Source organism: Pelmatolapia mariae, unplaced genomic scaffold (assembly GCF_036321145.2).
Source record: "Pelmatolapia mariae isolate MD_Pm_ZW unplaced genomic scaffold, Pm_UMD_F_2 NODE_ptg000111l+_length_71928_cov_1, whole genome shotgun sequence".
Classification (NCBI taxonomy): domain Eukaryota; kingdom Metazoa; phylum Chordata; class Actinopteri; order Cichliformes; family Cichlidae; genus Pelmatolapia; species Pelmatolapia mariae.
The window spans coordinates 1-71,928 of NW_027051821.1; the positions used below are offsets into that span (position 1 = coordinate 1).

Consider the following 71,928-nt stretch of genomic DNA (forward strand, 5'->3'; position numbering starts at 1 on the left):
GCTAGCAAGGGAGGCTGATCGGAACCAGGCTCTTGGAGCTGAACGCTCCTCACCTGTCTCCTAGCCAGCATCAAAAAACAGTCTTCCTTGCCGCTTTTTATTGAAAACAGTTACAGTACACACAAGCACCTCCCATTGTAAAACCCCCCTATGGTTAAAAAAGTTAAGGCACTATGTGTGTATGTGTGTGCATGTGTGTGTGTGTGTGTGTGTGTGTGTATATGTGCGAAAATGTGTGTGTTTGTGTTTGGGGGTGCGTTTGTGTGACCTCCTGCTCACCAAAAGGGTCATAAAAGCAGGAAGCTTCCTACACAAGAAAACAGAACCTTCAGCCTATAATAAAACACTACAGCCTCCCCCACCAACAAACTGGCTGGAGAGGTGGTCAGAGACAAAGGAATGTCTTTGATCCTACAGTTTGAACTAAGACTCACAAATTTAAGTAACACAATGACAACATTTAACAATTTGACTCCAACACTTGGCCCGGTTTTCTGCTTGTTGCTTTTCCTTAGTTGTGATTTCTTAGCAGATATTTGACGATAAAGGCCCGATTCATGCAGTCTCCTCTGAATAGTTGATGTGGAGAGATGTCTGCTATTAAAACTGTGTAGCATTTGTCTGGGCTCTAATCTGAGGAGCTGTTAACCTCTGATATCTGAGGCTGGTGACTTGGATGAATTCAGCAGAGAGGTGACTCTTGGTCTTGCTTTCCTGGGGCGGTCCTCATATAAACCAGTTTTGTCATATCTGTTGAGTCTGTGTTTCCACAGGCCCCGCTAGTTTAGAGACTTATTCCTCATGATGAGCGAAATCAAGACAGAACACCTTCAACCGGTCTTTAACTTGCTAACGAGGGAAGTTTTGGTCAGAACCAGGCTGTGAAGCTAAATGCTCCTCACCTGTCTCTGGCCCAAATCCTTCAAAGAGCAGCTGTCCTCGCAGCTATTTATTGACATGACAGTTACAGTTTACACAATACAACACAAGCACCTCCCACCATAAAACCCCCCAATGGTTACAAAAGGCAAGGCACTGTGTGTATGGGGGTGCATTTGTGTGACCTCCTGCTCACCAAAAGGATCGTAAAAGCAGGAAGCTTACAACACAAGAAACAGATCTTTTAGATAAGCTGTATCAACAATAAAACCTCCCCCAGCACATAGTGGCTGGAGAGGTGGTCAGGATCAAAGGAATGTTTTTGATCCTACTGCTTGAACTAAGACTACAAATTTAAGAAACACAATGACAACATTGAACAATTTACTCCAACAATATCGCTTGATGGTTTTTGTGACTTCACTTGGGGACACATTAAAAGTTTTAGCAATTTTCATGACTGACTGACCTTCAGTTCTTAAAGTAATGACGGACTGTCATTTCTCTTTACTTAGCTGATTGGTTTTTGCCATAATATTATTACGTTCTAAGTCTAGGTGTGCATTGAACGCAACAAGAAATTGGCCCCACTCACGCACCACAGCCGTCCTCTGGTGGGAGGAGTCACACATAAAACAAACCGATAACATTGGATCATAATAATATAAATTCTAATAGTTGTCAAATAGAGGTGCCAGCTGTGTACCAACCTGACTTCTGCACAACATAACTGATGGTACCAACCCCATTAAGAAAGCAAGAAATGCTACAAATGAACCCTGACAAGGCACACCTGTGACGTGAAAACCATTTCAGGTGAGTACATCATGAAGCTCATTGAGAGAATGCCAAAGGTTTGCGGCGCTGTCAACAAAGTAAAGGTGGTTCCACTGTCTGAATCAACCAGATGATCATTCTTTAGTTGATGAGATCCAAAAGTCTCTGAGGTCTGAAAGACTCTCCAGATCTCAGTTGGTTTTTATCTTACTATCGTCAGAATATCCAGATGTGTTTGATTGAAAGAATTACTGTGCTTCAGAAGCGGCTTTTCTGAGTTTTAAAAAAAGAACGTTTAAACAGAATTTGGCATTTATTGAAGCAACTTCTGTAAAAAAAACAAAACAAAAAAAAAACAAAAAACATGTTCACTTTTTTTTTTTTCCTTCAATTGCTGTCCATATAGAAAATATTTACTTGTAAATGATTAACTAACAATGTTGTCAACACAAAGTTCGTTATTTGGAGCACATTTCTACAAGAAAGATAAGTTACCGTATTTTTCAGACCATAAGGCACACCGGGTTATAAGGTGCACTGTCAATGTACAGGTCTTTTTTCATACATAAAGCGCACTGGATTATAAGGTGCATTAAGCGAAACAAAACAGTCCGATAAGTCAAACTTTATTCATCTCATTCTTCTTGCTTCCTCCACTTCCATACCATTGATTCATTAATAATGAAGTCACTTGCAGCTGCTGTTCTACTGTGTGACGATAGCCTTGAGTGTGAAATATGCTTCATAAGCATGTCTCTTAACAGGTGCCATTTTGGAGTCTTTATACACTATGCGGTAATATTATGTTGAAGCACAGTGCGTATTACTCTGTGAGGTTCCTGACTACGGTACCCGTAATGGTTCGACAATCCATTAAGCAGTGCAGCTTAGTGGCTTACCAAAGTCGTATTAAAACATTTTGACAGATTTTTAATCTACATAAAATCAGTTTGCGGTCAGTAAGCACAACCAGAATTCATACATAAGGGGCACTGTCAATTTTTCAGAAAATGAATGGATTTTAAGTGCGCCTTATAGTCCGAAAAATACGGTACTGAAAAAGTATTTATGCTTCAAGTGCTTCACTCAGCTGAAATTTAAACTTAAAACATCTCAAGTTATATAAAAAAAAAAAAAAAAAACTCTAAATGAAAAGTGTCTCAAAGGCTTCAAACTGAGCATCTCAATATCTGAACATCCTTGGGCATGGGGATCTAAGAGGTTCTGCTCTTGACTATCTCTGAATGGTCTAGACCATGATATGGGCATAATGTGTGTCTAGGGTTTTTTGTTTGTTTGTTTGGTTTTTTTTTTTTTTGTCGCACCATTGAGAAATTTGGTCGCACCCTAGAGCTCTGCAATAGGCAACAATAACAGCAGTTTCTATGATGGAGATGGCATTAAAGCAGAATGAAGAAATATTTTAGCTGGAAAGATTTTCTGCAATAAATGTTTTTCTTATATAATGCAGTACTAAGTTTTAATGACATCCTCTGTTGTCAGCATATCTTTGCTATATATGAAGATATTATTTAGCTGTGACAGCTGATTGGCACTTAAATAACCTGTCTGTAGCCAGTTTATAACTACTTCACTCTATATATTGAAGTGTCTTTGAGCAAACTGAAACCCAAGTTGTCCCCAATGCATTCATTGGTGTGTGTACATTTTTTGTGTGGTTATCTTAGCCAAGGTGCTTAAGAAAAGAAAGAAAATAGTTTGATTGGGTGAATGAGACTTGTGCTCAACTGAAGTAGAAAAGCACTATATAAGTACCAGTTTGATAATATGTTGTTAGGACAGCTGTAAAATCCTATAGTCAGAATGTATAAGCTAAAGTCATCTTAGCTTTATGTTTACATTGTTTGAAAATCAAATTATTACAAAATGATGCCTACTGTTTATTACTTAGGTAATAAACAGTAGGCATCAGTTTGAAACTTCATCAGATCCTGCTATACTCACACGCTATGCATCAGATCATCAGGCCCCGCTAGATGGAAGAGTGGCTGTGCAGCTACAGTTTCAGACAGAAAGTCCAAGAAAATATTGCCAAAAATCATGTGATTACCAATGTAGAGTCTTCTAAAACTGACTGCTGGAAAGTTGATACTTAGTTTTGTTTTTTGTTTTTTTTTAACACATTGCAAGACTGTTTATAGTCTGAAACTTTCAATAATAAGTTAATGTATACTTTTTTTTTAAAGTACAGCTGTGAAGAAAGGAAACTGATATACAAAATCATGTCTGTAGAGACCCATTTTATGGGTTAAATTTTCCAGAAAATTTAAGGTTTCAAACACAGACTTTAAATTTGTTTGAAGATTCTTTTTTTCAGTTTCAAATTATGGAAGAATGTTAATCCCCTTTTTTATTTTATTTTTTACATTTTCAGAGTGAGTGACTGCAACCTCTCAGAGAGAAGCTGTGAAGTTCTGTCCTCAGTTCTCACCGCCCCATCCTCTACTCTTAGAGAGCTGGACATGAGTAATAACATCTTGATGGATTCTGGCGTAAAGCTTCTGTGTAGGGAACTGAAGAGTCCACACTGTCAACTGGAAAAACTCAGGTCAGAATTGTTTGAATGCTGAAGCAACGTTTATAATTGTTATTTTTTTAAAGCTACATCCACACATACACAGGTATTTTTTTTAAAATAATTTTTAAATAACAGAGATTTTCTGTTTTTGTTTAAAACATATATGCATGTGTGTGTGTGTGTATGTGTGTGTGTGTGTGTATATATATATATATATATATATATATATATATATATATATATATATATATATATATATATATATATATATATATATATATATATATATATATATATATATATATATATATATATATATATATATATATACACACACACACACACACACGTGTGTGTATACTAGGGTTGCAAAATTCCCGGAATTTTCAAAGATGGAAACTTTCCATGGGAATAAACTGGGAATTTTCAAAATTGAAGGTTGGCTCTTCTTAGGGAACTTAAATATAGTTGAGGAAAGTATATTTTAGCATAATATTGACAAAAAGATGGTCAAGTCATTGGAACAGCGGAGGGAGTTCTGCATGAAGCCAGTGCATGCAGCAGCATACATGCTGGACCCCAAATATGACAAGGGCATACTTTCTGGGGAAGAGATCAACGGTACCTATGCGGTCATTACAGCCATGTCTGACCACCTGGGTCTCGATAAAGGCAAAGTTCTAGGCAGTTTGGCAAAGTATCGAACAAAGCAAGGCCTTTGGAAAGGGGATGGAATATGGCAGTCATGCCAGCACATATCTGCAGCCACCTGGTGGAAGGGACTATGTGAATCTGAGGCCCTTGCACCTGTAGCCTCCATCCTCCTCCAAATCCCACCATCATCAGCCTCCGAGTTGCGCCTCCGAGCGCAACTGGTCACTGTTTGGGAACACCCACACAAAGGTTCGCAACAGGCTCACAAATGTGAGAGTGGAAAAGCTGGTCGGCATTTGGGCAAACCTACGGCTCTTTGAGCCTGACACAGAGCCATCCTCAACAAGGCTGGAAAGTGACACTGAAGAGGAAGGCTCAGAGTTGGATGCTGAGGAAGTGGACATGTTGTTGGATGATGATGAGGTCCAGGAAGAGTCTATTGACTGAGCAAAAATGAGAAAAGAGGATTGCTTGAAGGAAGATTTGCATGTTTAATGGGACGTTTTGGAGGATAAGTGGCATTTTTCATTTAACCTTTTGAATGGGACTTTGTGGAGATTTTTGGACAGGGGGCATTTTTGAATGAGCGGGGTTAGGGGATGGTAATATTGAACTCTGTTGTTTTTATTCATCCATGAAACAAGTTATTGAAACGTGTTCTATTCTACTGTACTTACAAATAAATCTGTTGAAATATCTGTTGAAAACATTTTGCATGGAGGTTTTCTTATGATTTCTGTTTATATTTATGCTTGGAAATAATATATTCCCAGTTAGTTCTCCTAAAGTCCCATTAATTTCCATAATTCCCATTATTTCCATGGAAAGTTTCCAATATGGAGTATAAAATTCCCATATCTGGAAACTTTCCATGGAAATTTACCGGAAACTTTTCGGAAATTTACCGGAAATTTTCCGCCCCTTTGCAACCCTAGTGTATACACATATGAGCGTGTGTATACACACGTGCATATGTGTGTGTATATCTTGTTAATACGATGTTAACGCCATAACCTCATTAATGCGGCAAATCCCCGTTAGCGAGTTAACGCGGATCGGCCCGTGTGAGGGTTGCATGGCACTAACACGTTAACGAGCTAACCACGCTAACCCGTTGATGTGTGCGTGTATAAATACGATCATGTGTGTGAATACGTACGTGTGTGTGTGTAAAGGTAGTGTTAAAGGTATGACATTTTATTATAAATATCTTCTTGTTCTTTTTTTTTTTTCTTCCCACAGACTAAGTGGCTGTGACCTCTCAGAGAGAAGCTGTGAATGTCTGTCCTCAGTTCTCAGCACCCAGTCCTCTTGTCTAAAAGCACTGGACCTGAGTAACAACAACTTGCAAGATTCAGGTTTAGAGCTACTGTGTTCCAGCTCACTTTATGAACTCAAAAGTCTCAGGTCAGATGAAGTTTTAATTTATTAAATATTTCCGACATATCACATACCGCCAATATACCACCTGCTTAACTTGTTTCCTTTTAGCTATGTCGTGATTAAAAATTTTTCAGATGTTTTAATATCCCAAATGTATCCTCCAGGGCATTTATCCATGCGCTGGAGTGAAGAGGAGTGAAAGTCAGTAAAAAGAATTAATGCATACATGTGTAAATGAGAGGGTGACTGATGTAAAAGTAAAGGTGCAAGAATGAATGGGGCATCCATCCAAAGCAATGGACAAATGCACAAGATAGTCCAGGCAGGGTTAAGCATGGAGATGAGTGCCACAGGTGATTTTTTTTTTTTTTTTTTGACGTGATGGCAGCAAGAGTGATTGTTGTGAGATCTGCTATGATGTATGGTTTGCTGATGGTGAGATGAAGAAGGCAGGAAGCTGACTTGGAAGAGGCAGAGCTGAAGATGTTAAGATTTTCATTGGGAGTGAGTAGGATGGACAAGATTAGAAATTAGTAAATCAGAGAGACATGTCAGGTTCACTGGTTTGACGACAATGTTAGAGATGAAAGGCTGTGGTAGCAGGGCTCTAGAGTGCGATGAATTTGGTTGCAAATGCAACCTAATTTCTCAATGGTGCGACTAAAAAAAATCCTAGGTCGCACCAATGCGACCAGCCGTCCAAGTAAAAGAAAAAGTCTCCACAACTACGAAAGTCTCTGTGGGGTTAAAAACGGGCACACGTTGGCTGTGTCCCAAATAAGAGACCGCACGCTTGGAGTACGCGCAGTACGCGTACTACGGACGGTGCGTACTATAAGTACGGGAAGTGCGGAAGTGAGAGGCTTGTGAAATGGGACCGTCTGGCCTTCGTCGCGCTGCTCAGGTTGCCTAGCAACCATGATACTAACCGTGAGAAACGTTTCATACAGCATTGTTTGACAGAAATGAAGGAGAAAAAATGTTTTTTGGTCATTCATTTTTTTCACGACATCACTTTGATTAGTTGAGTATCTGAGGCTGAGACCACGGGACTCTAAAACATGATTGTTGGGCTTAATTTCTGTACTGAACACTCGTGGTACCTACAACCACGATTACCGACACTAACAAGCTGATCTACAATACGGCAGCAGTGATCAGTGAGATGCTTGGCTACAAGTTGAACAGCCACAAGGGGCAGTACCCTCCATGGAGAAGGAGGCTAGAGGGCAAGATCAAAGTAGCACGGAGGGAGGTTAGCCAACTAACGGAGTTGCAGAAAGGTGCGATAAAGAAGGTGCATAAGAAATACAGCAAGCTGTCCATACCTGAGGCCTTGAAAACTGCCAAGCAAAGACTCACAGCCTTGGCCAGCCGCTTGAGGAGGTACACCAGAGAGATAGAAGGCAGGAGAATAAACCAGCTGTTCTCCACAGAACCAGCAAAGGTGTATTCTCAGTGGCAAGGGAACAATAAGAGAACAGCACCACCAAGGCTGGAGACGGAGCAATACTGGAAGAGCATATGGGAGAAGGACGCAACCCATAACGGCAATGCTCAGTGGCTAGTGGATCTGAGGGCAGACCATAGCGACCTCCCTGAACAGGGGCCAGTAACCATCACAGTGGCAGATATCCAAGAAAGGGTCTCCAGTATGAAGAGTTGGACAGCACCAGGGCCCGACATGGTTCACGCCTACTGGCTGAAGAAGCTGACTGCACTCCACGAGCGTAAAACACCAGCTACTGGTAGACAGAACAATCAGCCGAGACTGCAAGACCAGACTGACCAACCTGTGCACTGCCTGGTTTGATTACAAGAAGGCCTATGACTCAATGCCCCACAGCTGGATGCTGGAATGCCTAGAATTGTACAAGATCAACAGGACCCTAAGAGCCTTCATCAGGAACTCAATGGGGATGTGGCGTACAACACTAGAGGCCAACTCCAAGCCCATAGCACAAGTCACCATCAAGTGCGGGATCTACCAAGGAGATGCTCTGTCCCCACTGCTGTTCTGCATAGGCCTGAACCCCCTCAGTGAGATCATTAACAAGACTGGCTACGGATACTGGCTACGGATACCGACTACGGAACGGAGCGGTTGTCAGCCACCTCCTGTACATGGATGACATCAAGCTGTATGCCAAGAGTGAACGAGACATCGATTCACTGATCCACACTACCAGGATATACAGCAATGACATCGGGATGTCGTTCGGACTGGAGAAGTGTAGTCGGATGGTAACAAAGAGAGGGAAGGTAGTCAGAACTGAGGGGATCGAACTACCAGAAGGCAACATTGCAGACATAGAGGACAGTTACAAGTACCTGGGGATCCCGCAGGCGAATGGGAACCATGAAGAGGCCGCTAGAAAGGCTGCAACCACCAAATACCTGTAGAGGGTCAGGCAAGTCCTGAGGAGTCAGCTGAACGGTAAGAACAAGATCCGGGCCATCAACACCTACGCCCTGCCCGTGATCAGGTACCCTGCTGGGGTAATGGGCTGGCCAAAGGAGGAGATAGAAGCCACTGACATCAAGACAAGAAAGCTCCTTACCATGCATGGAGGGTTTCACCCCAAGTCCAGCACCCTGAGACTGTACGCTAAGCGGAAGGAAGGAGGCCGGGGACTGGTGAGTGTCAGCACCACAGTCCAGGATGAGACAACGAACATCCAAGAATACATTGGGAAGATGGCCCCAACTGACCGAGTGCTCAGTGAATACCTCAGGCAGCAGAAACCCAAGAAAGAGGAGGAAGGCGAGGAACCATCATGGAAGGACAGGCCCCTGCACGGTATGTACCACCGGCAGATAGAGGAGGTGGCTGATATCCAGAAATCCTACCAGTGGCTGGACAAAGCTGGACTGAAAGACAGCACAGAGGCACTAATCATGGCAGCACAAGAACAAGCTCTGAGTACAAGATCCATAGAGGCTGGGGTCTATCACACCAGGCAAGACCCCAGGTGCAGGCTGTGTAAAGATGCCCCAGAGACAATCCAGCACATAACAGCAGGGTGCAAGATGCTAGCAGGCAAGGCATACATGGAACGCCATAACCAAGTGGCCGGCATAGTGTACAGGAACATCTGTGCCGAGTATAACCTGGAAGTCCCAAGGTCAAAATGGGAGACGCCCCCAAGGGTGGTGGAGAATGACCGAGCTAAGATCCTGTGGGACTTCCAGATACAGACGGACAAAATGGTGGTGGCTAACCAACCGGACATAGTGGTGGTAGACAAACAGAAGAAGACGGCTGTAGTGATCGATGTAGCGGTTCCGAATGACAGCAACATCAGGAAGAAGGAACACGAGAAGCTGGAGAAATACCAAGGGCTCAGAGAAGAGCTCGAGAGGATGTGGAGGGTGAAGGTAACAGTGGTCCCCGTGGTAATCGGAGCACTAGGTGCGGTGACTCCCAAGCTAGGCGAGTGGCTCCAGCAGATCCCGGGAACAACATCGGAGATCTCTGTCCAGAAGAGCGCAGTCCTGGGAACAGCTAAGATACTGCGCAGGACCCTCAAGCTCCCAGGCCTCTGGTAGAGGACCCGAGCTTGAAGGATAAACTGTATGTATGTATGTATGTATGTGTGTATGTATATGTGTATGTATGTATGTATATGTGTGTGTATGTATATGTGTATATATATTTAAAACCCTGGTCTCTCACTTGTAACAAATACATGACATATAGTGAAGCGTGGGAAGAGGTCATTTATTGCAGTCTAAGACATGTTTCTTCTGTGTGTTTTTAAGAATATAGACTTAACATGTAGATTTAAGGGTAATCAGGAAAAAAAATTTATTTGTGTTGTTTGTTGTTTTATCTTCAGACTCGGCAACTGTAACCTCTCAGAAAAGAGCTGTGAAATTTTGTCATCAGTTCTAAGTTCCCAGTCCTGTAGTCTACGGGAGCTGGACCTGAGTAACAATGACTTGAAGGACTCGGGACTGAAGGTGCTATCTGTTGGAGTGGGAAATCAACAACTAGAGAAACTCAGGTCAGTTTTCATAAAAGTGATTTAAGGTAGAATCAATATTCTTTACCTAATTTTTTGTGTGTGTGTGTATAATATGACATTGGCTTGTCCTCTCAGCTTCATGTTCTCTTTGTAGCATTTATTTTTTTCTTTAGACTGATGTTCTGCTGGCTGCAAACCTTGAATTAGCTGTAGGTGGTTTCCACCACCTTCTCTTCCTTCCTGAGTCTTCTGATTCTAAGCTTTATGTCATTTAGTCAGTTAAAAGTTAATTATTTAGGGCCCATCCATAAAGAAATACCAAGACCTTCAGGTCTGGTGGTCAGTGTTCAAACACACCGGGCAACAAATGTCAATCTGCAGGCCCAGCACTTGTATACAGGAAAACTGGGTTGGCTCGCTGTTAGGGCTGGGCCATATTATACCATTCACGGTAATACCAGTACAATGTTACGCAATGATAAGAAAATAAAATACTGCAATAGAATATGGGTAAAACGGGATGCGCAGTGCCTTTGTTTTCATACGCACATGGTCGAAAAAGCATGACGGCAACGGAGAATGAGAAGGGGGAAAGCGGATCGTTGAGTGAAATGGGTGAGCCAGAATTGATTTGTAAAAATGGTGCAACTTCAGTGATGTCTAACTGGTTTAGTGTTTGTCCTTCAGATACTCACCAAAGCACATTTTTTGTAGAACATGCAAGCGGGCTATTGTTATCACCGTATTTGTCGGACTATAATGTGCTCCTAAAAGCCTTCAATTTTCTCTAAAATCGACAGTGCACCTTATAATCCAGTGTGCCTGATGTATGAATTCTGGTTGTGCTTTGTCAAGAGATGTATTCTAAGACAGCGGTCCCCAACCTTTTTTGCGCCACGGACCGGTTTATGCCTGACAATAAGGTGTCGCGGATAAATACAACAAAATAAAACTAGTACCGGTACCGAAAAAAAGAAGATTTATTCATAACACACGTGAAAAGACCCAGGAAAACCGAGTTAACAATAAAAACGATAACAAAATAACGCTGAAAACCGATAAAAACCCTGAAAACCATACATTTCACACCTGAGCCTCAACTCTCGCGGCCCGGTACCAAACGACTCACGGACCGGTACCGGTCCGAGGCCCGGGGGTTGGGGACCACTGTTCTAAGACACTTCTTCAGCTTCGAATCAGAGAGGAGAAACACACAGTTTTACTTGCAGCAACGGGAGCTCTCAGAGCGCCCGCATGGAAGTGAGGGCTCCAAGAATCCGCTCTCACATTGCCCTGGTCTTTATTATATACATCGGTGGGCGTGTTTGTTCATTACATTGGAATGTGGATGCGTATGTGTGTGGGGGGGGGGGGGTGTGTGTGTGTGTGTGTGTGTGTGTGTGTGTGTTCAGGGTGTCACCCCATAAAGACTTCCCTAAACCTGCTGGTCTGGAAGTCCAACAGTTCATCTAAACAAAAGGCACTTAGCCTAAAACAGACATAGATACGTTTTTCCTACCATAAAACAATAAAAGAAGGTACGACCTCTCCCATGCTCCCAGGATGTGGGTGTGAATGCCAGAACACTCTGGAATGCACACAAAGCCTTTGCAGACTATTAAGGATTCACACATCCTATCACTACACAATCGATTATACACCTCTAAACATATATGGAAACTTGTATCATTAAAAGATTATACTGACTACTAAGTACAATTTTCCATTGACATGCTTACTGACCTCAAACCAAATTTATGTGTTACACAGCGCTCAAAAATCTGTCAAAAAATGTTTTAGTACGACTTTGGTAAGCTACGAAGCCGCACCACTTGATGGATTGTCGGAGCATGACAGCTACCGTAGTCAGGAGCCTGGTGGCGTAATCTTGGTCCAAAACTCTGTCCGCTTCAAGTCCCAAAGTCACTCGAACACTGCGGCACACTGAGAGTTAAAAACTGTCTAAATTCTTTCTTCTTTAATAACATGATCAGCATTGCTGCTTTACTAGGTGTAACAATTTAGTTTAACATCCAAGCATCCGTGGGCATGGTCAGTTTCTCGATTGACGAGTTAGCTCTTCTGTGTATACATAAACAGGGTGTACCTTTAAGACCAATCGTCTCTATGATCAACTCAGTCACCTATAACAGCTCCAAGTTTCTGGCTTCGATCCTCAACCTGCTGGTAGGCAGCTCTGAACACCACATCCACAACACTTTGGATTTTGTTGAGAAGGTGAGGGATGCCATTAAGGAGGATGTGGATGTAACTACATATTAACTACAATTAATCTCACACTTTCCTTTGACAAAGGTTTGCCAAAGTAGTCCTGAACTCATGTGTTGATATCGCTTGTAGATGAATGACTATTCTTGATGCAGTGCCGCCTGAGGAATCAGAGATCACGGTTGTTCAGCTTAGGCTCGCGCCCTTGTCCTTTAAGCACTGAAATTCCTCCATATATCTTTGAGGAACATTGTTTTTAAACATTTTAATAATTTTCTCACATATTTTAGGCAAACTGGCAATCCTTGGCCCATCTTTGCTCCTAAAGGAATAGAACTTTCTTGGGTGCTGCTTTTGTACAAAATCATAATTACAATCACCTCTTGGCATGACCTGTTTCAAATCACATCATTATTTAACCGATTTACCTGATTATTAACCCTAAATTGCTCCTGTCCCAACTTTTTTTTTTGGAATGTGTTGCCGCTCTGAATGACAGTAAAAGATGTATATTTACAAATGAAATGAAGTTGACCAGACAAAACATGAAATAATTTGTGTTCATATTGCCTGCAATGAAACACAAGTCAAAGTAAATTTAGAAATAACTACTTTCTTTATTTGTGTTTTCCATACTGTCCCAACTTTTTCTGATTGGGGTTGTATTTTAAGTCAGATGTTTAGTGACCAGTGGCTCCTGTGTGTTGCACCACCCACACAAACGCCCAAATCCAAACTCTCAGTGTGAGATTTCTTATTCTTTATATTTTCTGATTCACTGCACTGGTTAGTTTAAACATATTTATATTTAATTGGATTGTATTCTAATCAGTATTAAGCAACTGAGCACAATTAACCCTCAATAGAACCACATACAAGTTATGGTAACTTATAATTTAGTTAATATGTTTTGTTTTGTTATATTTTAATTAGTACTAAGTAGTGCTGTCAATAGATAAAAAAATTACTAATTAATCTCACACTTTCCTGTCATTAATCACAATTAATCGCAATTACTTGATCAATAGCCTGGCTCCAATTACACTTTTTCAACTTTATATTTAAGCTTGTAACTGACATTTATGTAATATAATAAAGTAAATGGAAAAAATAATGTATGCCTAAATTCAAAGAGAATTTGAATAGATTTCTTCAATCTCTTAGCACAGGTTATCTCCTGTGAAATACAACTTTTTAAAAAAAAAACCTATATACTAATAGGTAATAGGTATAATATATATTAGTGCTGTAATCATATTCATCACAGGGTTACTGTGGATTAATTTTAATTTATCACGATTAAATCTCATTCATTTTTATTCTGTATTAATCACATTTCATTTTGCATGAGCAAACAGAAAAAAGGGAAATACGCATTTAACATTTTTACTGAACATCTTGAACATTCATGTTAACAAACACTTTGTAAAAATGTATCCAGCCTCTCTGTGTCACTCTTGGGGAGGCACTTCCAGTCCTTAAACGAGGAACCAAAGCTATGTAAAGCACAGATTCTCAACGATATTAATAGGTCTGCAGTTTGCTGCAATTCGTTTGGAAATTGTGTCAGTCAATATGTCCGAGGTAGACTTACTGAGTCACTGATGCTCTGTGAGTGGTTTGTCGCAAGCTGGGTGACGCATTATCTAAAGTGCTAGCAGCATCCCCGGCTAACGTATGCTTCCCGTCAATGGGATATTTTAAGCTGGAAGTGCTTCGGTGAAAAGAAAATTCCTTCTTGCACAATGTGCATAATACTTTATGTCGGCGACTGTTCCGTCTTTTTATTTTTTAATACTCAAATTTCCCATTGAGATGGCCAATGTGCGTTTATCATCTTCCAAATTGAGTTGATTTGTTCAGCTGCCCGTCACTACCAGATCTACTGCCCATTTGTGAATGTGCAAAGGGAACTCTACTTGGACAGAAACATTTCAGGGGTTTTTGAGTCATTCTGGACTCGAGAGCCGTTAATGGCGTTAATTTATTTTTTTTTTATCGCATTAATCGTGATGACGGCTTAATCTGCGTTAATGCATGCATTGATTTTGACAGCACTAGTACTAAGCAATTGTTAATGGTTAATGGGGGTGGCTGTAGCTCAGGAGGTAGAGCAGGTCACCTACTGATCGGAAGGTTGGAGGTTCGATCCCAGGCTCCTCCAGTGCCAAGTGTCTTTGGGCAATATACTAACCCCAAGTTGCTCTCCGATGCATCCATCGGAGTATGAATGTGTGTGAGTGTAGTTAGAAAGCACTCAGTATAGAGGTAGTGCTTGTGAGAATGGGTGTGACTGGGTGAATGTGGCGTGTTGTATAGAGCGCTTCGAGTACTCCGGGAGAGTAGAAAAGTGCTATGTAAGAATCAGTCCATTTACCATTTAACCATCAGTAAAACCACATATAAATTGTGGTTCTCTGTGTTTAACAATTCCAACACTTAATACATTTTTTTTCTGATTCTGGATTATGTGTATCTTGATTGGCAACACATTTTTTATTTTCCTGTATTCCTTTAGATGCACACAAACTGCCATGGCTGAAGCTGGCTCATGTCCACGCGCGCGCGCGCGCGCGCACACACACACACACACACACACACACACACACACACACACACACAAAACTCAGACAATGAGTAGTGAAAATGACTCTTCTAAACTAATTTCTCATTTAAAAAATTAGTGAATTTATACTCAGAGTAATGAAGATGGTTTACAATTAGATTATGTAGAGAATATTAAATTACTACTTAGTTGTAACAATGCTCATTGGCAAAAAATTTAATACCATTGTGAAGCCAATTTATTTCCCCTTAAATGGTGCTAGATTTGTAAAGTTGGTGCATTTATGGTTGCCACTGCCAAACAGGTTATTCTGCTTTTGACTGTTCTTTGGTGTTGTTTATTGGATTTGATAATTGAAGTCATAGGATAATTGAAGTCATAGGATAGTGTTCTCTGCATCTTCTCCACATTTTAACCCTATGATCCAACTGCCATACACTTACAAAAATAAAAAACATAGAAAACATTAAAAATACAGTACAATATGCTGTGTAATTGTGAAGGCTTCATTCATTTTGGTCAATACTAAAATTATACGTCAACAAGTTTGGCCTTCGGTAACCAGATAAAGAACGTTATAGATAATTACTAGCATTAGCTGTCTGTTTCTTTTCTCTTTAGAGCTGTGACTAATAGGTAAAGTCAATGATGTAGAGCAGCGGTCCCCAACCTGTTTTGCACCACGGACCAGTTTATGCCCGACAATATTTTCACGGACCGGCCTTTAAGGTGTCGCGGATAAATACAACAAAATAAAACTAGTGCCGGTACCGAAAAAAAGAAGATTTATTCATAACACACGTGAAAAGACCCAGGAAAACCGAGTTAACGATAAAAACGATAACAGAATAACGCTGAAAACCGATAAAAACCCTGAAAACCATACATTTCACACCTGAGCCTCAACTCTCGCGGCCCGGTACCAAACGACTCACGGACTGGTACCGGTCCGAGGCCCGGGGGTTGGGGACCGCTGATGTAGAGAACTGCAAGAAATAAACACCTGAAAGCATTGAGCGATCCACAGCTAAGACTTGTGCACAGAAGTATGCAGTACCTGCAGATTTAAACATGTTCAGTTGTTTCATTTAACAACCTGACTTTAGATAAGTGACTGTGACAACATAAAAGTTTTATTCAGATTAACTCCTTGTGCAGAGAGCAATTACAGATGTTATGCATTTTAAATAAACACAGAAAATGATCCTTGTTGTCTTTGCTTAATGACCTGTTTTAGTCTTGACACTCCACTATGCTGGCATTGCATCTTTGAACATATTGTTTGTGGGTCAATTTGAATGCTCCAACTGCAAGTGTGGCCACTCAGGCTCTACTGAACTTGGTGATAAAGCCAGGGGCAGATGGGTCACACGTTTATCTGGTTGTAGGCTATGGCACTTGGCCACAGCGAAACACAACAGTCAGATAAGCATGTCTCTTAACAGGTGCCATTTTGGGGTCCTCATAGACAAACACACTTTAATATTATGTTGAAGCAGAGAACGTATTACTCCGCAAGGCTTCTGACTACGATAGTGTAATGCTCTAACAATGCATTGAGGGGTGCAGCTTCGCAGGTTACCAAAGTCAAACTAAAACATTCTGACAGATATTTGAGCGCCCTGTATCACATAAAATTGGTTCGAGGTCAGTAAGCACAACCAGAATTAATACGTAAGGAAACTGGAGTAATAAAATATACGAGGGGAATGATAACAAAAAGATGATTCCCTGCCTGGTGATGTATATTTGTTTGCCATTTTCATGGTCGCCTCGGGCATGAGAATATCACCTAGTAAACTAAAGACGGTTTTTAATATTTTATTATTCAGTTCAGTTCAATTTTATTTATACAGCGCCAAATCACAACAGTCACCTCAAGGCACTTTATATTGTAAGATAGACCCTAGACCCTACAATAATATATACAGAACCCAACAATCATATGACCCCCTATGAGCAAGCACTTTGGCGACAGTGTGAAGGAAAAACTCCCTTTTAACAGGAAGAAACCTCTGGCAGAACCAGGCTCAGGGAGGGGCGGGGCCATCTGCTGCGACTGGTTGGAGTGAGAGAAGGAGAACAGGATAAAAGACATGCTGTGGAAGAGAGACAGAGGTTATTAACATGTTAGGATTGAATGCAGAGAGGTCTCTTAATACATAGTGAGTGAGAAAGGTGACTGAAGAAGAAATACTTAATGCACCGTGGGAATCCCCCAGAAGCTTAGACCTATTGCACTGTAACTAAGAAAGGATTCCGGATCACCTCAGCCAGCCCTAAGTATATGGTTTATCAAAAACGTAAGATTTAAGCATAATGTTAATAACAGAGTGCTTGTCTGCCTCCCGAATCAAAACTGGGAGCTGGTTCCACAGAAGAGGGTCCTGAAAGCTGCTAGTTTTAGCTTTCAGGTCATTAAGATGAGATTGGGCCTTTTCAGTGAGTTTTTTGGACATCCTGATAATAATGAATTACAGTAGTCCAGCCTAGAAGTAATAAATGCATGAACTAGTTTTTCAGCATCACTCTGTGAAAGGATGTTTTGTAATTTTAAAGATGTTGCACAAATTGAAGAAATCGGTCCTACATATTTTTTTAATATGCGCTGTGGCGGAGGTGTGGTCTCTGGCTCAGCTGCAGGGGAGTGGTGGTGGTGTGAGCTCAAGGGGCAGCCAAGGAGGTTAGAGGGACAGGTGCACAGAATCAAACTGAGGTTGCTCTCTTTATATAGTGAAGAGCAAAGTTGCACACCGATTCAATATTGATTTTAGTGACCTCCGATTGACGTTACCGGGTGTCATTACTGCCGACATGAATTATAATTGTACTGAATTTACGTTTACCCTTAGCTAGACGTTTTAAATTTCCCTCAATATCACCTGCTCTGGCCCCAGAAGACAACTGAATGTGGAAGCTGATGTCTCTAGTTTCACATGTCTTGGAACAGAATCACCAATTACGAGAGTTTGACCCCCGGCGGGTGTGTCGCAGAGTGGGGAAAAACGGTTAGACATATGAACAGGTTGGTGGTGTACCTGGAGCTTCTTTTTAAGACTATGCTTCCTCCTCACCGTCACCCAGACGCCCTCTTTCCCCGGCTGCTGGGGGAATGCCAGGAGAACAGGTAGCGGGGCCTACGCTACCTTCACCTTACCGGCTACAGGGGCCTGGCTAGCTACAGGTGTAATAAGGGTGTGAAGCTGAGTTTCCAATTCAGTAATCCTGGCTTCCAGAGCTGCAAATATGCTACATTTCTTCCAAAGGAAGCCGAGGAGTAACTAAACATCTGACACAATGAGCAGGAAAGTGCAGGAGGGACAGGATAAGAGGCCATGCGGCTAGTACTAGCTAAGCTAATGAAACTCCAAAGACACAGCAAGTGAATAATTTGACTATAAATTAGTGTGCTTAGGTTGAAGCACGTGAAGATTACACGGTGAAATAAGAAGTTATCTATAAGTTTTTTATTAAATTGCTATGCAGATTAATCTTGCATTCACAGCATGTGGGTGAAAAAAAAGTGAATTACATGCAGGCATCTTAATATTGCCATGGCAATTTATACTCTGGTTATGGTAAAAACCATTTTAAACATCATACGTGGAAATCACGCGATACATGAGTGTATTCGATATATTGCCCACTCTTACACAGGTGTGACTTGTCAGGGTTTATTTGTGGAATTTCTTGCCTTCTTAATAGGGTTGGAACAATCAGTTGTGTTGTGCAGAAGTCAGGTCGGTACACAGCTTACAGCTCTAATTGACAACTGTTAGAATTTATATTATGACAAGAACCACAACGAGTTTCAGTCCAGAAGGGGATTCCATGATGCACCAACATGTTGTTCACAGTGGTGTTGAGTTTTCAACAATTTTTCCAAGCTATTTTCAGAAATGAGAAGGGGAGGCTCCTTCCTGTTACAACATGACTCAAGGTGCATAAGCACATGAATGAGAGAGTTTGGTGTGGAAAAACCTGACTGGTCTGCCTGGACAACCCGATAGAACACCTGGAGGAATGATTTGGAGTGGAGACCGCAAGCTAAGCATTCTTGTCCAGTGCCTACCTCACAAATGCGCTTCTGGAAGAATGGACAAAAACTGATAAATTTTAGCCTTAATTTCCTTAGGGACTAATAAAACATTGATTCTGATTATTTGGTCAGAGTTCAAATTCAAATTCAAATTTATTTGTCACACACACAACCATACACAGTATGACATGAGGTGAAATGCTTGTAGCTGTGCAATGCCCGACCATTAAATGACAGTGGTTTTACAGTATTTACAATTTACAGGTTATTACAAAATTTACAGATTTAACTTAGAAATTTACAGAAAAAATGTGCAAATAGAAGAAAGAGATTATAAATTATAGGAAGTGTGCATGAAGAAAAACCAGAGTGCGTGTGGTAATGTGATGTGTGGGAGAGTCCAGTCTTATAGTGATGTGATGTGTGTGGGAGAGTCCAGTCCTACACCTGGTTCAGGGCCCGAATAGCCTGGGGGAAGAAGCTCCTCCTCATTCTCTCTGTTTTGGCCTTAAGGGAGCGGAAGCACTTCCCAGACCTCAACAGTGAGAAGAGTCCATTGTTGGGATGGGAGAGGTCCATCATAATCTTCCTAGCTTTGGACTTGCACCGCTTGGTGTAGATGGACAGCAGGTCAGGGAGCTCTGATTGAATGATGCGTTCGGCCGAGCGCACCACTCTTTGCAGATCTCGTCTGTCCTGCTTGGTGCTGTTCCCAAACCAGGTGCAGATGTTCCCCGTCAGGACGCTCTCGATGGTGCAGGAGTAAAAGTTCTTGAGCACCTTCAGTGGCAGATGGAAGTCTCTAAGTCTTCTGAGGAAGAAGAGACGCTGACGGGCTTTCTTAACCAGGGTGTTGATGTGACAGGACCATGACGGGTCCTGAGTGATGTGGACACCCAGGTATCGGAAACTGTCCACTCTCTCCACTGGCATGCCACTGATGATGAGGGGCTTGTAATTCCTCGCCTGCTTTGTAGTGAAGTCCACGATCAGCTCCTTAGTCTTGCTGACATTTAGGAGGAGGTTATTCTCCTGGCACTAGGTCTCCAGGTTAATAATCTCCTCCAGGTAGGCCGTCTCGATGTTGTCGGAGATCAGCCCTACAACAACAGTGTCGTCAGCAAACTTGACAATGGAGGTGGTGTCTGATGTGGCTACACAGTCATAAGTGTACAGTGAGTACAGCAGGGGGCTTAAAACACAGCCCTGAGGCACTCCAGTGCTGAGTGAGATGGAGGGGGAGACTTGTTTCCCCACCCTCACTGATTGGGGTCTGTCTGTGAGGAAGTTGAGGATCCACTGACACAGTGATGAGCTGAGTCCCAGATCCGTCAACTTGGTGAAAAGCTTAGAGGGAATTATTGTGTTGAATGATGAACTGTAGTCCACGAACAGCATCCTAACATAATTCCCTCTGCCAGTGTCCAGGTGACTCAGGGAAGTGTGGAGCAGGTGAGCTATGGCATCATCTGTGGAATGATTAGTCCGGTAAGCAAACTGAAGTGAGTCGATGGTGGCAGGAAGTGAAGAAGTGATGTGATCTCTCATCAGTCTTTCAAAACACTTCATCACAATTGAAGTCAGTGCTACTGGACGGTAGTCATTGTGGCAAGCGGGCTGTTGTTTCTTTGGAACAGGGACAATGATGGACTGTTTGAGGTTGCTTCAAGACATTAAGAACATTAGCTAAATTAAATGACACAATATATTGCAAAGTTGAAAAATATAAATAAATTGCTCTAATACATACTAATAGCTCGAATTCCCTCTGGGTGACGCCTCCGCTGCATTTCCTGCAGGACTGAGAGGAGGAGAGCCACCTTTGTCCCCAAAGCCCACCCTGCTTTTTAACTCCAGCCAATAAGACCATTTCCCACACCCATAAACATAAACTACTCTACACTCTTTTTTATACTGCCTACACTTTATTTACTTTTAGTCACTTACAGTTATTTATTCACCTTTCAGTCACTTTAATTTTTAAAACTGTGTAATTTTAAAACTGTATATACTGTATATTCTGTCTATTTATTATTTCACTCCTATTGCCTGTTCTTATTGTCCTTATCTTCAACGTCATGCTGCTCTGTTGTTTGTTAATTGCCACTTGTGGATAAATAAAGTTTCTGATTCTGAATTAAAATTATCACAGTTGACATTGAGGTGCTCCTCTTCTCATACTGTTAAACTTTATTTTTTCTGTAGAGGATGTAAAGAAATTAATAATGATGGAGTATCTTAAATGAAGTAGTCTTATGAGGTGGAACAGCCACTGCCGGCAATATCAGGAAAATTTGTGCACGGTCATATGATGGACTACAAAGAGATTTCTCGTGCTGGTAACTTTTCTAAGTATTTAAGTAATGGTTTCCAGTAAGTAAAAAATCTATCCAACGAGCCTCTGAGGGAGAATTTTATCTTCTCCAATTTTAGAAGTCCTAAGATGTCATGTAGCCAGGCTTTGATTAATGGTGGCTGAGATCTTTTCCACGACAACAAAATTCTTTTTCGGGCAATAAGAGAAGCAAAGGCAATAAGGTTATTTTGGATAACTGTGATAAGGTTATTTTGTGGTTTGCCAAAAATAGCAATATGTGGAGTCAGAGTTCAATTTATACCTAATATCTGAGTATCTGAAATTATTTTAAAGAATTAATGCCAAATTCAGACAGCCTGGGACACGCCCAAAACATATGAGTAAAATTGTGAGGTGTCTGTGATCATCTGTTATATTTATCATCAACTTTATCTGGATATAATTTTGACAATTTTTCTTCACTGTAGTGTAGTCTGTGGAAAACTCTAGTTGTGCCACACTTTCATTAATACAATTTAATAAATTGTATTAATGAAAGTGTGGCACAACTAGAGGATGAATTAATGGACCCTACAGCTCCCTCCCAGAAAGACTCTGAAAAACTCATCTACCTCTGGAACACCACTGACACCACGACCTTGCTATCTGTTTGAGAAACTGCGATGGGCTCAACTGAATATTTTAGAAACTGATATTTACTGCCAAGGTTTACCTAAAAGAAAAAATCAGATTCAATTTCCTTTACATTATTTATAACAACATAATCATATCATGTTTGTTGTTTTATGTCTCCAGTCTATCAGGCTGTTTGATCACAGAGGAAGGCTGTGATTCTCTGGCCTCAGCTTTGAGTTCCAACCCTTCCCATCTGAAAGAGCTGGACCTGAGTTACAATCATCCAGGAGAGGCAGGAGTGAAGCTGAAAAGGCTACTGAGACAGGTCACGGTCAGGTATGAAGATACCTGCTTCAGACACAGTGTCTGATAGAGCTGGAAAAACTTTCCATTTGACCCCATTTACTTTACACGGAATATTATTGTGTTAGAAATTTAACAATTGTGTCAAGTTTTAGATTTTTTATTTTTATTTTAGATATCTGCAGCTGCAGGTCTGGACATCCTTCATTTAAGTACAGTCATAGCAGCAGAGCTAATGTCTGAACTACAGCACTGACTTTAATAAATATTCTGGCTCAGTCAGATTTCTTTACTCAGGCTAAATTCATTCATGTGCATGGATTATCTAATGGATACTGACTATCCCTGACAGCTGACTGCTCGTCCTAGCTAGTTAGCTAGGATGAGCAGTGGTCATGTCATGCCTTCATGATTGATGGTCACTTTTATAGAAATTCTAACCCTGACTATTTTGCTCAAGTGCGTAGCTTGGATGAGTGGTGTAATTCTTGTTATTTGTTGATTTTTGTCAGCAATGCAAAAGAACCTGTTTGAAAGTACCTGTGTATTCAATAGCTCAGTCTTGTATCGTAACCTGACTTTGGCAAATAGGAACAAACTGGACAGGATTGCCAAAACTACTGGAAAAATCACTGGTCGACAACGAATGCACAAACGTGTAGATGCATGGCACTAATGTAATTGTTGCAAATGTTCCAAATGATGAAGTGCAATCGGCTAGTATCAAATTGATATCAATAATGCGATAGAGATTCATTAAATCTTGAAATCAATTTTGAATATACATTTATTTTGCCAGAGATGCCAGAATCTCACCTTAAAGCTCACAAAGCTATTTCAAAAACGGCCAAACAGCTGAAACGGCAAACGATTAAGGAGGGGCTAAATGAATTCTGCAAAAAGATGTAAACACAAAGCGTGACCTGACAGTTCTCTGTCAAAAATATCTTGTTGATCATAAGGTGGAGATAACATACTGTGGCATTTATATGTTGATTGAATAATTTGTTTCACATGTGGAAATATTTGCAAAGAATTACACACCGTCTATAAAATATGTGTTATGTCCAATAGGGCAATTGGACAAATATATCAACGATAGGCTGAGCTTATCATTAATCGTTTTTACAAGAGCAATTTATTTATTTATTTGAAGTTAATAGAAGCAGTCAATGGAAAAAATAATAGTGCAGTTTCAACGACACCCTCTTTCAGCTGTGAACAAATGCACCCTCCTTAGAGTGCGCCCAAATGCAGCGATTCATTTACTAAAACTCATGACAGAAAGAAAGAAAGGCAGTAGCCCATGTTCAGAAAAAAACATTTGGATGTTGGACACGTGCATGCCCATGCAAGTTACTCATGTTTGAGTCCTTTCCTCGCACTATGTCTGCAGAAGCGGCACACCGGTTTGGTTACATTCTTAGGTTTACCTCTTTCATCCGGTTTAAAGCCAAAGAAATCCCAAATTGACTTTATATTTTTTGGGGCAATTAGTTCATCCATGTTTGGACTTCTGTGTTGTAAATGCACAAATCCGTGCATGATTACATTGCTCTGCCCATCAAAAAGTCTGTGCATGCACAAATATATTGCCCATCTTAAGATTGTTGATTGGAAAATTTTTACATATCACCTAACCCTAATGTCCAAGCTAAAACTGACTGGTCTGATCCCCCTCCTCCTTTCAGGGTGGAGCCTGCTGGAGTCCGATGGTTGAGACCAGGTCTGAGGAAATGTAAGTGTGTTTTTAATGTGATCCATGAAAACAAAGCAGCACACATTCAGCCACCTTCAAGTTGTCACATCACTCACGTCTCTGATGTCAGGAGTAATCATCAAAGTGTCAATCAATGAACAGATGATGGATCAATAACTGTAGCTGGATTGTGTTTGTTCTCTCCATCAGATTCCTGTCAACTCACAATCGACACAAACACAGTAAATAAAAACCTCAAACTGTCTAACAACAACAGGAAGGTGACATGTGTGGAGGACGATCAGTCATATCCTGATCATCCAGACAGATTTGACCGCTTTCAGCTGCTGTGTAGAAATGGTCTGACTGCTCGCTGTTACTGGGAGGTCGAGTGGAGAGGAGAGGTTGATATATCAGTGAGTCACAGAAGAATCAGAAGGAAAGGAGAGAGTGACTGTGTCTTTGGATGCAATGATCAGTCCTGGAGTCTGAGATGCTCTGATGATCCTGGTCGTCACACTTTCTTTCACAATAATAGAGAAACATCTTCTTCCTTCTCTTCCTCTGATTCTCATAGAGTAGCAGTGTATGTGGATCATCCTGCTGGCACTCTGTCCTTCTACAGAGTCTCCTCTGAAACGCTGATCCACCTCCATACCTTCAGCACCACGTTCACTGGACCTCTTTATGCTGGATTTGGAGTGTGGTTCTTTCATTCCTCAGTGACAATGTGTTCAATTTAGTATACAAATCACCAGGGCTGTGCAATATGACCAAAATCTCATATCCCGATATAAGACATTTATCATCATGACAACGCTATAAATCACAAAAATGTAACATTTTCTGTAAATTCTGTGAATCTCGGGCAGCTCAACTTGCGTGAAGCTTTTCTAGCTGGGAGCCATGTACCTGGAGTCGAGTGTTTTGACCGATGCCTGAAACTGTACATTTTTTAGACATAAGTTGTAACGGCTGCCGTTTTCTTTGTGAGTACTTATTACATGGCAAGCTGCAGGAAAAAGCCTATTTTAATATTTGAGTCTAAGGTTTATTTTGAGCACCTGACAGCTCTTTTTTGCTTCTCATCCGTAAACTGTCTTGTCCACGCTACAGAGGTATCCCCACTATAGTGACCATGAAAATGATGAAAAAATATTGCCATAAACAGTTTATTTTGTGACACCACGAAACAAATGATAGCGTAAAATGAAACGATTGACATTTTTATATCGTCATCCGATATATATCATTATATCGAAAAGCCCTACAAATCACCTTCTGTAAGAGAAACAGTGTTTGTATTTACACTGTCAGTAGAAGTACTAATTTGACATTTCGATTGTGCCAAACCTCAACAACACAGTGAATATCTTGATTTGACCTGTGTTGTAGTTTTGTGTCATAGGTTTCATAATGACAACAGTGTGGAGAGTTGAGTTTAACTAGACATTGTTAATATCAGCAGTGGCCGTCAAAAGGGCGGGAGTCTGCCGTGCTGCTTTTATAAATCAACATCCTATTGTATTTTCCTCATTTCACAAACACACTCTTGTGAATGCCAAGTGGTAGATGTCCTACTCTACTGAGTGAGCTACACCACATGTTTGAATGTCACCACACCAGGTGCTATTCAAACATGTGTCCGTGTATCAGGGTTTGTGCTGTTTAAAGTTGGGTTGGAAAAAGTCTTATAAAATGCTTGAAATGGTAATTTAAATTATCTCACAATAACTGTCAGTATGAGTGTACAATTTGATGATTAGATGGTGTGAGATTATTATACTATTACAGTGGCTTGCAAAAGTATTCGGCCCCCTTGAACTTTTCCACATTTTGTCACATTACAGCCACAAACATGAATCAATTTTATTGGAATTCCACGTGAAAGACCAATACAAAGTGGTGTACACGTGAGAAGTGGAACAAAAATCATACTTGATTCCAAACATTTTTTACAAATAAATAACTGCAAAGTGGGGTGAGCGTAATTATTCAGCCCCCTGAGTCAATACGTTGCAGAACCACCTTTTGCTGCAATTACAGCTGCCAGTCTTTTAGGGTATGTCTCTACCAGCTTTGCACATCTAGAGACTGAAATCCTTGCCCATTCTTCTTTGCAAAACAGCTCCACAACTGCCCTGTGATGGCCTCAGAGGTTGTCTAAGAGAATATTGGGAGCAACAACACCATGAAGTCCAAAGAACACACCAGACAGGTCAGGGATAAAGTTATTGAGAAATTTAAAGCAGGCTTAGGCTACAAAAAGATTTCCCAAGCCTTGAACATCCCACGGAGCACTGTTCAAGCCATCATTCAGAAATGGAAGGAGTATGGCACAACTGTAAACCTACCAAGACAAGGCCGTCTACCTAAACTCACAGGCCAAACAAGGAGAGCGCTGATCAGAAATGCAGCCAAGAGGCCCATGGTGACTCTGGACGAGCTGCAGAGATCTACAGCTCAGGTGGGGGAATCTGTCCATAGGACAACTATTAGTCGTGCACTGCACAAAGTTGGCCTTTATGGAAGAGTGGCAAGAAGAAAGCCATTGTTAACAGAAAACCACAAGAAGTCCCGTTTGCAGTTTGCCACAAGCCATGTGGGGGACACAGCAAACATGTGGAAGAAGGTGCTCTGGTCAGATGAGACCAAAATTGAACTTTTTGGCCAAAATGCAAAACGCTATGTGTGGCGGAAAACTAACACTGCACATCACTCTGAACACACCATCCCCACTGTCAAATATGGTGGTGGCAGCATCATGCTCTGGGGGTGCTTCTCTTCAGCAGGGACAGGGAAGCTGGTCAGAGTTGATGGGAAGATGGATGGAGCCAAATACAGGGCAATCTTGGAAGAAAACCTCTTGGAGTCTGCAAAAGACTTGAGACTGGGGCGGAGGTTCACCTTCCAGCAGGACAACGACCCTAAACATAAAGCCAGGGCAACAATGGAATGGTTTAAAACAAAACATATCCATGTGTTAGAATGGCCCAGTCAAAGTCCAGATCTAAATCCAATCCAGAATCTGTGGCAAGATCTGAAAACTGCTGTTCACAAACGCTGTCCATCTAATCTGACTGAGCTGGAGCTGTTTTGCGAAGAAGAATGGGCAAAGCTGGTAGAGACATACCCTAAAAGACTGGCAGCTGGAATTGCAGCAAAAGGTGGTTCTACAAAGTATTGACTCAGGGGGCTGAATAATTACGCACACCCCACTTTGCAGTTATTTATTTTTAAAAAATGTTTGGAATCATGTATGATTTTTGTTCCACTTCTCACGTGTACACCACTTTGTATTGGTCTTTCACGTGGAATTCCAATAAAATTGATTCATGTTTGTGGCTGTAATGTGACAAAATGTGGAAAAGTTCAAGAGGGCCAAATACTTTTGCAAGCCACTGTATATGCCACCCTATAATTCTAATCAAAGAATTGTTGAATCATTATACGGCTATAGGCCACATTATTCCTTGGATTAAAGATAGTGAAATCATTATGTAGTTTTATGTTGTTTGCATTATACTCCTGACTTAGAAGAACGTGACAACTATTAGATTTATTAGACTGATTTGTATTACGTGACAAGGCGATTGTGGCTCAAGAGTTGGGAGTTCGCCTTGTAATCGGAAGGTTGCCGGTTCCAACAGTCTCGGTCGTTGTGTCCTTGGGCAAGACACTTTACCCGTTGCCTACTGGTGGTGGTCAGAGGGCCTGGTGGCGCCAGTGTCCGGCAGCCTCGCCTCTGTCAGTGCGCCCCAGGGCGGCTGTAGCTACAATGTAGCTTGCCATCACCAGTGTGTGAATCGGTGGATGACTGAAGTATCAAAGTGCTTTGGGGTCCTTAGGGACTAGTAAAGCGCTATACAAATACAGGCCATTTACCATTAGACTGCTGATTTATTGTGAATGAATTACATTGTTTTATGATGCATTATACTGCTGATTTATGAGAAACACTGTTTTCAGAGAATCATCACCTTATTTGTCTGATTAGAAAGAACAGAACATACTGCACAGGAAGCCAAGGTCATAACTCACTGAGAGAGAGAATGTGGATGTTTAGGTTTTCTGACTCTGGAAGGGGGGCCTGAAGCTATAAGATTGTGAGAAACGGTCAGACACAGATCTGGCGGACACCCTCCTGTCCACATCTTCCGTCTAGACGTTTTAATGCTCATTGGGTTTGTATGGAATATGGAATAAAGAGATTGTTGATTGAGCATTTATACACCGAGTGTTGTTCTTCCTTTAGCCCAAAGATGAAAGAATTGGGAGATTTAACAATGGAAAAATCAAATAAGTTTGAGTGTCTATTATGAAAACTGTGTCAACTGAGAAAAGGCCGAGGTTTGCCACGTTACACAATAACTGCACTGAAAGCCAGTGAAGCACACTCAGGGAATCTTTCTGTAACCTGGATCCACTTATGCTCACATCATGAATCCTGATAAGAACACAGGAACAATAATTCACTCTTTGTCCACATCACATAAAGACAGACGAGCCTCTAACAGCTCTCTAGATGAGGAACTGCACTGAGCTCTGTGGACTCTTTACTTCAATCATCTTAAACTGTGATTATTGAATAATTCACAGTTTAACATCTTTATCTTTGATCCTGGCTCTCGGTGCAGCTCCTCAGTTCATCTACATCAGGACTCACTGTCCTCCTGCACACTTTGTTCCTCTACAACAACAACAACACAAATCACTGAGTTTTATTTATGGAGACTTTTGGAAATTGTGTGAATATTTTTATAATATTATTTATTCTTGTTTCTTCTGTGGTTGAATGTGAATCCAGCATGAAGCGTTTGATTAACTTGTTAATAAAGGGTAAAATGATGGTTAATTAAACTGTAATAAATATGTATTTTACTGTTGGGAATGAAACTTTAATATTTTAGATGTTTTATCATTAACTGATAAGATTTTTGTGACTCATTTAACATCTGCATAATATTCTGTCTTCCTGTGATGTTCCTGCTGGAACTTTACTTTTTAATACTTCTGTGTTTATTAAAGAGGAAACTGTAAGCAGTGATTTTTTTTTTTTTTTTTTTACCTCTTGCTTATTATAGACTGTTAAAATTTGGAACATGACCTATAACATCAATTATTAAACTGTATAAAACTAAATAAGTCGTCTTTAGGGAGCAGATATTAAATCTTTGGGTCTTGAAATCAGCAGTTAAAAGTTTTCATTACACAGCAGCATCTTTTTTATCAGATATGAAGAGACACACAGACTGTTTCTGTGAATGTGTTTCTCCATCTGTCTGCTGTTCGATCCCTGAGGCTTGTTCAGCAGAATTATAGCGAGTAGATACAGGAACAAATGTAGAGTCAATATATTTTATTGTATCCAGAAAACCAACAAAGAAACAGAAAACAAAAGAAAAGTGAAAAAAATAAAAACTTCTTGTTCAGTTTATCAGTAAAAACTGACTGACAGCCACATGGGCTCAGCAGGACTTCAGACATTCAATTCAACGTTTAAAAGAAGAAGAAGCTCCACACTGTTACCAGAGAAAGGTGCAAAGACCAGCCTCTGTGATGGTGTGGAGGATTTGCACATATGTGAAGGCACCATCGATTCAGGCTCTAATCGCCCTCATGAAGAAAATCAGGAAAAATTTTCACGTATAAAATTGTAAAAATGAGTTTCTTCATTTTCAGAAACATTAAGATGTGAAATTAAAAGAAAAGGTGAAATTTACCTCTGTCCCAACATTTTTGGAGAGTGTTGCAGGCATCAATTTCTAAATGTGTTTATCAAATAGAAATGAGTTTGTTACTGAAAACAATAAAAATCTTTTGTCTGTTAATTTGCCTGTTAAAGTTGAAGTGAATTACCAAATTTTAGTTTTTATTGCAGTTTTAAAAAGTTTGCCAATGTTTTTGAAAATGGGGTTTGGAAAACATAGAATATTATTAATATCTAGAATAGAATAGAATAGAATAGAATGCCTTTATTGTCACTATACAGTTGTACAATGAGATACAGAGCATCTCCTACTCAGTGTAAACATGCTGGGGGGGGTACAGTTCTGCAGTGCTATGTACATATGGACAGTATAACATAGGGAAAAAGATATATATATATATATATATATATATATATATATATATATATATATATATATATATATATATATATATATATATATATAAAAAATGCTGCATTTTTTATATATATATAAAAAATGTACAATATACAAGCCGTATTTTTAAGAAAGAAGAAAAAAAGAAAGTAATATGTAATAAATAGTGTTATGTATATACAGTTGAGTGTTATGTATATACAGTTGATATACATACATATATTTCTATCTGTTCGTGTTATACAAAAAGGACTTGCATAGAAAAGACATAAACAAAAGGTGCTTGTATGAATGTGTGCGAATGAGGAAGGTTATATAAAGCATTTTAAATGCTCAGGTCAATTACAAAAGCAACATATAAGAATCAGTTCATTTACACAGTTCATATCAACAAGTAACTTTTTATACTTGAAGGAGACGTCAAAGGCAGGAAGTATCTTGGTTTAGTCACTCTGTCCCTGAGAGTTTATGGATGTTTACAGCTGTACAGAAGTTTAGCACTTTTTTCTGAACACAGTCCAAAGTAAAGCGCACATCAGCAGAGCTACTAATGCTGCTGCTGCTGTCAGGACAACTATAATAATCTTCCAGTCTCTCTCTTCTTGTGATGATGAAGCAGCTGCTGTAACAGACAAATAAAATGAAACCATCAGGATGTTTGACATGAACAACACATCATGTTTTTCAGTTGTTAATCACAAACATGGCAAATAAAAGTTTAACAGACCAGTAAATATAAAAGTGATCATTCAGCTTTGACTTGTTAAAACTTACCAGTGACGTTGAGTCTACAGCTCGCAGAGCTGAAGCCATAATCTGTGTTTACTTCACATCTGTATCGACCTGAGTCCTCAGTCCTGAGTCTGCACAGCTGGAGTCTGATTCGTCCTTCTCTGAGGGCGTCTTTGTCACCCTGAACTCACCCTGAAAACTTTTCATCCTGAGACTCTGAGACTTCAGCACCATTATGGACATGATACAGGAGTGAGGATTTATTACCAGTTACCAGGTCACAGTAAATTATTAGATATGTGGGGGATCTGCCTGTTTCTACTGTGAACGTCCACTCCAGTGTGATGTTGTGGTTCTCCTCTGCCTGATAGGAGGTCTGAGTCACATTCACTACAAATGATCCTGTTGAGGAGACAGAGAGAGAGAGAGAGGAGCAGACACTGTGAGGACTGGAACAAACCTGCTGTTGTGGTTTTTGTTTTAATTTTACTTTTAATTTTATGCAATCCATGAACTTGAAAAACAGAATGTTAGTGTGCTCTCTAAATCTTCATGATGCAGATGTTTTCTGAAGTTTACATAAAGGTTGATGTAGAGTTTTACATGTGCTGCCTCAGGCTTCTCCACTGTCCTCTAAGTATTGAAATCTAAGTGACCAGTAGTACACAGCTTCTGCATGCTGCATTGTTTGTAGCAAGATGACCACAAGGGGGCAGTATATATCGGTGTGCATTATGCTTTAAACAAAGCCACTTTAACAGAATCTGAAAAAAGCTGAATTTGTGTGCAAATGTATTTGTCTGCACATAGAACTTACAGTGTTGTCTGTATATGTCATCATCATTCATTTGATCAGTATTAAAGTGACTGAGGTGTTTCACCTTTTTATGAACCTTAAGAGTATGTCAGTTCAAATTAAGCCGATTATCCTAATATACACCCAGTGTTACAGGCTGCCAGCTGTATCGAAAAGTCATAAATTAAAAAAAATTCAAGACAAAATCGCACCCTGTCTGACACCACTGCTAACACCAAAGGAAGCAGATATACTGCTTCCTCATCTAACCTGCGTCTTCCGATGAGTGTACCAGTAAGAGAGAATCCTCACAGTGTATCCAGGTCATGGTCGGGTTTATATTAGACTGTTTTCCATAGTTACTGACAGACTTCAACATTATTTATCAACAATTTTACTACAGAATATTTTCTACAGTTTCCAGATAACATAATTGAAGTTTTGTTCACATTGAGTGAGAACTCATTTCTATCTGTTTAGTACTTTTACAATTATGACTGAAGGGTTTTGTTTTTAAATGAGCTCATGTGATCCCCTCTGTGGATAAATACAGTATTTATCTAAATACCTGCCTGTGTGTGTGCAGTATTGTCCTCTTCTCTGTCATCTTCCTCAACTGAATGTATTTACATGGGAGTCACATGCACAGCTACCATCAGTAACATGTACTGTATTCATTAATATGACACTGCAGTTTTGCCAATAACACAGAAAACAGCTGCATTAACATGAACGTCTTACGTTTTAATTCTGCTGCAAACACAAAAGATTATTCTGATTCATCATCTCCAAATTGCAGATAAATAATCACTGGCCTGACTTTAGAGTCATTTCTACAAAGAATAAGGAACCTTTGCTTTCGGTGGTTCACCCAAGTTCCTGCTTTTTTGGGAAAAGGGGATCCAGCTACTACACAGAGGGACATCAGTGAGTCATGTTAACAGAGCAGAGTTGAGGGGATTTAAGGAGTGATGGTTGAAGTAAATGTAGATTTTCTATTCTTAGAAGTGTCTGAAGGATAAATCAATAATATTAAACCTTTACAGCAGTTTGTCCATGTTTACCTGACACCGCTTTAAAGTCTTTTACAGCAGACTCTTCTCTTCACAGCTTCATTATACAAACTGTTATGTAAACGTTTGTGAATACATTTAAACACTAACATCCACTTTCTCACATGACAGAAGAGTTTTGTTGACAGGAGACCTGCGTCCTCTCTGTGAGCAGCTGAAACTAAAGCAGCTCTAACATCTAACAGCGTGTAAGAAATAAATCGATAGGATTTAAAATCAAACTCACCTGCACAGGTAAACCTCACGAGGGAGACAGACAGTAAAGTCCAGCAGATCCACGGAGATGTTACAGCAAACATGTTTCATGAAGCACAGTCAAAGTGCACGATTCCTGTTGTGTGGATTGTTAGTGAGGTTACTAACCTCAGGTTAGTCTATCTTCTAAAACCTTTACCACGCCCATTCTTGTTTTTGGATAAAGATGCTGTCAATCATTTGTGCCGCTGACACTGGTTGTGCCGACCGGGGGGAGGAGTTCTGTTGCTTCACCCTCAGTACCTCGCTTGTAATTGGAGAAGGGAACTTTTGCATTATCCTGGTTGGCACAGCCAGTTTCAATACTTGACAGCAGGGGCGGATCTAGAGAACTTTTCTTAGGGTGGCAAGGAAGCCAAATGGGGTGGCAAAATCAAAGCCAAACACTGTGCAATATATTCAGTTTTAGAATTCATATTCAGTGTTAACTGTAACTATACTCAAAGTGTTAATGCTATCTTATTGTATTAAACAACTCTGTCATATGCAAAACCAGAGTGGCATCTGGGGTGGCAAGAGATCATTTTAGGGTGGCACTGGCCACCCCATCCCACCCTTCTAGATCTGCCCCTGCTTCACAGCAAACTTATCCAATAATAACCATGTTACCTTTCAGTGACATTTTGCTGTTTGCATGCCAGAAAGAGCTCTGACATATACAGTAAAAAAAAAAAAAAAAAAGCATAGCTGTGGTTACAAAAACTCCCATCAGTTTAATTTTTTCTATCATTGGTGGCACCACATCTAAAACACTGGGACATAACCACAAAGTAATTAATGCACAAGCATAAATAATGGCGATGACTTCATAAAGGAGGTCCACAGCAGGAGGATACTGATCCAGGGAGCCACCGGTGTTTAGATATTTGTGTCAGGAAATCAAAGGAGTTTCTCGAAATGTGTGCACCGTTCTTTGTAATATGATGCAGACCTATCAATAATCTGATTGGTTGACTTTGCTGTTAAATGTCTCCATAGATTTCTCCTCACAAATTGATAGTAATCGATCTCAATATTCACATAGAGGAGCTTTGATAAATGCAGGATCACACAAAAAAGATAAATAAAAGGGAAATTATAGACAACGCTTTTTTAAAATGAGAGCAGAGATCTCATTTCCTTCTCTGCCTTTGACCACAGGATTCATTCTTTCCCCTCCTCATGAAAGAGACGCACTGACAATGTTTTTCTCCTACTTTCTCTCCAGGTCAGCTGAACTGTCTCAGCAGATGGCAGCACAGGCCATGATTGAACCAGCAGTCAGATTAACCTGGTGCTACATACCAACACTCACTTTTCCTGAATCAGCTAAACTAACTTTGGCTTTCAGGTTACATCAGGTTACATCACACCTGCCACCGATAATATAATAGTATGGCACACCATACTATTATATTATCGGTAGCATTGTTCACGTTTGGTTTTTCAGCAAAAACAAACAAAAACTTCCTCATAGACTGAATAACTGCAAACATTAGACTTCGAATTATGAATTTTGAATACACAGAGGATTTACATTTGTAAAACTTTCTCAGAGCTCCAGAAACTGATTAACATATGAGGGACTTCCTGATTTAAAGACTGTAGGTCAGGGAAATGAGTTCCACCAGAGGGCGCTTTAATACAAACAGATGTGGCTCTGAAACGTTTGAATTCAGGTTTCTTGGGAAAGAGTTTATACATATACACCGATTAGGTATAAGATTACAATCAAATGACTAACATTGTGTTGGTTTCTGCTCTGCACAATTTATTTAGAAGCTGCTTGTTTGTTTTCTCAGGTGTCCTGCTGGATCAGTGCCAAACAGGAAACATCACTCCTGTTCATGGAAAACAATGAAACACCAGATTATTATCTGCACAATCATTTAAAGCACTTGTTGAAAATCTCTGACAGACCACAATTGGTGATCAGTTCAGATCACCAGCAGTTTTCTACAGTTTACTGCATAATAGTGTTCAGTGCAGTACTGTGGTGAAGTTTACAGTGATGCATTATGTCAGGTTAAAAAAGTGTAGCAGCTGTCAGTTTATATCAGGCTAATTTAAATCTGACTGTGGTGGAAAATCAGTGATTACAGCTGTAAACATCTGTTTGTATCATGTTGAATTTCAGTTGTGTAAAATCCACAAAGAGCAGTAAACCTATGAGTGTGTCGCACGGTGTTTCACACATCTTGTGACAAACAGTGTCACTAAATCATCCGAGGTCTGTGCGGATCATTCCCTGTCAGACAGCAGAGGAAACAAAATCAGCCTGAATCAAGAAGCTGCTTTCAGCACAGAACAAAGATGAGGTCACACAGCTCCAAAAAGTCAAATTATAGTTTTAAAATAGACAATTTTTCCGGAATTAAGAGAGTTTCCTTAACTTATAGCACAAAAGTTAAAGGGGTGTCTTTTTACTGCAGTTATAAACTCACACCTGGCAACACCCTGAAAACAGATATGATTTTCTGCTTTTGAACTAAAAGGCATGAGGGACACTTACGGGCCAGTGGCGCAATGGATAACGCGTCTGACTATGGATCAGAAGATTCTAGGTTCGACTCCTGGCTGGCTCGTACTCATTTTAGGGCACAGATAGCTCTGTTGGTAGAGTGGTCATGGGTTTGAATCCACTGAACGGCTACCCTGAGGTACCCCAGAGCAAGGTACCGTCTCTACACACTGCTCCCTGTTGCACCTGCTTAAGCTCGGCATACACTGTGCGATTTTTTCAGTTGCATTCAGCTTCTGCTCAAACTGCACATTGACTCGCAGGGGTTAGAAGTTCGTAGGTCACGATGCAGGGTCTCACACTATACCGCCCGATGCTCTGATGCGGCCTGAGTGCTCACACTGTGCGTCCATAAAATGAAGGTTATAACAGAAAATCTGTCGCTCTCTCTCTCCCTCTCTGTCTTCACTCACACAGACACGCACACCACCAAAATCAACTTTGCAAAATTGCTAATGAAAAACATTCATCAAGCAGCTGTGATTGAGCAGCAATGTAAATCCAACTATTTCCACGGTTGTTGTGTTCGTGATAATTTTGTGAGGCCACATCGAAAAGGCTCGGATGAGCTTTCAAAAGTTCTACAAGTTGTGCCTCCATCGCTTGTGTCCAGATCACACGCTGCACAGCTGTGCTGCTGCGTCTTTTTCACCGACTTGTATGTGTTTGCGCGTGCGCAGTGCAAGCGGCTGCTGTGACACCCTCATGACGGTCGTGAGGTTTGAAATCCTCACGACCAAGCGATTGATGATCGTGAGCTGGTCGTGAGGTGTTAATCGCTTCTTGTTACCCCACTTATACATGATGCACGACGCACGATGAAGGCCAAACTCAGGCCGATCACCAAAACGGTCTCACGACTCAAAAATCGGCTCAAAATGGGCCAAAAATCGCACAGTGTAAGCCCAGCATTAGTGGCTGCCCACTGATTCACTGAGTGAATGGGTCAAATGCAGAGAGAGTAATTATCCCATGGGGATCAATAAAGTGTACATTATTATAATTATTAAAGACCTGTGTGGACACACCCACAGTGAAAGTATTTGCTGTCTTTTTCTTTTTTTAAAAGAAAATCTTTAACTTACATCAAAAGTCCTGCAATAACATATCAACCGCGTGTCACAGGAGGTTGCTAAAGCTCCATGTTTGATTTGGCAGTTTTAAACTAAATACCCATCCTGACACAATCCCAGAGAGGTTTAGTGTCTATAGGTGGAATCAAACCAGCAACCTTTCAGTTGCCAAGTGTGAGAGATATTCTGCCAGAGTAGTCATATTTACAAGACGGCACTGAACGCCCCATTGGTGTGTCAGAAAAACTCTTTTGTACGTATGTTCCTTGAAGGGGATTGGAGTAGTTCTTTTCCACCGCAGCCAAGGGCTAGGAGTTGAAGAGGAGCTGCTGTATGTTTTTGTCAATGATCTGATTTTGAAATAAAGCATATGAAGTGAAAAAGCAACTCCCGTGGTCATCCCTGCCTTAAAGCTGCAACACAAGCATGAAGCCACATTTATATTAAGTTATAAGCAAAACAAAATAATTTTATCACATGCCATTTAATTATTTTGCAAACAGCATCTGTCTACAAAGAAAGGTGCTCTGATGCTTCCAGTCAGCAGAACGGACCAATCAAGTTAACCAACCAGAGGAAATCTGCTGCTGGTGTTGAATAAAGTTCCTCATATGTTACTGTTACTACATCTACACAGAGACAACAAGCTGAGAGCAGAGGGTGGAGGAGTAGACAGTTAAAAGTGACACAGACGTCTGAATAAAAGAGGCTCCGTACCTCTGACTGACTGGAATCATGATAAATGTTTGTTGGGTGTGTGCAGTCTATTCTGTGTGTTTACTCTGTTGTATTTCCTCATTGCTTCAGCTCATCATCATCACCACACAGTCATTGTGAGTCTCCTTCATGATGAAGAGGATTCTCATGGGCCTGTTGTGGATGTTTGCTTCTTGGTGTGATCAGCCATTGTTAGAGATCAACAAACATCAACATCATCCTGCACTAACAGTAGTAAAGGCTGCAGCCATTGAACTGGTGGACAGTTATAAGTATTTGGTGGTTGTTTTTGATAAGTCTCTGTCCTTTGAGTCACACTTTGATGCTACAGTGAAAAAGGTCCAACAGGGACTGTACTTTTTAAAAGAGGTTTTAATGTTTCATGTGAAATGATCCTTTTAAATAAAATTTCTATTGAATCTGTTAATGTTTTGCATCATTGCTTTGTACAGTAATTTGTCTTTGACCAATAAGACCAGACTTAGTAAACTGGTTAAAGTGGCTGGTCAGTTTTCAGGGAGGACTCAGGTTCAGTTTGTGGACTTTTATAACAGGCAGGTGCTGAGGAAGCTGACCTGTGTGATTATATGTTCAGACCATCCTCTCTTTAATGATTTTCAGCTGCTTCCCTCAGGTCGTCTGCAGTGAAGACCAAGAGACATCAAGTGTCTTTTATAGCTGCTGCTGTTTTCATGATCAATAACTCTGAACTGTAAGTGTTGTTACCATCTACAAGACTTTGTTGATGCTACTGATGAAATTTGGACTGTTCTCTTTTGTTTCTTTGTTTTCTTGTGTTGTATGATGTGTGGACACTGCAAACCAGTTTCCCATTGGGAAAGATTAATAAAGATTTCTTTGACCATCAGGCTGTTTAGGATTAAGGTGTTTCTTTCACATTTCACTGGTTATTTTAAGGGATTAGTTAATCAGTAACCTGTCACTTGTGAGGCAAATGCATTAATCACTACACAGCTGTTTTAGATATGAATGTGAAAAAAAATATTAAAAACCTTTAATGACACAAAGATCATTGTGCATGACCCAGAAAGATTATCAGAAGCTTTACTGCAGTGAGTTAGTAGCAATAAATGAACTCAATACATGTGAAACAGCTGGACAGTAGTATTATACCTATACTTTTTTTGGCCCACACAGGGGGTAATAGTTTCAAACAGAATACCACAAACAGCAGGTATTCCTTTAGAAATAAACTCTGATACTTCTAAAACTTCAGATTCTTAATTCTGCAACAGTTAGACAGAGGGGGCTTACAGTTAGACCCCCTACAGTCAGCAGAAGAGGTCATCCTTATCAAGAGCATCTCAAATGTACTCCCATAGTTTTCATTACAAACAGTGTCCTTTATCTTATCATGTCAGAGGGCAACTGAAACCAGGTCCAACAGAGCCGCCAAAGGTTTTTTCACCTTTTATCTTTCCATTACACTTTCTACTGACCATCCGATCCTCCAAACAGGTTTCACCTGTTGCTTACACCCCCACACCTTTATCTCTGCATCTCAGAGGTCAACTGAAACTAGCCCCACCTATATAAAAACACCCTAATCAGACATCCTGTATTTTTCCTCACTACTTTACATCGGCCCTTGAGAGCATAACACTTCGTTCATCAGCACGAGCATTTTACTTTTAATTTAACTAGTTTAGGAGCATTTTACTTTTCTTTAGTGCTTTGAAACACACAGAGGCTAATAGTTTCAAACAGAGTGTCACAAATAACATGTATTCCTTTAGAAATAAACTCTGATACTTCTAAAAAAAAAAAAAAAAAAAAACCACATTCTTTCCTCATCACCAGCCATTTCACCATTTTATTTAAATATCTGTGTTGAGTTAATTATTAGGTATGCCCTCACTGTCATTTGTTGTGCTTTTATTTTGTGAGGATGCTTCCTGTTATGCGCCGAGTATGCGCGAGTTAATAAAACAATGGCACCCTTTCGGTGTAAGTGTTCCGGTGAAAGCCGATGCCCCACGTGTTATTATTCCTCCGTCTAGATATTAAGTATCTTCAATATTCATGCAGATTCCGCTGGAAGACCCGTCTCTGCTAACAGGTTATGGGCCCAGACAAATATTGAAGCTACGCCAGGGGAAAGTTTACCACCAGAAAAGTCGCAAAGTACAGCGTGTTTGGTGAGGACTAGCATGCTAATTTAGCACCATGAGTAAGCGTGCAGGTGAACCCAGTAGCCGATGGGCAAGGTTGGTTTTTGACGGAGATGAGAAGAATTATGAACTGTGGGAGACAAAATTTTTGGGACATCTTCGATTACAAGGTCTGAAAGAGACAATATTGAAAAGTGATGACGAAGATGAGGACGACGAAGATAAGAATGCCCAGGCCTATGCAGAGTTAATACAGTTCCTGGATGATAAGAGTTTATCGCTCGTGATGAGAGAAGCTGCCAATGATGGACGCGAGGCACTGAAAATTTTAAGAGACTATTATGCGGGAAAAGGTAAACCAAGAATTATCAGCCTTTATACTGAACTGACTTCTCTGAAGAAAGCAAGCAGTGAGAGCGTCACAGAGTACATCATACGCGCAGAGACATTTATTACAGCCCTGAGAAATGCGGGAGAGACACTTAGTGATGGTCTGCTCGTAGCGATGGTGTTAAAAGGTTTACCAGAAGCTTTTAAACCTTTTTCTGTCCACATAACGCAAAGTGAATCAGAAATCAAGTTTGCAGAATTTAAAACAAAGCTCCGCAGCTATGAGGACACTGAGAAAATGCGCTTAGTGGAGCAAGAGGATAACATCATGAAGGCGAGAGTGCAACCTAGCGCAAGACCCGCAGTAGTGGCTAGTGACCACAGGAGAGACATGTCAGACATAGTCTGTTTTAAGTGTGGCCAGCGGGGACACAAGGCCAGAGCATGCCGCTACAAACAGTGGTGCAGTCACTGTAGGAGCAACACCCATCGAGAGTCGACTTGCAGGAGACGACAACGGAATGATGAAGCGCGCACAGCCTCGGAGGAGGGCGGCAACGCAGAGCGCGACGACACCTATGTCTTCCGGATGAATGATGACTACGCAGAACCTCAACAACGACAGGACATCAGGACCAAAGGCCTGATGGTGGATACTGGCGCAACATCACACATCCTGAATGATAAAACAGCGTTCAAGAAATTTAATGATGACTTCCAGCCGGGAACACACTGTGTGGAATTAGCTGATGGCACCAGGTGTAAAGGAGTGGCTGAAGGCAGAGGAGATGCAGAGGTGTGCTTGATAGACAGCAGAGGGAGACAGTGTAAAGCAACACTGAAAGACGCTCTGTACATTCCCTCATTTCCACAGAATATCTTTTCTGTGAGAGCCGCCACCGTGAATGGAGCTACTATCATCTTTAAGAAAGGAAGGGACGTTCTTCAACACAGAGACGGTACAAAGTTCTACATCCATGAGCACAACAGACTTTATTACCTTGAAACTGTAAGTGAGTATGGTGATAAGTGTAATAATTGTTTTGATGTGCAGACATGGCACGAAATTTTGGGACATTGCAATCATAGTGACATTCTGAAGTTACAAAATGTGGTTGAAGGTATGAAAATCAAGGGGAAAACAGACAACCAAAGTTTGAACTGTGATGTATGTATCCAGGGAAAATATGTCCAAACTAGGAATAGAAACCCTGACAGAAGAGCTGAGAAACCTCTCGAGCTGGTACATACGGATCTAGCAGGGCCGATAGATCCAGAATCACGAGATGGACACAGATATGCATTATTGTTTACCGATGACTTTTCCGGTGCAGTATTTGTATATTTTCTCAAAAAGAAAAGTGAAACAATGCAAGCAACTGAAATCTTTTTGGCCGATACAGCCCCACACGGGAAGGTAAAGTGTATCAGGTCAGATAACGGCACAGAGTTCATGGCAAAGAGTTACCAGACATTGTTAAACAAACATGGAATAAGACATGAAACTTCAGCCCCATATTCCCCTCACCAGAATGGTACAGCAGAACGTGGCTGGAGAACACTTTTTGATATGGGAAGGTGCATGCTTATTGAGAGTGCCGTACCGAAGGAATTATGGACGTATGCAGTTCGAACAGCGGCTATTGTGAGGAACAGGTGCTTTAACAACCGGACAGGACAGACACCTTACTTTTTGCTGACTGGGCGGAAGCCCAATCTATCCAGAATGCGAAAGTTCGGGTGTGAGTGTTATGCTTACAAGCAAGACAAGGGTAAGCTGGATTCTAGGTGTACAAAAGGGATTTTTGTAGGCTACGACAAAAACAGTCCAGCATACAAGGTTTATTTCCCAGACAGCGCTAAAGTGCAAAAGTTTAGGCTGGTTAAGTTTGTAACCAAACACAATGAGGAAAAGCAAACACAAACTGATACGACATCTGAGGATGAGGACATACAGGTGAGGGAGAGACCAAACGTGAACAGGGAAAGCCCCAGTACCAGTTCACAGGAACCAGGTACTGACAACCAACCAGAAGTGAACAGTCAGACGCTACTTAGTGATGAGACTGAAAACTCCAGAAGGTATCCTTCTAGAACAAGAAAGAAACCAGATTATCTAAATGAATATGAGTCAGGAGAAGACATTGATGATCAAGTGCTGACTAACATAGACTACTGTTACAGACTGATAAGTAACTCACCCGTGACATTCAGTGAAGCTGTAAAATCACCCAACTCTAAAGAGTGGAAAGCAGCTATGGATGAGGAAATGCAATCCTTAAAAGAGAACAATACCTTTACCCTAACAAGCTTACCTGAGGGAAAGGAAGCAGTGGGGGGTAGATGGGTATATGTGAAGAAAAACAGTGGTGATGGATCAGAAAAATATAAAGCACGGTACGTAGCTAAAGGTTACAACCAGTGTTTCGGGATAGATTATGATGAAACTTTTTCTCCGACTGCTAACCTGACAAGCATAAGAGTATTGATGCAGTGTGCGATACAAGAGAACCTGACTTTGCATCAGATGGATGTAAAAACCGCATACTTACATGCACCAATAGACTTTGAAGTTTACGTTGAGCAGCCAGAAGGCTATGAAGTAAAAGGAAAAACAGATGAAAAACTGGTCTATAAGCTAGAAAAGTCACTTTATGGACTCAAACAGTCGGGCCGAAACTGGAACAGGACATTACATGACTATCTGATAGAGAACTGTTTCATGCAGAGTCCTGTAGATCATTGTGTTTACACAAGGAACACAAGAAAAGACAAAGTGATCATGATCATATGGGTTGATGATATTATTATTGCAGCCAGTGATGAAAGTGTTTTGAAAACTGTGAAAGAAATGCTAACTGCAAGGTTTAAAATGAAAGATATGGGGAAACTCAAACATTTTCTTGGTATTGATTTTGAGCAAACCAAAGACTGTGTAAAAATGTCACAAGAGAGATATGTGGAAAACATACTGGAAAGATTTCAAATGCAAGACTGTAAACCAAGATCAACTCCTTGTGAACAAAAGTTGAACTACAATGATGATGCTGAGAAAATGAACAATGTCAGAATGTACAGAGAGGCAGTAGGTAGCCTTATTTACTTGACCTCTTGCACACGACCAGATTTATGTTTTGTTGTAAGTAAGCTGTCACAGCACTTCAAAGAACCAACTGTGGAACATTGGACTACGGTGAAACATGTTCTAAGGTATTTGAAACAATCAAAAGACAAGACATTGTGTTACAGGAAAAGTGACAAAGACTTGAGAGTACAAGGTCACAGTGACTCAGATTGGGCTGCCGATGTGACTGACAGGAGGAGTACTACAGGTTACTGCATAAGCCTGAATGAAGAAGGTACTTTGGTGTCATGGCGAACAAAGAAGCAGCCAACTGTTGCCTTGTCAACTTGTGAAGCAGAGTACATAGCTTTGGCAGCAACAACACAAGAATGTTTGTACTTGACACAACTGTTGCAAAGCATGTATGAGCATCAAAAGGGACCGCCAAAGATTTTTGAGGACAATCAAGGGACTATCGCATTGGCAAAGAATCCTGTTAACAGACAGAGGTGTAAACATATCGATATCAAGTATCATTTTGTAAGATCAACAGTTAATGCTGGAAATTTGATGTTGGAATATTGTTCGACAGGTCTGATGGTGGCTGATGTTATGACAAAGCCAGCAACAAAGGGGAAGTTGTTGAAGTTTGAGAAATATATGTTTGGAGTGTAAACAGATAGTAAAGGAAAACTGTTTCTGTTGGAATGTATGTAAAACTGACGTGAGTGCAAGTGGGGGTGTTGAGTTAATTATTAGGTATGCCCTCACTGTCATTTGTTGTGCTTTTATTTTGTGAGGATGCTTCCTGTTATGCGCCGAGTATGCGCGAGTTAATAAAACAATGGCACCCTTTCGGTGTAAGTGTTCCGGTGAAAGCCGATGCCCCACGTGTTATTATTCCTCCGTCTAGATATTAAGTATCTTCAATATTCATGCAGATTCCGCTGGAAGACCCGTCTCTGCTAACAATCTGAATTTTCGGAATGATGATCCAAGCGGGATACAGAGGCTGCTAGTTTTAACACACCAGAATGCAAATATAAATAAAAGTCTGACTATCCTGACAGCCTAGCTGCAGCGACACCTTTCTTTCACACGGATGCCTGGATGTGCGTTGGAGCCGACTTTGCTACCCGCACACAGCGTTTCTGACCTACGGGCGCTGCTTATACAACAGAGAAAAGCAACAATACAGTGTGTTTCTCTGCTCCAAGACATCGGCGGGCCTTTCACACGGTAAGCATGTCTGTTATACCCAGCGCATAAATGTCTGTATGTCAGTGCTGATTATTCAAACCCTGTTTAAAATGTGACACATATGTTGTCCGAAAACAAATCCTCTAATTTTGCAAAGTTACTGATTTAAAAATATATTTTCGAATTTTTAGTTGCATGACAAACATACGATAGACTCTTGAGCGTATTTATTTATATAGCTACATTCACAATGGTACAACTGTGCTAAATAAAAGATGCCCAAGCACCAAAGCACTCTAATGCAAGCCTCTAAACTGTATGTTTGATAAGTGCATAAAGTGTACCTCTACCTCTACAGCTGAAAACAGTTTGTATCCGCCCTCTGAGGGTCTGCTGAATTGTTTTTAATATTGCACTTTTTGACTAACTGCAGATGATGTGTTGTAAAGGCTCACCTTTCAGCACATTCACTTCACCAGATGCACCTTCTTCTTCTTCTATATAGGGTTTATTGGCGGTCGGCAAACAGCAAAATGGTGCATTACCGCCACCAACTGGTGTGGAGTGTACCAGATGCAGCTTGTTTCTTTTCCTCACCTTTGATTGGGGGTGGTGCTTGGCCTTAATTGCACTCACCTGTCACTCGTTATATAAGGACTGCACTCACCTACCCCTCACTCTTCCTTCACTTCCACATGGGGCGGCAGCTGAGGTGAGTTTCTCTTTGAGTCTCCTGAGTTCATGTAGTATTTTGAGTTACTTAAATCATACTTTGTCCTTTTTAGAGATAGCAGTCCATGTGTGTCTTCCCTTTCTTTACCCATTATTCAATAAAAGGACAAAACCTGTAAATGATTGACTGCTTATTCTCATTCTAATAGAATGAGCCCATGATAATGACTACTTAAACCCTGAACCTTCCTTCCTCCAAAACATGATGAATTCCTCTTTATTGGACATAGTGTCCTTAAGCTATTGTTGCTCATACTTACTGAGTTCCCTATCTACTTCTTTACTATGTCAGTAAACTTTTTGAAAAGGAAGGTGTTGTAGATTTAAAGAAACATCCTAATTGAAGCAAAGGCAAAAAATTGGAATGAATTTTATGTGACTGTTCATATTAAAGCCAACAACAAGTGAAAATCCACTTGTATTAATGATCTCTCTCTCGCTCTCGCTCTGTGTGTGTCCTCACAGAAGGAAGGTCACAGCAGGAGCTCTTTCAAACACATTTCCAATCATTTTTTACAAGAAGTGTAGCTCATACAATGGTATAAATGTATTATTTGCGATACTTTATAAATATGAAACTCAATAGCAGTTAGATCAAATGATTGTTATAATTTAGAAAGGGATAAAATCCTTATTTTTTCCCAAAATAATACATGCAATCTGATTTATTTTCTTGCAATCATTGCTGTTAAACGTATAGCAATAATTAACAGTATCAATGATTTTTTTTTTTTTTTTTTTCTATCTCTAACTAACTACCTCACACCGTTGTGTCTGGGGCCCGAAAAGGTTAAAACGATACACCCTGCGGCCTTCTGCTTTGCAACAGCCCCGCGTCCCCCACCTGCGGATGAAGCCTTCGGTTGAAACAATCGCTGATTTCTAAATGGGCAGAACAATGAAGGGTTTTTTTTTTTGTTTTTTTTTTAAGTGTCGCAACAGCGTTTTATTTCTAAACGCTGAATGTTATTTACTCTGTTTAAAAACTGACGTGCTCTGTCTACCTATTGATCACGATTCCTAAATTTTAACTCTCATGAGAAGTCGTGAAACACAAGTTTTCCCATGCAGAAGAAAGTCCTGTTAGAACCGTTTAATTATTTAGTTTAAAAACTTAAATAAAATGAACGAATCACCTAAAGATAGGAAACCCACATCCGTAAAATTGTGGTTATATTCGCCGATGCTGTGATCGTGAGGGCAGTTGTAAAGTGCTGAGGGAAACACCGTGTGTCTGATGAGGTGTTTTATATGTAGGTGGACTTGTTTTCAGTTGGCCTCTGACGTGCAGAGATAAAGAGCAGGCTGTAAAGAAGAAAAAAAAAGGTGGAAACTATGGAGGTGCAGTTGGGGAGCGCACCTTTCTATGTGAACATTAGGGTGTGTGTTTTGGGATGCTCGTGATAAGGAAACAGCATGTATTGTTTTTTTATACTTGTTTTGCTGACTGTTGGGGCCCCACCTGTAACCCTGCGTCTAATCATTGAGTCTTACTGTTGCAGGAGTTTTGTGACTATAGATAATTAAGATAAGATAGCATTTATTTGTTAGCTTATAGAAATTATAGGGTTAGTTGCATTAAAGGAACATTGACTAGTGACTAGGTGTGAATATGTGTTGTTTTTTTGTTTGTTTGTTTTTTTTTTAGAAGTATCACAAGAAAAGTTTATTTCTAAAGGGATAAATGTATGGAAGACCACAAGAGCCACGCGCATCGAAATAAAAATTTCTGTGCTTTAATAATGAATTGTAGAATAAATTCTGCAATTGTAAATTCATTTTTGAATTCCAATTTAATAAACTGCATTTCAAAATCCTTTTTCCACTTGCAATTTAATAAACTGCAGTTCAAAATCCATTTCCCTTTCCTGTTCGCTCCTGGATTAGCTGCTGGATTAGCTTCTGGATTAGTTGCTGGATTAGCTCTTCGATTAACAACTTGTTGGAGGCTATTCAAATTAGCCACACCGTGGGATGTAAGGAGCTCTCTGATTGGTTGGTCAGACACAGGCTGTCTGCCAGCCTGGATTTTTCTAGCTCATAGCTTCTCCCTGCTACGAAGCGTGTGTGCTTGTACAAAGGCCGTTCAGCCTCGGGATTTACACTCGGCTCCACACGGATATGTGAAGAATGAAGGGACCCTGCAGCGAAACGGAGAGCCAACCTCTGACTGAGTGCCCGTTTACTCAGTCTGACCACCTGTTGAAGGTAAGGTGCTAACGTGGCTAACGCTAGCATCACCGCATGTAGCCCCGTTATTTTAAGATCATCTTAGCTAATGAAAGTTTTACGTCGCAGCTGTACGAGCTAGCTACGTGTTTTGTAAGCTGCTGTGCTCTTCACAAATAAAGCTGGAAGCAGCTCAGACTGTTAGAACCAGCACTGAGGCCTGTTACATTTATACAGTGTTAGAGCAATGGCTGCAGCCTACAGTCTTTAAACTAGCGATTAAAATGCTGACAGTAAACTCGTCAGTCCAGATCTTACCACATTACTCTATGGTACTTAGAGTTAAAACAACTGAGACAGGCTGATTAAAATAACAGCTGTCAGTTCTCTCATTCCTTATATCAAGACTGGAGATCACACTACTGATTTCAGTTCATTTAATATGCGAGTGCACAGATTCATTCTCAACTGGACATAAATGATGATCAAAGGTTGTATATATGATGAATTCATCAAATCCCAGCCTCTAACACAGTGCGCTGAATCTTAGCTTTGAATGTCCAGTATATTCTAATCAGTGCAATGTAAGCATTCACTGAACCTACAGTATCTACACCTGTGTGGTAAAGATACAGATAATGAAATTTAATTATTAATACAATATACATCATGAAAAATGAAAGCTGAAATTGATTCAGTTTAGTACTTGTCTCTGTATGCTCTGTGATTATAAAGGCCTTAAATTCTGTGATATATACTGTAAATGATTTTCACAGAGGTCTTAAAGTACTTAAATCACTGCTGACAGTCTGGTTGTTTATATTTTCACATGTTTGTGTCTGTAGGGCTGTTTGATGACGATTTGGACTCCTCTGGGAGATGAGGACACACCCACATCTGTTCCATACTGCAGCCATTGATGGTGTTACAGCTCTGAGTCAGCTTTGGGCCATCGGACGCACACACTGGAAAACCAGCACCTGGACTTCATGCAGGAGAGATGGCCTCAGTGATGATGGACTCTCCATCCTCTACTTTACCTCTAATCTCTTCTTTAACACACAATTAAAATCACTACAAAAGAGTGTAAACTTACTGAGGAAGTCTCTAACTTGTACACATTTGTACTTTTACTTGTTTTATGAGTTATTTTTAAGAAGAGTAAAGTTATTCACATAAAGTTGTTGTTCTTCTGTATTTATTCTTTTGTATCATGTACCACAGTCATACTGAACTTTACAGACCTGGTGAATTGGAGAAAACAAAGAACGAACACACACACACACACTTCAGCAGTATTTCTATTCATCTTATGAATTCCAATCTAATGTCAATTCACTGAGTTCAGTTTTGGTCTTAAACTCCAGAGAATGCCACCTGGTTCAACAATCTTTTTATCTGATTATTGGCAAAATGTTTTCTTCTGAAAGAAGAAAACATTTTGGGCTCAATTTCAGCCTCAAGCAAAATTGAGCCCAAAGAAACAACAACAAAGTTTAGTTCCTCTGGATTTTCCATGGAAAATTGTTTTATCACTCATCCAGGTGACTTCTCCAGTGTCACGGATGACTGATGAATGTATCTCCCACTGGAAACCATTGTGTCTAGTTAAAGTCAATCGACTTTTTTAAGGAGAGTTGTTAGATGCTGTGCTCATGAGGACAATGGGTTTTAACTTGCAGCACAACACAAAGCTGCCATACTGGATCAACGATCAAAACACTTAATTGAGCAGAATTAAGGCAAAATGTAATATCCTCATATGATGACACATCACACATGATCCAGCATTGTTCTAAGAATGCAAACTTTTTTTATTGGAAGTTTCCACAGCTGCCAGAAAGGGACAGGTTTCTGGCTGGTCTAAATGAGTGGTCGTTGCTCTCTCGTTTTCTCTGGAATTGCTGCACAGAGGATGTAACACCCATGATAAGCACTGAGGTTTGTGTCCTTGTCAGAAATACTCAGCTTCCAGGTAAGGAAAAGTGGAACCAGAAGATATTCAAATGCATCTCTCCACAGGTGCTGATGAATTCTACAAAAAACAAAGTTTGTTAAACATTTGCAGGTGAATCACCACTGATTTATCAGTGACATCCATTTACTCAAAAATTACTGACAAGTGGATATCTCTCTATCTATTTCAAAAATGTCCTGTACAAAATGGAACTGTATATGACAAATGTGGTGTGGTGCTTGTGGAATTTTTAACAAGGACCCTACAAAACTTTACAGTACTCATGCTGCCCAACTTTTGACAGCTAGGTGTGCAGTAGGGCTGGGTATCGTCACTTATTTCTAGAATCGATTCAATTCCGATTCACAAGGTCCCGAATCGATTCGATCCACGATTCGATTAAATTCGATTTGAATCTGGGAAATTTTGACAGTCAGAAATATTATAATTCAGATCAGTACATAGACATATTTTTGTATCTATAAAAAGGAAGCTGACACACGCAAGACTTTATCAAAGGTGTGAGCGTCACAGCAGATGCCTTTGTGTCAAAGTAGCTGAAGATAAAACAGAAAAACATGAAGGTGGTTTTCCTGGCCTGGGATTTTATAAAAATATGTATCTGCAGTACATCAAAAACGAAAGAAAACCATTAATCAACATATGAACGTTACCTCTGACGTTACAGCGGTTTTACTAGAGACACGGCTAAGCGTTTTGCATTTCGCATAATTTCAAAAAGTTTAAATTTGTTCAGTATTGAACGGCAGAAATTAGGTTTTCTTTTCGGAAGTATGTAAAACGAAAAAAACACAAAAAAAACCAGCGTCCGACAGCGCTGTAAACAACAGTAGAGTTGTGCGTAACAAGAACAAGAAAGCGAATAATGCAGAAAACAGTACAGAGAGAGAGAGAGCTGTGCATGAAGTGTGATTTTTATCGTGGGTGAAGCAAAACAGTAAAAGTCAGCGGGAATTCATGACGATGTTTACGTGAAGCGTAGTTTGGATCTTCTTTTGCTGTTGGTTCAGTCAATATTGTTTGGAGAGAGATAAAACCTACAGCTTCAGAATCAGCGCAAAAAGGGCGTGAACTCAAAGCGCTACCCGCCGAAATATCAGAATCAGCGAGCTGTCAGCTTTCAGCACCGACCGTGTCCGTGCAGTTGCTGTGCCAGAAAGTGATTGCTGTCTGCGGGAACGCGCGCAGACGCTTAAAGCTGCAGCGCCCGTCGGGTGAGAAAGGCGACATCTCACTGATTCTGATCCGTCCGCGGGGTCCGCGCTGTGTGTTTACGTCCTTGTGCAGAATCCGTGTACCTGCTCTCATTTACTGTCTTAGCTGTTTGGTGGTTGTTGAAATTTTGTGAGGTTTCACCTGAGATTCTGGCGTTTTGGGCAAAATAAATTTAAATTAAAAAATCGATTCAGGATTTTAATGGATCGATTTCATGTTATCCAAGCCAGAATCGATTTTAATCGATGAATCGATTATTAAAACCCACCCCTAGTGTGCAGTTCCTGCTTTAAATGCATTCAAAATCTAAGTGATAAGAGGCCAGAAATGTTTGAACTCGCTTATGAACCTACATCACTGAGGCCGTCTCTCCTGCATGAAGTCCAGGTGCTGGTTTTCCAGTGTGTGCGTCCGATGGCCCAAAGCTGACTCAGAGCTGTAACACCATCAATGGCTGCAGTATGGAACAGATGTGGGTGTGTCCTCGTCTCCCAGAGGAGTCCAAATCATCATCAAACAGCCCTACAGACACAAACATGTGAAAATATAAACAACCAGACTATCAGCAGTGATTTAAGTACTTTAAGACCTCTGTGAAAATCATTTACAGTATATATCACAGAATTTAAGGCCTTTATAATCACAGAGCACACAGAGAAAAGTACTAAACTGAATCAATTTCAGCTTTCATTTTTCATGATGTATATTGTATTAATAATTAAATTTCATTATCTGTATCTTTACCACACATTTGCCACACAGGTGTAGATACTGTAGGTTCAGTGAATGCTTACATTGCACTGATTAGAATATACTGGACATTCAAAGCTAAGATTCAGCGCACTATGTTAGAGGCTGGGATTTGATGACTTCATCATATATACAACCTTTGATCATCATTTATGTCCAGTTGAGAATGAATCTGTGCACTCACATATTAAATGAACTGAAATCAGTAGTGTGATCTCCAGTCTTGATATAAGGAATGAGAGAACTGACAGCTGTTATTTTAATCAGCCTGTCTCAGTTGTTTTAACTCTAAGTACCATAGAGTAATGTGGTAACATCTGGACTGACGAGTTACTGTCAGCATTTTAATCGCTAGTTTAAAGGCTGTAGGCTGCAGCCATTGCTCTAACACCGTATAAATGTAACAGGGCTCAGTGCTGGTTCTAACAGTCTGAGCTGCTTCCAGCTTTATTTGTGAAGAGCACAGCAGCTTACAAAACACGTAGCTAGCTCGTACAGCTGCGACGTAAAACTTTCATTAGCTAAGATGATCTTAAAATAACGGGGCTACATGCGGTGATGCTAGCGTTAGCCACGTTAGCACCTTACCTTCAACAGGTGGTCAGACTGCGTAAACGGGCACTCAGTCAGAGGTTGGCTCTCCGTTTCGCTGCAGGGTCCCTTCATTCTTCACATATCCGTGTGGAGCCGAGTGTAAATCCCGACGCTGAACGGCCTTTGTACAAGCACACACGCTTCTTAGCAGGGAGAAGCTATGAGCTAGAAAAATCCAGGCTGGCAGACAGCCTGTGTCTGACCAACCAATCAGAGAGCTCCTTACATCCCACGGTGTGGCTAATTTGAATAGCCTCCAACAAGTTGTTAATCGAAGAGCTAATCCAGAAGCTAATCCAGCAGCTAATCCAGGAGCGAACAGGAAAGGGAAATGGATTTTGAACTGCAGTTTATTAAATTGCAGGTGGAAAAAGGATTTTGAACTGCAGTTTATTAAATTGCAGGTGGAAAAAGGATTTTGAACTGCAGTTTATTAAATTGCAGGTGGAAAAAGGATTTTGAACTGCAGTTTATTAAATTGCAGGTGGAAAAAGGATTTTGAACTGCAGTTTATTAAAGTGCAGGTGGAAAAAGGATTTTGAACTGCAGTTTATTAAAGTGCAGGTGGAAAAAGGATTTTGAAATGCAGCTTATTAAATTGGAATTCAAAAATGAATTTACAATTGCAGAATTTATTCTACAATTCATTATTAAAGCACAAATTTTTATTTCGATGCGCGTGGCTCTTGTGGTCCTCCATATAAATGTTATTCTGTTTAAAAACTACTAGGCTCTGTCTCTTTTGGAGCGCAAAAGAAAGTGAAATGCTCCTAAACTAGTTACATTAAATAATCTATGTGTAAATAACAGAACGCTGAGACATATGCAATCCTTAAAAACAGTTTAATTAAAACACATAATGGTTTCATTAAATTAAACGCAAATTAAACACTGATGAACAAGGGGGTGATGCGATCATTTTATTTAGAAATCGGGATTTCGGAATGTTGATCCAATAGGGAGACAGAGCCTGCTAGTTTTTTTTTTTTTTTTTTTTTTAACGCAATAGGTGATCAGAAAAAACATTCACCCCTTTAGAAAATAAATGCTCCAGCCAGTATCGCTCTTTCAAACTAATTATGTTTTAGTCACACTAATTTAGTGATTCTGATGTCTCAGCATGCAGTGATGCACATATTTTTATTTATTTAAAAACGGCTCAAACTAGAATTCTTCTGTACGGTTTCCGAGTTTGCTAGTTTTTAACACAATGGGTGATCACAAATAACATTCACCCCAAAGGCCCACCGCGGGTATCATTTAATTGTTGTGATTCCTTAGGAAAAGGTAAAAGCCTACAGGTGTAGCTACCAGTCAAGCGGGGACCCCGCCTATTGTCTGAAGTGGCCTGTATCGGCTCTTTTGTAATTCCTCGAGAAGGCAAAAGCTGCACAGACGCCAGGGCAGCTGCTATTGTCTGTAGCCAGTATCAGTGGCCCCTTATCTTGGCCAGTTGCGAGCCCCACACTCATTGTTTTAGACTTGCACAACAAGCTGATGCTTGTAGGTGTATCGATCGCAGACTTATCGACACCATCTGTTGTGTTTGGAAACACCCATCCTATATAAAGCTGCCTCAGAGCCCGAAACTCTGACATTTTCGCGTCAGGATCCCGCAGCGGTGCAGACAGTTTTCTTTACGATCATTAACGTTAACATAGTTCTTTATAAAACGACATCGTAAACGGTAAGTACAACAAACCTATTATTGTATTTTTAAAGGTTTTATATGAACATATTTATTTATTATTTATTATTTTTCTAAAACCAAAGCTTCATTTTTCGGAGAACGGCGCAGGACCCGCTTCTTCAGAAACGGTTTTACAGCTGGATCGAGTTCTCTAACAGGTGTGTGCAGAATTAAGGCATTGTTAAACGCTTGTATGTTTTAAACGCATGTTTGTTTTAAATTATGTAATAACAACGTTTTTTTTCTCTGATTTGTTCCAGGATCAACAAACTGAGCAGAAAAACATTCAGACACCGTGACCACAGAGTCAAACCTTACAACAGGTGTGTATACAACTGTCTGTATAGATGTGTATTTTAAAAAAGGGGGTGAAATAATTACAAATGTTCTAAGACTGACCGTTTTATACCTGCAGAGCTACGCCAGAGCACCGTGTAAGTGCAGAAGCAGGGCCGTCGGAATAACGCACACTACTAGGTAAGCATGAGCATATATAAATAAAATAAATTTTTAAAAAAAGAGACACGCTTATTCTGTTTGAAACTGCTAGAGGCATATATAAAATGTTTTAACACATGTCTATCTTCACAGACTGCAGTTCTTCCTGTGTTGAACCGTTCTTCAACAAACCAGCAACACCCGCGAGTGAGTGGCTGCCTCGTGATTTCAGTCATGTCTTTGAGTGCATCAGATTTCGATCTCGGTCACATACCCACCACACCAGAATGTATCCGAAATAGCGACGAATCACACATAGATTTTGAAGAAGGTGGCAGAACAGACTCTCAAATACCAGCGGCGTGTGGCGCTTACATGAAGGTTGCAGTCGCACAGCCTGCTGAACAGAGTTATACAGATCAAATAATTGATAAATTACGTTCGATTGAAGCTAAACTCGACCAACACCACCAAGCCGTACAGGCACACATGCAAGAAATAACCGATACTCTAACTGGGATTACCGAAGAAATAAACAAAACGTGTACTGTATTAGACATGCTCACCAGAAGTCTAATGCATGGTCTGACTTTTAAAAAACAGACCATGGACCCTCCTAATAAATTATTTAAACGTAATAACGGTACCTCCACTCCTGCTAGACGGGTTGACTTTGAGGATTTTAAACGGTGGTCTGAAGAAACAAACAAAAAATTTAACATTATGTTTGCAAGACTTAATAGTGTGCCTGCATCAACATCTGCAACATCTACAAAACCTTGTCCAACTCATTCTGAGCCTGTTGTTACTGATGCTAACTGTACAGCTGATGCTGCTGGTGATTTCTGATGCACAACCTAGCAGGGTTACCTCTGCTGCTGCTGTTGCCATTGAGACTGTTACTGCTTCTACTAATGCTTTTGCCTCGTCACACTTAGAAGTCAAAGTACACATTAGCCATACTTACAAAAAACATTTTTTATTTCATTTAGAGGTGAGATTCTAAGTTGTAAGCAGAAATCTTATGCTCAGCCAGGAGTATGTTTCCTCACTTTCACAATGCTGAGGTATCAAATCCATGATCCAACAGATGGTTTGTCACACGCAGGTGAGAAGGGCAAGCCACCCCTTACTTACACAACCTCTCACACTCTAAGTTTTTAAAGTTCTTGTGGACAATGGTTTAGCTACAGATATAACTTCTACTTTTGATAAAGATCACTCCCTCTGCATATTTCTTAAGAAATGAAGCGTCTTTACTGGGATATTTATTGTCAAACTATACGATTTTCCAGATGTGTGTGGAGTAAAATGTTGTGACTAAGAATCATTCAGGATTAACAACACAAACTGTTTTGATAGCAGAAACAGTCTGTCTTATAGTCCCCAGACTTTACCGCTAGTTTTACAAACACATTCTTCTTCATGCCTGTTTAATTGTTTTTTTTATTAAACTGATTTTTCAGTAGTACAACCAACGTCTAACTTTTCTTTGCTCCCCAGTGTAAATGCAAGAATTTTGCAGGCTTTATTGAAACTGCCACAATTTAACACTCAATGCCATAAACAGAGTTGATCCATGTTTCTATGGAAAGTGTTTCATGCATCAGCAGCTTTGAAAATCACTTTTAAAGTAATGTAGAACATGATCTCTCTCACTCTCAGCGTCTGTAAAAACCCAGCAAACTGACAATCACCTCTAAACAAGGGGGGTTAGTTTATAGGGTTGTTGTTGTTGTTTGACACACTGTAAGTAAGTTCAATACAGGACAATGCGGCTAACAGCCTTGGAAATGCTTTACATGAAATAAAACTTTTTAGAAAACAAGAATAAATGTAACGATCTGTTTTACCTGATTCAAATGTATTAGTTTACTTGAAATAAAACTTATTTTGTAAACCCTGTACATGATGCAAAAAGTATTGTGTTGTAATACGTTTTTTCTCATGTAATACACGAGAAAATAAATCCCTGTGTAGTTTAAAAAAAACTTTAATTTAATCAAACTGAAATGTTGCTGAACTCTGATGGACGCGTCTTTTACTTTGTCTCTGAGTATGTATTTTTCAAAGATCTTCAGCAAGTTGATTTTGTTACCGCAGTCTTGTTGACAAAGTAACCTAATGGGGATCACTAATGACACTGATGATACTGAACCTTAAGAACACTTTAATCAGTTTATAAAGATAACACAATCTTGATCTTATATAGCGTTCATCCTTATCATCACATCACATCCAGTGATGAGGCATAGAAGCTCCTTTCTTTAGTGTTTGAAAAATTACAACAGGTCTTATTTTGGCCGCCATGCAGATACGCTCGGGTCACGTCTGTTAGTCAGGAACCAGAAAAAAAAATAATATTGTGCTCCTATGCTGCCACCAGCTGGCTCTACTTATCCAAAATTATAACAGTTTTCTTCTGATTCACACTCACAAAGTGGACAAGGTGAGGAAGAGAGGAGTCAAGGGAACAAGTACCACAATGTCACGAGGCTTTAATAATAGCCTGGGGGGGGGGGGAGGAGGAGGAGGAGGAGGATATTATTTTAGTTTAAGATTTTGAACACTGGTTTCTGTAGAATATTTATTAAAGTTCATTAATTTATGAGAATAAAAATTAAAAATCTAATGTCCACTTTCATCACAGATCCAGTGACAAACTACAGCCAGTAGGTGGCAGCACATCTCCTTTCTATGCTAACACCTCATCACATCACTACTTACCTTAAGGCCTGTTTCAGTTTGCTCACATTTTTAAGCACAAGGAGAGGAAACAGGTTTTCAGGGGCCAGTCTTCAGCTAGTGAAAACCTGAGATGAATGAACTGTTTGCATAACAAACACTGAAAACAAAAAACCCTCAGAACACACAACTTTCATGAGTGCTGCTGACACAATCCTCCTCCACTGCCTGCAAACACAGGTGAGGAGTTCAAAACTGTAGCGATAAATGAAAGATGTTTGATGAAGACAAAAAACACAGAAAACAAACCATCAGGACAGAGTTCAGTGTTAGCAAAGGTGAAAATGTGCAGGAATTCTGGTGTGAGTATCTAGACGAGGGTAATTACAAAGGAATAAACACACAACAGCTTTCAGACATTTTCTCACTTGAACTCACTCCCAAGACAGACGTTTATTTTTTCATTTCATGTAGCTTGCCATCACCAGTGTGTGTGAATGGGTGGATGACTGGATGTAAAGCGCTTTGGGGTCCTTAGGGACTAAGTAAAGCGCTATACAAATATAGGCCATTTACCATTCTTTGTTGCTCTTGTGTAAACACAGCGGTCAGCAGGACTCTGCACAAAGTTGTTCTCACTCAGATGTTCATGTAACATCTTATTCCAACTCCTGCCTGGTTGTTTCATGTATGTCTCACAATCTACTGGTGCATATAGACAGGCAGTTTTAACATCCACCTGATGTAAAACTGTGTTTAATTGAAATTGCCTTTTGCATCAACCCTCTGATACTGGTCAGATTAGCAATGTGAGAGAAGGTTTCTTCATAGTCTCCACCCATCTTCTGACTCTATCCTTTAGCTACATACTTGTACTTTTCAGATCCATCAACTTTGTTTTTGACTGCACACACCCATCTACTCCCCACTGGTTTCTTACCCTGTGGCAAAGTGGTTAAGGTAGATGTGTCGTTTTCCTTGAGTGATAGTATTTCTTCATCCATTGCATTAACCCACTTTTTTTTTTTTTGAGTCTGAGCTTTCTGGTTTCCTTAAATTGTAGATGTATGTTACACATTACTCTGTAACAATAATACATGTTAGTCAGTACTTGATCACCACTGCCCTCAGCCAGTTACATATTCACTTAAATACTCTGGCTCCTTCCCTCGCTCTGGAAGAGTATGGTTCAGTCTCATGGTTGATCTCACTCTCCTGTGACCTGCTGCTCATCTCAGGCACTGTTACTGAAACTTCATCCTCAGTATGAGTGTGCCCTGTTCTCACGTCAGTATTGTCTTTAGTCTTGTTGTCCTATTCTGTGTCACAAAGTTATGATCATGAGTGTCCGATGGTTGAATTCTCCGCCATATTGGGCGTTAGAGAGCTTTCAACAGAGCGCGCTAACTGTGTGTGTAGATGCGAGCTATAGCCTATTTTGTGTGTGAGCGGGTGTGAGTGAGTACGGACCACACGTGGTCTGTGTGGCTGATTGTCTTGTAAATGGGGAATAAAATGAGTAAGACTGCCTTGAAAGGGAATAGAATACATGGGAAAGTATTCACAGGGCAGCACTTAGTATGTAGATCCAAGAAGGAAGGAAGCTAAATTTCGCACAAAACAGATGTGCCTGACGTCACTGTGTGTGTGCGCCCCAGAGTAGTGTGAAAGTATGTGTGTGAAGCAGTCTCCAAACTGGGGGCAGCCAGTTATAGTGTGATGAGAAGTGATACATAGACTAGCGGACTAGATTATAGTAGGAAAGATGATTGAATTACAGTAGAGGAAAACAGAATGCTGAAGAGGGGTCTTGAATAAGTGGCACTAATAGATTGTTGAGTTTCTTGTTTCAGGTGTGTGGAGGAAGGTTTTAACAATGGCATACACCTGGTCACATGAGAAGAAACTCATTATGTGATAAGACAACAGGCTTATGTTGTGTGTTGTGTGGCTGATGGATGAATGTTTTGAGATTAATCTGGCTGATACATTTTCTTTTGGTGCAAAGTTGAACCTGCCATTTAGGTTTGGTATGATTTACCCTCCTGAGATGAAGAGCATGACCTGACTAGGCTTTCTAAATTTTTACTTTCATAGTGCACGGAAAGTTTTGTTTGATAAAATCTCTGTCATTTAAGCAGATCTGCATTTGAATGAAAAAGCGCTACACATGTTGTTGGGAAACGGTCGCAAGTGAGCTTCTCCAAATTAAATTGGCTCTGGAGAAAGTCACTTATTTGGGACAATCAGAAAGCGAGTCCCCAGTCTAAAAGGATTCAGCGAGGTAATCCAGTCTAAATTCTTCTTTTTCCTTTTTGAAATGGCGTCATATTGCTGGCAGTGAGAAACTTTATGTTTAATTCCCCTGCTGTGGTCAATGAGGGAAAAGCAGTGGGGGGAAAACGGAGTTGTAAAGGTGAAGTTTATATTAACACACAAGTTTTGTTTCTAGGCAGTTCTGCGGATGCAGGCTCTGAGCGGAGCCAGGAGTTCAACAGATTTAACATGATAATTAAACTAATTTCATTCCCCAACACAGGGTGGCAGGGCTGGAGCAACGATACTGGAGAGGAGAATTTCTGATGTTTTCTGAGAAATGATGTTACTAATCTTTTCTTTTAATTTCCTAGCTCAGGGGAATTGACACATGGGAGTGTGTCAAAAGGGGGAAGTCGTGTTTTAACTTGAAACTATGGTTTCTAGTGGTTAATGGTTTCTCATTTTTATGACTTTTTTGGTAAAAACTTATGCATAAATCATTATTTTCATGTTTAAGCGTTAATGATTGAAATAAACTGAATAGCCTTTAGAAGATAAAATGCCTGTGTTCATGAGAAGCTGAGCATCACACTGGAGAGGAAACGGGGACGGCAGGCTGAATGATTGAAACACATGCTTTTTGTGAAAAGGAGGGAAAAGGTTAGAACTGAAAATGGTTAATTTCTTTTTGATTTCTTTTACTAAAATAAGTGGTTATAATCATTTTCATACACACATTGCAAATGTGGTCATAATGAGTTGGCACTCAGTCTTTTGAAGGTCATAAGCTTCGTTCGGTGTGACTGTCTGGACTGATATATTGTAGGAAATGACTTAGAGTGCAGAGGATGCAAACACGCTTACACACATAGATTATGATTAGAATAAGTCTGTCGGTCAGAGAGTCCCGAACATGATATTCTAAACCAGGGGTCCCCAATCCCAGTCCACGAGGGCCGGTGTCCCTGCAGGTTTTAGATGTGTCCTTGATCCATCACAGCTGATTTAAATGGTTAAATTACCTCATCAACATGTCTTGAAGTTCTCCAGAGGCCTGGTAATGAACTAATCATTGAATTCAGGTGTGTTGACCCAGGGTGAGATCTAAAACCTGCAGGGACACCGGCCCTCGTGGACTGGGATTGGGGACCCCTGTTCTAAACCAACTTTGAATCACTAGAAGAACAATGGATAACATTAGATTTATCAAGGCTAGGCAGAGAGGTGTTTTGGTTTTCTGTCTCCTACAGAGAAAGGAGTAGACACCAGACGAGGTCACGGAGATGTGAGGATCCTTCGCAGCAGAGACAGACACAGGGACTGCCAAGACAGCAATTGGGGTCAGGCCTCAGGGGCAAGAAGAAATAGACCTCGCAATGCTGGATTGTAAGATGTAAGTGATCTCTTTAAAAAGAGACCAAAGGAGGAATTGTGAGATTATTATATTATCTTATGTCACGTTGTACCTCTAATTAAAGATTTTGAAATCATTATGTAGTTTTAGTTTGCATTATACTCCTGACTTAGAAGAAGGTGATTACTATTAGATTTATTAAACTGATTTGGATTACATTAGACTGCTGATTTATTGTGAATGAATTACATTGTTTTATGATGCATTATACTGCTGATTTATAAGAGAATCAGAGAATCAGAGAATCATGGCCTTATTTGTCTGATTAGAAACAACAGAACATACTGCACAGGAAGCCAAGGTCATAACTTAGGTTCACTGAGAGAGAGAAAGAATGTGGCTGTTTAGGTTTTATGACTGTGGAAGGGGGGCTGAAGCTATAAGAATGTGAGGAACGCTCAGACACTTTGAGATCTGCTGTGACCCTCTTCATGCACATCTCCCATCCGGATGGTTAATGCTCAAAAGTGTTTGTATGGAATAATAAGAACTGTATGGAATAAAATGATTGTTGATTGAGCATTTATACACCAATTGTTGTCCTTCCTTCAGCCCAAAGATCAAAGAATTGGGAGATTTAACACATTACATAAGGAAAGTCACTGACTACAGTATTTTGGAATAAATACATGGGATCAGTGAGGAGCAGAGATCACCTTCAGCACAGTAGACATCCCACAGAAAGCCGTGCCACTAGGCTTCCTAGAAATCATCGAGAGGAGAGTTTGAACAGCACAATCCCAAATAAAGTGAAAGAGATTCGACGTTGACCTCGAGGAAGACAACTACAGTGTACAACTTGCTCTGCCCTAAAACTTCAGCAAGGTTGGAACAGAAGCTGAGTGAGGAAGGGAGCGTGCCAGGCTCCACGAGGGATAGCGCAGAACGTTAATTATGTTGGACATTTGGAAAGAGCTAAAAGTGATTTTTAACTATTCAAACTCTACATACCTTGCACACATCTGTTCTCTTCTTCATATCCTTATCAGGGTCCCAGGGGATTGGAAGCTGCCTCACTGTGAGAGGCGGGGTAAACTTTGAATAGGTCACCAGTTTGTTGTAGGGCTAAGACTTGTTGGAAATAATGTAATGTAATCTGTCAATCTGAGTGAGTAGCAACATTCCTATCTCAGGATACTGCAATCAGTTTTTGGCAAAGTGACTTTTATATATCCTTTATTTATCCAAGTAAAACATTTCTTTGACATCAAAGATGTCTTTCTGGGGAATGTGGATGCCTGAACCAGTCGTTTCCTGGCCCTCTTCTTCCACGGGTAGTCTTCTACCTCCCAGTCTTACATATTCTAGCTCTTCCTCCCCCCCAGCTCCCTCAGACAGCAGACATGGATGTTAAAATCACCAAGGATTAAAAAACTGTCAAATTTAAGAACAATCCCACCGATAAAATCTGGAAACTCTTTGATAAAATTCTTATTACTTATTACTTACTTATTACTTGGGAGGACGATATGTGAGGACACACAACAAAGGGGCAGCAGAGTTTAGGAGTCTCAAACAGCTGTAGATCAAAACTAGAAAATTAATTGTGCTGTAATGTTTGATGGCAATGAAATCGTGTGTTGAGTATGGTGGCTAAGCCTAACATCTGAAGCACCGGCTCGGTTAAGCGTGTGGAGATTTCTGTGGTCCACACCGCATCCACGGGTCCGAGGCCGCTTAGGGAAATAGAATGCTCAATCATCGGAGCTTCGGGGAGAGGTTAGCGTCCTTGGAGTTTGCTTCTCCGGATGAGGAACACATGGATGTTTTTTTGTTTTTTTTACCATTTTTCATTTTTTTTACCACATTGTTTTACACCTGCACATCATTACTATTTATTTATTTTTATTATGTGACAAACAATTGCAGATAACTTTTTTTTAATCAAAGAACTTATTACGTTTGTCCTCATTTACAGATGTCCAGCCAGTAATTGTACAATCTGAGACAAAATAAATGGAGCAGCGATCAATGGGGAGCTGTAGGGAGGGGGAGCTCTTCTGTCCCACAGGGGCAAAGGCTCAGCAAGCATACACCCAGGCGTGCACACAGACACACACACACACATGAACAGAGGCTGGGTGCATTCCTTGAATAACTTTGTTAGCAGAGGACACACTGGAACATTCTTCTACTATTTTAAAATGATCAGTGGAAAGTTAAAACGTGAGTATTCATCCTTTTTTTAACCTTTAACCAATTCATATCAACAAGAAATTTCATGTACTTAAAGCAAATGTCAAAGGCAGGAAGTATGCTTGTTTTCAGACTCTGTCCCTGAGAGTTTATGGAGTTTTACAAATGCAAAGAAGTTTGGTCTCTTTTGTTTCTTTCTCAGCATGACCCAAGGTAAAGGGCACACCACCAGCAGAGCTAATAATGCTGCTGCTGCTGTCAGGACAATTATAATAATCTTCCAGTCCTATTCAAATCTGCTTCTGATGAACTTGATTTTTCTATGAAGCACTTTGTGATGTGTTTGGAAAATATTAAAGATTTATTACACTGACGTGAGTGAAGAGTGTCGCAGTGTAACTCTGTTCTCATTTTAGGTGATGTATCATTAAATCATCTGATTTCAGAGATTCTTTTAAACAAGAGGTATTAGAACAGATCAGCAGGAAGAGAAAACATGAGTGTTTCTTCTTTTTTAATCTTTGTACATTTTTAAATCTATTTAAAAAGTTTGATCTCTACAGTAGGAACGACTCGGGTGAAGTATGTAAGAGGATTTTTTGGTGCTCCACCATCACAAAGTTTCTAAATGATTTATTTGAATCAACAACATCCACCATCACATTATTAAACAGCCCAGTGTCAAAGCAGACTGATTCTAACCAGTAAGAAAACTTTACATCTTTCCTTCACCTCATGATGTTTTCAAAGTCACAAAGAAACATTCTTGGCTGAAGTTAAGGAAGGGAAGCCTATGGACTATTTGAATCTACAGATTGTCTTATGTCCTGGTCTGTTAATGACTTCTTTACAATTACTTTCTATCATGCTGTAAGTTTAAACAGTTTAGTTTGTTCCTGTCATTCAACAGAACAGGATCAAGAAAGGGGAAATCAGCTTCTGTTGTCAATGGAATTATATTATTTAAATAGTAAATACTGAGAGCAGAGTGGACTCGAGTGGAGGAGTAGTTCCTGAAATCAGTAAGATCTCAGTCTGAATGTCAATGCAGATTAAAGTATGTTTGGCTTGGCACACAGTCCTAAAACAATGGAGAAATAAACACAACAGGCACACAGAGATTGGACACACAGAGACTTTAACAGAGTGCCTGTGTACACAACTAATGAAATTGTTTCTTACTATCTTTGTCCTCTAATCTTGAATTAGGAAGCAATAATAAACAAAAAGAAATAATAGAAAAAACAGTGACTAATACACAAAGATACAGTCTTCTGGGAACCTTCAACCAATTATGTTTCTTCTTTGATCAGTCAGACATAAACAAAGTTTCGATCCGAATCTTTATTTGCTGTTCAAAACGCAGCATCTTTCTTTATCTGCTGCAAAGACACAGCAGTATTACAGCGAGGAGATAAATGATGAGATGTAAATATTTTTTATTGTTTGAATCTTTCATTCAAAATCAGATAAAACATTCAAAAGTGCTCACATCGTTCAGTTTAATCAGTAAAAATAAAACCTAAAATAAAAAAACTGAACAGTTTATTGTAAAGCTTTATTTAAAAATAAAATAAAAAGTTCATCAAGTTCCTGATAGCACATAGCATAGTGAACATTAGCGGAACATTTTATAATGACATAAATAAAAGATATAACACAAAATATAGAGTATTGTTATAAATCCTCCTATTACATTAAAAAAAAAAACGTCAAAGCCAAAATGGCATCTGATGCATAAATAGAGACTTATATATACAAGTAAAAGATAAACAGAAACATTTGGATATGGAGCATTTTAACAAAGCCCATCAGAAGTCAGAAAAGCAGCTGGTGAGAGAACGATGGTGCATTGGTTTGCCTTTCTGTGTAGAGGTTGCATGTTCTCCATGTCTGTGTGGGTTCTCCGTCAGTACTCCAACTACATCCCACAGTCCAAACACATACAGTGATGTTAACTGGTGATTCTAAATTGCCCAAAGCTGTGAGTGTGAGTGTTCCAGTCTCCCGCATTCCTGAATTGGATAAGTGGGAAAAAAGGAAAGCATGGATGATATAAACAGACATCACTGACTCAACAACTTGTTAATAGTTCCACACAAAGTTCCCACTCAACACACAACATTGAATCTTTGGTGTTCAGGGCGGTGCAGTCGTCACTCAGATGAAGCTGGTGGATGTAACTTTGAATAAAGCAGCAGGAGGAGAGAAGTCCACAGAAGCAGTGACCACACCAGAAGCATCATTGACACTGACATGAAGAATTACTCCAGTAATCTCAGTTTCAGATTATTATGAACATCATTTATGACAACTATTGGAGACAGAGCAGCTCGTTTACTAACTGGAAGGTTGATGATTCATCCCTGGGAAAGATACTGAACCCTGAGTTGCTCCTTATGCGTTCATCGGTGTGTGAATGTTAAATAGAAAACACTTTGAGATATAAGAAAGTGTTTTCATGAATGTGAATGGGGGAATGAGACCTGCTGTATAAAGTACTTTCAGTGCTCAAGTAGAGTAGAAAGGGGCTCTATAAGAACCATTTACACAGTTCATATCAACAAGAAACTTCATGTACTTAAAGCAGATGTCAAAGGCAGGAAGTATACTGGTTTTCAGACTCTGTCCCTGAGAGTTTATGGAGTTTTACAAATGCATAGAAGTTTGGTCTCTTGTTTCTTTCTCAGCATGACCCAAAGTAAAGGGCACAACATAAGAGAGCTAATAATGCTGCTCCTGCTGTCAGGACAATTAGAATATTCTTCCAGTCTCTCTCTTCTTGTGGTGGTGAAGTTGATCTCTGATCAGCAGCTGCTGTAAAAGACATGAAAATATTAACTTGCGCAGAAATAAAATGAAACCATCAGGATGTTTGACATGAACAACACATCATGTTTTTCAGTTATAAATCACAAACATGGCAAATAAAAGTTGAACAGACCATAAATATAAAAGTGATCATTCAGTTTTGACTTGTTAAAACTTACCAGTGACGTTGAGTCTACAGCTCGCAGAGCTGAGACCATAATCTGTGTTTACTTTACAATTGTATCGACCCGAGTCCTCAGTCGTGAGTCTGCACAGCTGGAGTCTGATTCGTCCTTCTCTGAGGGCGTCTTCGTCACCCTGAACTCGTCCTGAAAACTTTTCATCCTGAGACTCTGAGACTTCAGCACCATCACGGACTTGATACAGGACTGAGAGTTTATCATCAGTTATCAGTTCACAATAGATGTTTGGATATGTGGGCGATCTGCCTGTTTCTACTGTGAACGTCCACTCCAGTGTGATGTTGTGGTTCTCCTCTGCCTGACAGGAGGTCTGAGTCACATTCACTACAAATGATCCTGTTGAGAAGACAGAGACAGAGAGAGAGAGAGAGGAGCAGACTCTCTGAGAACTGGAACAAATCTGCTGTTGTGGTTTTAATTTGGAGTTTATAAAGTAAAGCTGTAACTAACCAAAGACACAGGAGCCGAGGCTGAGGAGGATCCTGCAGATCATCTTCTCCCTGTGAGAGGAGACAGATGAACACATGAGGTCAAAGTTCAGTTACAACAGCAACAAAAGACAGGCAGGACGAGAAAAATAAAATTGAAAATAAAAACTATATGCAAATTATAACAAAGATCTGAAATGAAACTCAGTCATAAACGCGATGGAAAGTCTCCCCTGCAGCCACCATCTGTGTTTGACAACAGCAGTGTAATGTGATTTATGGTCCTGCAAGTGTGTCCGTCTACATGTGCGTTCCTGTGCCGTCTGCAAAAGTCTGGTCACCATTTTTTTTAATTAATTTGTTTTTTAAAAAGTCCTGTTTTAGGCAACTTTAATAATTTAGCCTACACTCCTGTTAGACCAGGGTTCTTGATCTGTAGGCCTCGATGTCACGGTGTGCTACATATATATATATATATATATATATATATATATATATATATATATATATATATATATATATATATATATATATGTGTATATATATATATATATATATATATACACATATATATATATATATATATATATATATATATATATATATATATATATATATATGTGTGTATATATATATATATATATATATATATATATATATATATATATATATATATATATATATATATATATATATATATGTCCAGTGATTATGAATGCCAATTCTGAGAGTAATGGGCAGTTCTGCTCTATCTGATGTTTTAGACTGGGTGTTAGAGGCTACACCCAGTGACTTGGGGACATGCTGCTTTTAAAATCCAGAGGTATTAAACATATACTTGCTTCTGCCATTGTTTTACAGCCATTTTTCTTATATTCTGTAATTTAAAAGGTTGCCATTTTGTTTTTGTTTTATTTGATTCAACAACAATGAAACAAACCAACTTTTGGTTTTTAGGTCAAGTGAAAAAATCTTACTCTCTAGGGAGTCAGTGAAGGCAACCCTGGCCTGCTTTCGACCACTGCTTCCAGGTAAGTTAGGCTGTAATTGGGGTACAATAACATAAAACTTTTTTCTTTTTTTTTACATGTAACACTAAACGAAAATGTAAGTAAACATCATCTACTTACTTCAGTTGTATGTCTTCTTACAGAGGCTTGAAATAAAGGTTTGTGCTCCTCATTAAATAACAATAGAAGAATTTAAGATCTACTTTCACAAATTTTTGTCCTAATAGTAAAGTTGAGCCTGAGCCCCCTGAATAAAACTTTCCCCCTCGCTCTGTCCTCTCCCTCTGTCCCTAACTCCATGTTTGGTCTCCCTTTCTCTCTCTGGTTACATGACACACTTTCCCCTTCAATATGACTTCTAACTCCCCACCCTCTAACTCCGCCTGTTGAGGGGAGGAGAAAAGTCACTAGTCCACATACATTCATGCTGCTGTGTCTTTCAGTGCAAATGTCCTCCAGTATGGAGCCTGGAAGCTTTAAACAATCCTTAAAGGACTGTCAATGCAAAATGGGATCACATAGAATAACTGATTCAGCACAAATGTGGTTAATGTATCATACCAAACTAAAAATACATTAAATATGACAGCCACCATGAAAAAAAGCACAAAAGAAAACTCATTTGGCGATGCTTTCTTCTGAAAGACTTCACCACATAATGCGGAGATGTCTCATGTTTAAGGTCATTTAAGGGTACTCTTTGCTCGCCATGTCACCTTAACCAAAGCAGAAGGTTAAGTGACGCATGCATTGCATTACCGAATGGGTGACACATTAAGGATCAGCACATGAAAACAGTCAGCGGCTAAATAGAATAATGAAAATTTGCTGTGCAGCCACAAGTCAGCGTGATCTCAGGCTTTAAAAAGGCCGGATTAGGTTTTGTAGCTCATGTTAGAAAGTGACAGTCCACTCTCACAACAGCCGTGATCATCAAAGAAACTTTACTGCAGATTAGTTTACTTGCACAGGTGTGGAAAGCACATCTGGATCCATTGCCTGCAGATGTTTCAGTGAAAGAAACTGAACAAACAGTACAGAGTCTGATGTAAATGACCTCTAAATAGAGTGAACAACTGTACAGATTTCACAGATTCAGTGAATAAATATCCATGTTTAAACTAAGGAATTATAGAATAAGAAGAAACACTGACAGCTCGAATGTGTTGCATCAAAGAATCTGAAACCTGCTTTTAGTTTGTCACAGGTTGAGTCATGCATGGAGGTCCCAGTGAGCCAAAGTTTAATAATCCAGTGTAATTGATGGCAAAAAATACTGCCTTACTCTCTAAAAATAAAACACTTCCGTCAAACAAAGTATGACACAGTTAAATTTCAGGGATATCAATCTGTCCAGTTAGGAAGTGTAAACCACTGTGGATGAGCTTTGGCTGCTTTGGGGAAACCTGACAACAGGTGAGAAGAAGAGAAAACGAGTCAAACTCCACTAAGTGAATGGTTCTGCAGATGGCGGCTACAGACCATTGCTATCCCAATAGTTTTACTATGATGTCAGCGAGTCTAAGACATGTTTGATCTACAACGCAAGAACAACCTACAGACCAGATGAAACTCTCATGTGTCTTAAACAGAAGTGAAACAGTTTGGCTTGTCTTGTTATGTAGTTTCAAACAGATGCAGTGTTTACAGTGTTATGTGAGAAGATAGTCAGACAGCTGTTTCCGCAGACAGTCAGAGAAATAAATTCACGATCATAGTTTGATCTGATGGGCTGCACAAAGAAGGAAGTGTTAGCTTTGTCAAGAGCACATAAGTCTGATTGGTCGAAACTAGTAGGCACTTCCGTGTTTTTATCAAGTCTGTGTAAACACTAGTCATGTAGCATGTACACTTGCTCCTCCTCTTGTTCACTGCTCTGTTTTTGTTATGATGTTGTCTCATTGCTCTGGCTGTGCAGACACGTGCAGGCTGCAGCGAGCGAGCGAGAGAGAGAGAGCGAGAGAGGGGGGGGGGGGGACACCATGTGCAGCTATCTTACAGCAGCAAATTAAAACAATTTGCACTGCGGTGGCTGTGTGAAAGGAACTGCCTACTGTGAAAACACCTCTAATTTACACAAACACACAAAAACAAGCAACACAAGAAACTAGATATCTGGAGACTGCAGTGGTTATTGATTAGTGTCACTGATTATCATAATTGTTACTTTACCAGACTGGTTACCTATAAAGTATTTTCAGACATTAAAGTGATATATTTGAAATGTGTTGCATGTATTTTTTTATTGGAGCAGAAAAAAAACCTTAAACCTTAAACCTGAACTATGAAACAAGACATCCCTCCAAGACATCCCTCCAAGACATCTACAGGAAGCGGTGCCTGAGGAAAGCGGGGAGGATCATCAAGGACTCCAGTCACCCCAGCCACAAACTGTTCAGACTACTTCCATCAGGAAGGAGGTTCTGCAGCATCCGGTCCCGTACCAGCAGACTGAGAGACAGCTTTTTCCATCAGGCCATCAGACTGCTGAACACGTCATAGACACCTCACCCTCACTACTGGAACTTCAACATTATGCACTCCATACTGTACATTAATGCCACTGTTTTGCACATACCAACCTCTGTATATTTTATATATCTTATTTTATTGTTTACTTTATTTCATTTGTAAAACATGTATATACACACTCACACACACACACACACACACACACACGTAGAAAAACATATTTAGTACACACATTCAGTAACGTATATACCTTTATATATTGTACAAATATTTATTACTTTTTAGATTAGCCATTTTTATATTTTGCTTGTTTTTACGCTATTGTATTTTTGCACAACTCTGTTGCTTGTGAAGCTCGCACACAAGAATTTCACTCACATGTACTGTACCAGTGTACCTGCACATGTGACGTGACAATAAAAGTGATTTGATTTGATTTGATTTGAAGTGAAGAATATAATAACTATGGATGAGTGGCGAACTGTTAATCATCCAGTTTCCATTGGAATAGAGCAGGGATTGGACCAGTTTGAATGTAAGCTAGCAGGAACCGAGTGCATTGTTTCGGTCAGCTTTTTTGGCCTTTGGAGCAGCGGTGCTTCATCAGGACAAGAGAGGTAACTAGTGCTTGCCTTGTCAAAACTATGATTAAATATAACTTAAAACGTAACAAAGGTATATCTGAAGCTTTTTTTACGATCAAGCAGAGGCATGAGTAATAATTTTTAAAAATCTATTCACATAAAACACACATACACACACACACACACACAATATATTTCTTAATTTATGTTCTTTAAAATGCAGTATGTGTTTATATATCACAATTATAATAATCCATTATTATGTGGACATGCATATTAGATCGTTTTCAGTGAAATATAATCCCTCTAGAAAGGCAGGGAAAGCCCTGTAACTTACTTTAAAACTAAATATGTTCCCTAAAACGGTGGACAGAGCTACAGACCCATGACAGCCTTACCCAGTCAGCCAGCAGCTGTGACCTATGGAGGACCACAAGAGCCACGCGCATCGAAATAAAAAATTCTGTGCTTAATTTTAATAAACTGATTTTTAAAATGCTTTTCAAGTCTTCATTTCAAACATTTTCGAATTGCACTTTAATAAACTGCATTTCAAAAATCCTTTTTCGAATTGCACTTTAATAAACTGCATTTCAAAATCCTTTTTCGAATTCCACTTTAATAAACTGCATTTCAAAATCCTTTTTTGAATTGCACTTTAATAAACTGCATTTTCAAAATCCATTTACCTTTCCTGTTCGCTCAGGGATTAACATGTGGATTAGCAGTTGGATTAGCAGTTGGATTAACAACTTCATTTTAAAAATCCTGCTGCTATTCAAATTAGCCACACCGTGGGATGTAAGGAGCTCTCTGATTGGTTGGACAGATACAGGCTGTCTGCCTGGATTTTTCTAGCTCATAGCTTCTTCCTGCTACGAAGCGTGTGTGCTTGTACAAAGGCCGTTCAGCCTCGGGATTTACACTCGGCTCGACACGGATATGTGAAGAATGAAGGGACCCTGCAGCGAAACGGAGAGCCAACCTCTGACTGAGTGCCTGTTTACTCAGTCTGACCACCTGTTGAAGGTAAGGTGCTAACATGGCTAACGCTAGCATCACCACACGTAGCTCCGTTATTTTAAGGTCATTTTAGCGTATGAAAGTTTTATGTCGCAGCTGTACGAGCTAGCTACGTGTTTTGTAAGCTGCTGTGCTCTTCACAAATAAAGCTGGAAGCAGCTCAGACTGTTAGAAACCAGCACTAAGGTCTGTTACATTTATACAGCGTTAGAGCAATGGCTGCAGCCTACAGCCTTTAAACTAGCGATTAAAATGCTGACAGTAAACTCGTCAGTCCAGATGTTACCATATTACTTTGTGATACTTAGAGTTAAAACAACTGAGACAGGCTGATTAAAATAACAGCTGTCAGTTCTCTCATTCCTTATATCAAGACTGGAGATCACACTACCCAGATAGCAAGGAAACATTGAAACAATGTTGAGTCAATATCAGGCGACGTCATTGAATCATCGTTGAAGTGTGACGTTGACCTAACGTCACTCTTGCACCCATTTTTAATGTTGAAACAACGTCAGGTTTTGATGTTGAATCAATGTTGAAACCTGACATTGATTCGATGTTATATTTTCTAATACTGTTGACATTGAAACAATGTCAGATTCTGATATTGAAACACTGTTGAGCTATGGTGTTGATTTTCCACCTCTTTCGCACAGTTGTTTTTTTTATTAAAACAACAGTTAAATCATGACTGGAAATCTATCTTTCTTTATAGTTATTTTAACCAATACTAAACTACTGCATGTTTCCATCAATACTTAAACCACCTAAACACATAATTGCACTTATTCCTCAAACTGGACACCCTTTTATAAAAATCAAATGTCTCACAATGTATAATGTCAATATTAATATCCTAAAATAAGAAAGCACTGCATGTAAAGTAACAGAGAAAAAAAAAACTAAACAAAAAAAGGTCAATAGACATGTTTCGTTTGCTAAATACTTTATTAAACCACAGTTTTCTATTTACATTTATATTTTAACATAACTTTGTAGTTTTTACTCCGGGATGGGGACGGATGATGTGCGTCCTGCACCACCCAAACGGTCTGGGGCGTATCGGAGCCATTTCTGCACTGCTTGTGCAAAGACATAGAGTTTGCCCCTAACTGCTGCGTCAGGCCATCTAGGACAAAGATACACACACACACACACACAAACCAAAAAAGTGAATTAGAGCACATGAATAAGCTCTTGTTATCTGTCTTCAGCAGGTAGAAAGTATGTAAACTCCTAGGCTGATAAACATGAAAGTCACCAGGCGTAAATCTGCAAACTGACGCATTTGATTCCCAAAGAGCTATGAGCAGAAAAAGTGATAAGTCTTAGCATGGTGTGCCGTGTATCCTTTAAAACAAAATAAACATTGAGTCCTCGGGCTGTA

General features: G+C 40.0%; 1 protein-coding gene, 2 long non-coding RNA genes and 1 other non-coding gene across 4 annotated transcripts; 2 read left to right on the forward strand and 2 right to left on the reverse strand.

The window, feature by feature from the left end:
* Nucleotides 1–4,051: 4,051 nt before the first annotated feature.
* On the forward strand, nucleotides 4,052–25,765 carry LOC134622643 (NACHT, LRR and PYD domains-containing protein 12-like; the record flags this gene model as incomplete). Its single annotated transcript, XM_063468034.1, has 6 exons — nucleotides 4,052–4,225; nucleotides 6,092–6,256; nucleotides 10,072–10,239; nucleotides 22,147–22,302; nucleotides 23,961–24,007; nucleotides 24,179–25,765. Coding segments are annotated over 6 exons (1,243 nt in total), but the record flags the coding sequence as incomplete, so codon positions are not given.
* Nucleotides 25,766–35,422: 9,657 nt separating this feature from the next.
* Nucleotides 35,423–35,495, forward strand: trnah-aug (transfer RNA histidin (anticodon AUG)). The gene has a single exon. It is a non-coding gene; the product is annotated as a tRNA-His (tRNA).
* Nucleotides 35,496–48,019: 12,524 nt separating this feature from the next.
* LOC134622642 (uncharacterized) lies at nucleotides 48,020–51,621 on the reverse strand. Its single transcript, XR_010093047.1, has 3 exons — nucleotides 51,380–51,621; nucleotides 50,395–50,563; nucleotides 48,020–48,883 (listed from the first exon to the last, which is right to left on the reverse strand). It is a non-coding gene; the product is annotated as an uncharacterized LOC134622642 (long non-coding RNA).
* Nucleotides 51,622–63,336: 11,715 nt separating this feature from the next.
* Nucleotides 63,337–66,736, reverse strand: LOC135932359 (uncharacterized). The gene is made up of 4 exons (XR_010573427.1): nucleotides 66,580–66,736; nucleotides 65,472–65,521; nucleotides 64,998–65,357; nucleotides 63,337–64,824 (listed from the first exon to the last, which is right to left on the reverse strand). It is a non-coding gene; the product is annotated as an uncharacterized LOC135932359 (long non-coding RNA).
* Between the last annotated feature and the right edge of the window lie 5,192 nt (nucleotides 66,737–71,928).